Below are 72,089 nucleotides of genomic sequence, written 5' to 3'. Positions count from 1 at the left end.
CAGAGTGACTCTAGAACTCCTGGAATACGGTTTCGAAGCCGAACATCTCTACTGAATTTTGAAATACTGAGAGTCTGTAACCAAAGCGCTGTGAAAGGTAGGGTAGACTTTCAAGTGGTAATAACGGTTAAAGTGCTGGTATATTTGTTATAAACGCTGTTTCACCAAATTGGAATTCACAAGGAAGGAGCTTGAGACACTGGAAGAGAGAGACCCCAACTCGGGAAATTCACAATGATAACCCAGGTTCATATCTAAGAAAGTGCTTCAAACGCTAGGAATACGTGAATAAAGGGCCTTAATATCTGTAACGCACTGTTTCCTGACAAGGAAATCGTGCTCAAAGAACATAGAACCGAGTTGGACACTGGTTACATTTATAATTCAGGGCCATGAGGTGGCGTCTTTGAAAGAAGCCTGCTAAGGCCATGAAAGCGGGAATGATGATGTCACCAAGGGGGGAGGGGCCACGTGGGCAGGTTCAATTGATCCCAGGTGATCATGCTTTGGCCAGGGGACCTGCTGGGAGTGACGATGTCACCGAGGTTCGTTGTGGTGTTAGGGTTAGAGAATTGGGGTTCTGGCTAGGGTTAGGGTTACGATAAGGGTTCGGGCTGGGTAGGGTTCAGGCTCAGGTTAGGCATAGGTTTAGGGTTGGGGTCAGAGGGTTAGGGACAGGGTTACGGTCACGGTGTAGTAACGTTGGCTATTCACAACGAATGAGCTTCAATCACTGGACAAATGGGAGTGTAGCACTGAGGATTTACAACTCCAGACTAGGGAAATATTGAGAAATGTGCTTCACACACTAGGAACACATATTCCAATAGACTGAATATCTGAACAGCACAATTTTGTCCCTGGGAAATGTTGTTCAAACAGCTGAGAACCGAGTGTGGCACTGTTTACATTTATTTTTCCCGTCCAAAGGAGTTGGCGTTTTCAGGAAAAGGTTTTGGTGAAACACTGCAAAACTCATTTTCGTAGAGCTATAGAATAGCATGAAAGTATGGAGAACAATATGAAATCAAAATGGTAGTGGGGCTAGGGTCCCAAGTAGTGTATTTTGTGTTTGTTTGTTTGTTTGTTTTTTAATATATCTTATTGAGTTTTTACAGAGAGGAAAGCAGAGGGACAGAGAGCTGGAAACATATCGACCAGCTGCCTCCTCCTGCAAACACCCCCTGCCGGGGATGTGCCCGCAACCAATGGACGTGCCCTTGACCGGAATCGAACCCGGGACCCTTCAGTCCGCAGACCGACGCTCTATCCACTGAGCCAAACCGGTTTTGGCTTATCCGAGTGGTGTTTTAACGTGCCTTTATAAAGCCGGTATCACACCCGTGTTAAAAAGAATACTCTCAGAGCTCAAAACAACGGACCAGGGGGATTTGTCAGAGTGACTCTAGAACTCCTGGAATACGGTTTCGAAGCCGAACATCTCTACTGAATTTTGAAATACTGAGAGTCTGTAACCAAAGCGCTGTGAAAGGTAGGGTAGACTTTCAAGTGGTAATAACGGTTAAAGTGCTGGTATATTTGTTATAAACGCTGTTTCACCAAATTGGAATTCACAAGGAAGGAGCTTGAGACACTGGAAGAGAGAGACCCCAACTCGGGAAATTCACAATGATAACCCAGGTTCATATCTAAGAAAGTGCTTCAAACGCTAGGAATACGTGAATAAAGGGCCTTAATATCTGTAACGCACTGTTTCCTGACAAGGAAATCGTGCTCAAAGAACATAGAACCGAGTTGGACACTGGTTACATTTATAATTCAGGGCCATGAGGTGGCGTCTTTGAAAGAAGCCTGCTAAGGCCATGAAAGCGGGAATGATGATGTCACCAAGGGGGGAGGGGCCACGTGGGCAGGTTCAATTGATCCCAGGTGATCATGCTTTGGCCAGGGGACCTGCTGGGAGTGACGATGTCACCGAGGTTCGTTGTGGTGTTAGGGTTAGAGAATTGGGGTTCTGGCTAGGGTTAGGGTTACGATAAGGGTTCGGGCTGGGTAGGGTTCAGGCTCAGGTTAGGCATAGGTTTAGGGTTGGGGTCAGAGGGTTAGGGACAGGGTTACGGTCACGGTGTAGTAACGTTGGCTATTCACAACGAATGAGCTTCAATCACTGGACAAATGGGAGTGTAGCACTGAGGATTTACAACTCCAGACTAGGGAAATATTGAGAAATGTGCTTCACACACTAGGAACACATATTCCAATAGACTGAATGTCTGAACAGCACAATTTTGTCCCTGGGAAATGTTGTTCAAACAGCTGAGAACCGAGTGTGGCACTGTTTACATTTATTTTTCCCGTCCAAAGGAGTTGGCGTTTTCAGGAAAAGGTTTTGGTGAAACACTGCAAAACTCATTTTCGTAGAGCTATAGAATACTATGAAAGTATGGAGAACACTATGAAATCAAAATGGTAGTTGGGCTAGGGTCCCAAGTAGTATATTTTGTGTTTGTTTGTTTGCTTTTTAATATATCTTATTGACTTTTTACAGAGAGGAAAGCGGAGGGACAGAGAGCTGGAAACATATCGACCAGCTGCCTCCTCCTGCAAACACCCCCTGCCGGGGATGTGCCCGCAACCAATGGACGTGCCCTTGACCGGAATCGAACCCGGGACCCTTCAGTCCGCAGACCGACGCTCTATCCACTGAGCCAAACCGGTTTTGGCTTATCCGAGTGGTGTTTTAACGTGCCTTTATAAAGCCGGTATCACACCCGTGTTAAAAAGAATACTCTCAGAGCTCAAAACAACGGACCAGGGGGATTTGTCAGAGTGACTCTAGAACTCCTGGAATACGGTTTCGAAGCCGAACATCTCTACTGAATTTTGAAATACTGAGAGTCTGTAACCAAAGCACTGTGAAAGGTAGGGTAGACTTTCAAGTGGTAATAACGGTTAAAGTGCTGGTATATTTGTTATAAACGCTGTTTCACCAAATTGGAATTCACAAGGAAGGAGCTTGAGACACTGGAAGAGAGAGACCCCAACTCGGGAAATTCACAATGATAACCCAGGTTCATATCTAGGAAAGTGCTTCAAACGCTAGGAATACGTGAATAAAGGGCCTTAATATCTGTAACGCACTGTTTCCTGACAAGGAAATCGTGCTCAAAGAACATAGAACCGAGTTGGACACTGGTTACATTTATAATTCTGGGCCATGAGGTGGCGTCTTTGAAAGAAGCCTGCTAAGGCCATGAAAGCGGGAATGATGATGTCACCAAGGGGGGAGGGGCCACGTGGGCAGGTTCAATTGATCCCAGGTGATCATGCTTTGGCCAGGGGACCTGCTGGGAGTGACGATGTCACCGAGGTTCGTTGTGGTGTTAGGGTTAGAGAATTGGGGTTCTGGCTAGGGTTAGGGTTACGATAAGGGTTCGGGCTGGGTAGGGTTCAGGCTCAGGTTAGGCATAGGTTTAGGGTTGGGGTCAGAGGGTTAGGGACAGGGTTACGGTCACGGTGTAGTAACGTTGGCTATTCACAACGAATGAGCTTCAATCACTGGACAAATGGGAGTGTAGCACTGAGGATTTACAACTCCAGACTAGGGAAATATTGAGAAATGTGCTTCACACACTAGGAACACATATTCCAATAGACTGAATATCTGAACAGCACAATTTTGTCCCTGGGAAATGTTGTTCAAACAGCTGAGAACCGAGTGTGGCACTGTTTACATTTATTTTTCCCGTCCAAAGGAGTTGGCGTTTTCAGGAAAAGGTTTTGGTGAAACACTGCAAAACTCATTTTCGTAGAGCTATAGAATAGCATGAAAGTATGGAGAACAATATGAAATCAAAATGGTAGTGGGGCTAGGGTCCCAAGTAGTGTATTTTGTGTTTGTTTGTTTGTTTGTTTTTTAATATATCTTATTGACTTTTTACAGAGAGGAAAGCAGAGGGACAGAGAGCTGGAAACATATCGACCAGCTGCCTCCTCCTGCAAACACCCCCTGCCGGGGATGTGCCCGCAACCAATGGACGTGCCCTTGACCGGAATCGAACCCGGGACCCTTCAGTCCGCAGACCGACGCTCTATCCAGTGAGCCAAACCGGTTTCGGCTTATCTGAGTGGTGTTTTAACGTGCCTTTAAAAAGCCGGTATGACACCCGTGTTAAAACGAAAACTCTCAGAGCTCAAAACAACGGACCAGGGGGATTTGTCAGAGTGACTCTAGAACTCCTGGAATACGGTTTCGAAGCCGAACATCTCTAGTGAATTTTGAAATACTGAGAGTCTGTAACCAAAGCGCTGTGAAAGGTAGGGTAGACTTTCAAGTGGTAATAACGGTTAAAGTGCTGGTATATTTGTTATAAACGCTGTTTCACCAAATTGGAATTCACAAGGAAGGAGCTTGAGACACTGGAAGAGAGAGACCCCAACTCGGGAAATTCACAATGATAACCCAAGTTCATATCTAAGAAAGTGCTTCAAACGCTAGGAATACGTGAATAAAGGGCCTTAATATCTGTAACGCACTGTTTCCTGACAAGGAAATCGTGCTCAAAGAACATAGAACCGAGTTGGACACTAGTTACATTTATAATTCAGGGCCATGAATTGGCGTCTTGGAAAGAAGCCTGCTAAGGCCATGAAAGCGGAAGTGATGATGTCACCAAGGGGGGAGGGGCCACGTGGGCAGGTTCAATTGATCCCAGGTGATCATGCTTTGGCCAGGGGACCTGCTGGGAGTGACGATGTCACCGAGGTTCGTTGTGGTGGTAGGGTTAGAGAATTGGGGTTCTGGCTAGGGTTAGGGTTACGATAAGGGTTCGGGCTGGGTAGGGTTCAGGCTCAGGTTAGGCATAGGTTTAGGGTTGGGGTCAGAGGGTTAGGGACAGGGTTACGGTCACGGTGTAGTAACGTTGGCTATTCACAACGAATGAGCTTCAATCACTGGACAAATGGGAGTGTAGCACTGAGGATTTACAACTCCAGACTAGGGAAATATTGAGAAATGTGCTTCACACACTAGGAACACATATTCCAATAGACTGAATATCTGAACAGCACAATTTTGTCCCTGGGAAATGTTGTTCAAACAGCTGAGAACCGAGTGTGGAACTGTTTACATTTATTTTTCCCGTCCAAAGGAGTTGGCGTTTTCAGGAAAAGGTTTTGGTGAAACACTGCAAAACTCATTTTCGTAGAGCTATAGAATACTATGAAAGTATGGAGAACACTATGAAATCAAAATGGTAGTTGGGCTAGGGTCCCAAGTAGTATATTTTGTGTTTGTTTGTTTGCTTTTTAATATATCTTATTGACTTTTTACAGAGAGGAAAGCGGAGGGACAGAGAGCTGGAAACATATCGACCAGCTGCCTCCTCCTGCAAACACCCCCTGCCGGGGATGTGCCCGCAACCAATGGACGTGCCCTTGACCGGAATCGAACCCGGGACCCTTCAGTCCGCAGACCGACGCTCTATCCACTGAGCCAAACCGGTTTTGGCTTATCCGAGTGGTGTTTTAACGTGCCTTTATAAAGCCGGTATCACACCCGTGTTAAAAAGAATACTCTCAGAGCTCAAAACAACGGACCAGGGGGATTTGTCAGAGTGACTCTAGAACTCCTGGAATACGGTTTCGAAGCCGAACATCTCTACTGAATTTTGAAATACTGAGAGTCTGTAACCAAAGCGCTGTGAAAGGTAGGGTAGACTTTCAAGTGGTAATAACGGTTAAAGTGCTGGTATATTTGTTATAAACGCTGTTTCACCAAATTGGAATTCACAAGGAAGGAGCTTGAGACACTGGAAGAGAGAGACCCCAACTCGGGAAATTCACAATGATAACCCAGGTTCATATCTAAGAAAGTGCTTCAAACGCTAGGAATACGTGAATAAAGGGCCTTAATATCTGTAACGCACTGTTTCCTGACAAGGAAATCGTGCTCAAAGAACATAGAACCGAGTTGGACACTGGTTACATTTATAATTCAGGGCCATGAGGTGGCGTCTTTGAAAGAAGCCTGCTAAGGCCATGAAAGCGGGAATGATGATGTCACCAAGGGGGGAGGGGCCACGTGGGCAGGTTCAATTGATCCCAGGTGATCATGCTTTGGCCAGGGGACCTGCTGGGAGTGACGATGTCACCGAGGTTCGTTGTGGTGTTAGGGTTAGAGAATTGGGGTTCTGGCTAGGGTTAGGGTTACGATAAGGGTTCGGGCTGGGTAGGGTTCAGGCTCAGGTTAGGCATAGGTTTAGGGTTGGGGTCAGAGGGTTAGGGACAGGGTTACGGTCACGGTGTAGTAACGTTGGCTATTCACAACGAATGAGCTTCAATCACTGGACAAATGGGAGTGTAGCACTGAGGATTTACAACTCCAGACTAGGGAAATATTGAGAAATGTGCTTCACACACTAGGAACACATATTCCAATAGACTGAATGTCTGAACAGCACAATTTTGTCCCTGGGAAATGTTGTTCAAACAGCTGAGAACCGAGTGTGGCACTGTTTACATTTATTTTTCCCGTCCAAAGGAGTTGGCGTTTTCAGGAAAAGGTTTTGGTGAAACACTGCAAAACTCATTTTCGTAGAGCTATAGAATACTATGAAAGTATGGAGAACACTATGAAATCAAAATGGTAGTTGGGCTAGGGTCCCAAGTAGTATATTTTGTGTTTGTTTGTTTGCTTTTTAATATATCTTATTGAGTTTTTACAGAGAGGAAAGCGGAGGGACAGAGAGCTGGAAACATATCGACCAGCTGCCTCCTCCTGCAAACACCCCCTGCCGGGGATGTGCCCGCAACCAATGGACGTGCCCTTGACCGGAATCGAACCCGGGACCCTTCAGTCCGCAGACCGACGCTCTATCCACTGAGCCAAACCGGTTTTGGCTTATCCGAGTGGTGTTTTAACGTGCCTTTATAAAGCCGGTATCACACCCGTGTTAAAAAGAATACTCTCAGAGCTCAAAACAACGGACCAGGGGGATTTGTCAGAGTGACTCTAGAACTCCTGGAATACGGTTTCGAAGCCGAACATCTCTACTGAATTTTGAAATACTGAGAGTCTGTAACCAAAGCGCTGTGAAAGGTAGGGTAGACTTTCAAGTGGTAATAACGGTTAAAGTGCTGGTATATTTGTTATAAACGCTGTTTCACCAAATTGGAATTCACAAGGAAGGAGCTTGAGACACTGGAAGAGAGAGACCCCAACTCCGGAAATTCACAATGATAACCCAGGTTCATATCTAGGAAAGTGCTTCAAACGCTAGGAATACGTGAATAAAGGGCCTTAATATCTGTAACGCACTGTTTCCTGACAAGGAAATCGTGCTCAAAGAACATAGAACCGAGTTGGACACTGGTTACATTTATAATTCAGGGCCATGAGGTGGCGTCTTTGAAAGAAGCCTGCTAAGGCCATGAAAGCAGGAATGATGATGTCACCAAGGGGGGAGGGGCCACGTGGGCAGGTTCAATTGATCCCAGGTGATCATGCTTTGGCCAGGGGACCTGCTGGGAGTGACGATGTCACCGAGGTTCGTTGTGGTGTTAGGGTTAGAGAATTGGGTTTCTGGCTAGGGTTAGGGTTACGATAAGGGTTCGGGCTGGGTAGGGTTCAGGCTCAGGTTAGGCATAGGTTTAGGGTTGGGGTCAGAGGGTTAGGGACAGGGTTACGGTCACGGTGTAGTAACGTTGGCTATTCACAACGAATGAGCTTCAATCACTGGACAAATGGGAGTGTAGCACTGAGGATTTACAACTCCAGACTAGGGAAATATTGAGAAATGTGCTTCACACACTAGGAACACATATTCCAATAGACTGAATATCTGAACAGCACAATTTTGTCCCTGGGAAATGTTGTTCAAACAGCTGAGAACCGAGTGTGGCACTGTTTACATTTATTTTTCCCGTCCAAAGGAGTTGGCGTTTTCAGGAAAAGGTTTTGGTGAAACACTGCAAAACTCATTTTCGTAGAGCTATAGAATAGCATGAAAGTATGGAGAACAATATGAAATCAAAATGGTAGTGGGGCTAGGGTCCCAAGTAGTGTATTTTGTGTTTGTTTGTTTGTTTGTTTTTTAATATATCTTATTGACTTTTTACAGAGAGGAAAGCAGAGGGACAGAGAGCTGGAAACATATCGACCAGCTGCCTCCTCCTGCAAACACCCCCTGCCGGGGATGTGCCCGCAACCAATGGACGTGCCCTTGACCGGAATCGAACCCGGGACCCTTCAGTCTGCAGACCGATGCTCTATCCACTGAGCCAAACCGGTTTCGGCTTATCTGAGTGGTGTTTTAACGTGCCTTTAAAAAGCCGGTATGACACCCGTGTTAAAACGAAAACTCTCAGAGCTCAAAACAACGGACCAGGGGGATTTGTCAGAGTGACTCTAGAACTCCTGGAATACGGTTTCGAAGCCGAACATCTCTAGTGAATTTTGAAATACTGAGAGTCTGTAACCAAAGCGCTGTGAAAGGTAGGGTAGACTTTCAAGTGGTAATAACGGTTAAAGTGCTGGTATATTTGTTATAAACGCTGTTTCACCAAATTGGAATTCACAAGGAAGGAGCTTGAGACACTGGAAGAGAGAGACCCCAACTCGGGAAATTCACAATGATAACCCAAGTTCATATCTAAGAAAGTGCTTCAAACGCTAGGAATACGTGAATAAAGGGCCTTAATATCTGTAACGCACTGTTTCCTGACAAGGAAATCGTGCTCAAAGAACATAGAACCGAGTTGGACACTAGTTACATTTATAATTCAGGGCCATGAATTGGCGTCTTTGAAAGAAGCCTGCTAAGGCCATGAAAGCGGAAGTGATGATGTCACCAAGGGGGGAGGGGCCACGTGGGCAGGTTCAATTGATCCCAGGTGATCATGCTTTGGCCAGGGGACCTGCTGGGAGTGACGATGTCACCGAGGTTCGTTGTGGTGGTAGGGTTAGAGAATTGGGGTTCTGGCTAGGGTTAGGGTTACGATAAGGGTTCGGGCTGGGTAGGGTTCAGGCTCAGGTTAGGCATAGGTTTAGGGTTGGGGTCAGAGGGTTAGGGACAGGGTTACGGTCACGGTGTAGTAACGTTGGCTATTCACAACGAATGAGCTTCAATCACTGGACAAATGGGAGTGTAGCACTGAGGATTTACAACTCCAGACTAGGGAAATATTGAGAAATGTGCTTCACACACTAGGAACACATATTCCAATAGACTGAATATCTGAACAGCACAATTTTGTCCCTGGGAAATGTTGTTCAAACAGCTGAGAACCGAGTGTGGCACTGTTTACATTTATTTTTCCCGTCCAAAGGAGTTGGCGTTTTCAGGAAAAGGTTTTGGTGAAACACTGCAAAACTCATTTTCGTAGAGCTATAGAATACTATGAAAGTATGGAGAACACTATGAAATCAAAATGGTAGTTGGGCTAGGGTCCCAAGTAGTATATTTTGTGTTTGTTTGTTTGCTTTTTAATATATCTTATTGAGTTTTTACAGAGAGGAAAGCGGAGGGACAGAGAGCTGGAAACATATCGACCAGCTGCCTCCTCCTGCAAACACCCCCTGCCGGGGATGTGCCCGCAACCAATGGACGTGCCCTTGACCGGAATCGAACCCGGGACCCTTCAGTCCGCAGACCGACGCTCTATCCACTGAGCCAAACCGGTTTTGGCTTATCCGAGTGGTGTTTTAACGTGCCTTTATAAAGCCGGTATCACACCCGTGTTAAAAAGAATACTCTCAGAGCTCAAAACAACGGACCAGGGGGATTTGTCAGAGTGACTCTAGAACTCCTGGAATACGGTTTCGAAGCCGAACATCTCTAGTGAATTTTGAAATACTGAGAGTCTGTAACCAAAGCGCTGTGAAAGGTAGGGTAGACTTTCAAGTGGTAATAACGGTTAAAGTGCTGGTATATTTGTTATAAACGCTGTTTCACCAAATTGGAATTCACAAGGAAGGAGCTTGAGACACTGGAAGAGAGAGACCCCAACTCGGGAAATTCACAATGATAACCCAGGTTCATATCTAAGAAAGTGCTTCAAACGCTAGGAATACGTGAATAAAGGGCCTTAATATCTGTAACGCACTGTTTCCTGACAAGGAAATCGTGCTCAAAGAACATAGAACCGAGTTGGACACTGGTTACATTTATAATTCAGGGCCATGAGGTGGCGTCTTTGAAAGAAGCCTGCTAAGGCCATGAAAGCGGGAATGATGATGTCACCAAGGGGGGAGGGGCCACGTGGGCAGGTTCAATTGATCCCAGGTGATCATGCTTTGGCCAGGGGACCTGCTGGGAGTGACGATGTCACCGAGGTTCGTTGTGGTGTTAGGGTTAGAGAATTGGGGTTCTGGCTAGGGTTAGGGTTACGATAAGGGTTCGGGCTGGGTAGGGTTCAGGCTCAGGTTAGGCATAGGTTTAGGGTTGGGGTCAGAGGGTTAGGGACAGGGTTACGGTCACGGTGTAGTAACGTTGGCTATTCACAACGAATGAGCTTCAATCACTGGACAAATGGGAGTGTAGCACTGAGGATTTACAACTCCAGACTAGGGAAATATTGAGAAATGTGCTTCACACACTAGGAACACATATTCCAATAGACTGAATATCTGAACAGCACAATTTTGTCCCTGGGAAATGTTGTTCAAACAGCTGAGAACCGAGTGTGGCACTGTTTACATTTATTTTTCCCGTCCAAAGGAGTTGGCGTTTTCAGGAAAAGGTTTTGGTGAAACACTGCAAAACTCATTTTCGTAGAGCTATAGAATAGCATGAAAGTATGGAGAACAATATGAAATCAAAATGGTAGTGGGGCTAGGGTCCCAAGTAGTGTATTTTGTGTTTGTTTGTTTGTTTGTTTTTTAATATATCTTATTGACTTTTTACAGAGAGGAAAGCAGAGGGACAGAGAGCTGGAAACATATCGACCAGCTGCCTCCTCCTGCAAACACCCCCTGCCGGGGATGTGCCCGCAACCAATGGACGTGCCCTTGACCGGAATCGAACCCGGGACCCTTCAGTCCGCAGACCGACGCTCTATCCACTGAGCCAAACCGGTTTCGGCTTATCCGAGTGGTGTTTTAACGTGCCTTTAAAAAGCCGGTATGACACCCGTGTTAAAACGAAAACTCTCAGAGCTCAAAACAACGGACCAGGGGGATTTGTCAGAGTGACTCTAGAACTCCTGGAATACGGTTTCGAAGCCGAACATCTCTAGTGAATTTTGAAATACTGAGAGTCTGTAACCAAAGCGCTGTGAAAGGTAGGGTAGACTTTCAAGTGGTAATAACGGTTAAAGTGCTGGTATATTTGTTATAAACGCTGTTTCACCAAATTGGAATTCACAAGGAAGGAGCTTGAGACACTGGAAGAGAGAGACCCCAACTCGGGAAATTCACAATGATAACCCAGGTTCATATCTAAGAAAGTGCTTCAAACGCTAGGAATACGTGAATAAAGGGCCTTAATATCTGTAACGCACTGTTTCCTGACAAGGAAATCGTGCTCAAAGAACATAGAACCGAGTTGGACACTAGTTACATTTATAATTCAGGGCCATGAATTGGCGTCTTTGAAAGAAGCCTGCTAAGGCCATGAAAGCGGAAGTGATGATGTCACCAAGGGGGGAGGGGCCACGTGGGCAGGTTCAATTGATCCCAGGTTATCATGCTTTGGCCAGGGGACCTGCTGGGAGTGACGATGTCACCGAGGTTCGTTGTGGTGGTAGGGTTAGAGAATTGGGGTTCTGGCTAGGGTTAGGGTTACGATAAGGGTTCGGGCTGGGTAGGGTTCAGGCTCAGGTTAGGCATAGGTTTAGGGTTGGGGTCAGAGGGTTAGGGACAGGGTTACGGTCATGGTGTAGTAACGTTGGCTATTCACAACGAATGAGCTTCAATCACTGGACAAATGGGAGTGTAGCACTGAGGATTTACAACTCCAGACTAGGGAAATATTGAGAAATGTGCTTCACAAACTAGGAACACATATTCCAATAGACTGAATGTCTGAACAGCACAATTTTGTCCCTGGGAAATGTTGTTCAAACAGCTGAGAACCGAGTGTGGCACTGTTTACATTTATTTTTCCCGTCCAAAGGAGTTGGCGTTTTCAGGAAAAGGTTTTGGTGAAACACTGCAAAACTCATTTTCGTAGAGCTATAGAATACTATGAAAGTATGGAGAACACTATGAAATCAAAATGGTAGTTGGGCTAGGGTCCCAAGTAGTATATTTTGTGTTTGTTTGTTTGCTTTTTAATATATCTTATTGAGTTTTTACAGAGAGGAAAGCGGAGGGACAGAGAGCTGGAAACATATCGACCAGCTGCCTCCTCCTGCAAACACCCCCTGCCGGGGATGTGCCCGCAACCAATGGACGTGCCCTTGACCGGAATCGAACCCGGGACCCTTCAGTCCGCAGACCGACGCTCTATCCACTGAGCCAAACCGGTTTTGGCTTATCCGAGTGGTGTTTTAACGTGCCTTTATAAAGCCGGTATCACACCCGTGTTAAAAAGAATACTCTCAGAGCTCAAAACAACGGACCAGGGATTTGTCAGAGTGACTCTAGAACTCCTGGAATACGGTTTCGAAGCCGAACATCTCTAGTGAATTTTGAAATACTGAGAGTCTGTAACCAAAGCGCTGTGAAAGGTAGGGTAGACTTTCAAGTGGTAATAACGGTTAAAGTGCTGGTATATTTGTTATAAACGCTGTTTCACCAAATTGGAATTCACAAGGAAGGAGCTTGAGACACTGGAAGAGAGAGACCCCAACTCGGGAAATTCACAATGATAACCCAGGTTCATATCTAAGAAAGTGCTTCAAACGCTAGGAATACGTGAATAAAGGGCCTTAATATCTGTAACGCACTGTTTCCTGACAAGGAAATCGTGCTCAAAGAACATAGAACCGAGTTGGACACTAGTTACATTTATAATTCAGGGCCATGAATTGGCGTCTTTGAAAGAAGCCTGCTAAGGCCATGAAAGCGGAAGTGATGATGTCACCAAGGGGGGAGGGGCCACGTGGGCAGGTTCAATTGATCCCAGGTGATCATGCTTTGGCCAGGGGACCTGCTGGGAGTGACGATGTCACCGAGGTTCGTTGTGGTGGTAGGGTTAGAGAATTGGGGTTCTGGCTAGGGTTAGGGTTACGATAAGGGTTCGGGCTGGGTAGGGTTCAGGCTCAGGTTAGGCATAGGTTTAGGGTTGGGGTCAGAGGGTTAGGGACAGGGTTACGGTCACGGTGTAGTAACGTTGGCTATTCACAACGAATGAGCTTCAATCACTGGACAAATGGGAGTGTAGCACTGAGGATTTACAACTCCAGACTAGGGAAATATTGAGAAATGTGCTTCACACACTAGGAACACATATTCCAATAGACTGAATATCTGAACAGCACAATTTTGTCCCTGGGAAATGTTGTTCAAACAGCTGAGAACCGAGTGTGGCACTGTTTACATTTATTTTTCCCGTCCAAAGGAGTTGGCGTTTTCAGGAAAAGGTTTTGGTGAAACACTGCAAAACTCATTTTCGTAGAGCTATAGAATACTATGAAAGTATGGAGAACACTATGAAATCAAAATGGTAGTTGGGCTAGGGTCCCAAGTAGTGTATTTTGTGTTTGTTTGTTTGTTTGTTTGTTTTTTAATATATCTTATTGACTTTTTACAGAGAGGAAAGCGGAGGGACAGAGAGCTGGAAACATATCGACCAGCTGCCTCCTCCTGCAAACACCCCCTGCCGGGGATGTGCCCGCAACCAATGGACGTGCCCTTGACCGGAATCGAACCCGGAACCCTTCAGTCCGCAGACCGACGCTCTATCCACTGAGCCAAACCGGTTTTGGCTTATCCGAGTGGTGTTTTAACGTGCCTTTATAAAGCCGGTATCACACCCGTGTTAAAAAGAATACTCTCAGAGCTCAAAACAACGGACCAGGGGGATTTGTCAGAGTGACTCTAGAACTCCTGGAATACGGTTTCGAAGCCGAACATCTCTACTGAATTTTGAAATACTGAGAGTCTGTAACCAAAGCGCTGTGAAAGGTAGGGTAGACTTTCAAGTGGTAATAACGGTTAAAGTGCTGGTATATTTGTTATAAACGCTGTTTCACCAAATTGGAATTCACAAGGAAGGAGCTTGAGACACTGGAAGAGAGAGACCCCAACTCGGGAAATTCACAATGATAACCCAGGTTCATATCTAAGAAAGTGCTTCAAACGCTAGGAATACGTGAATAAAGGGCCTTAATATCTGTAACGCACTGTTTCCTGACAAGGAAATCGTGCTCAAAGAACATAGAACCGAGTTGGACACTGGTTACATTTATAATTCAGGGCCATGAGGTGGCGTCTTTGAAAGAAGCCTGCTAAGGCCATGAAAGCGGGAATGATGATGTCACCAAGGGGGGAGGGGCCACGTGGGCAGGTTCAATTGATCCCAGGTGATCATGCTTTGGCCAGGGGACCTGCTGGGAGTGACGATGTCACCGAGGTTCGTTGTGGTGTTAGGGTTAGAGAATTGGGGTTCTGGCTAGGGTTAGGGTTACGATAAGGGTTCGGGCTGGGTAGGGTTCAGGCTCAGGTTAGGCATAGGTTTAGGGTTGGGGTCAGAGGGTTAGGGACAGGGTTACGGTCACGGTGTAGTAACGTTGGCTATTCACAACGAATGAGCTTCAATCACTGGACAAATGGGAGTGTAGCACTGAGGATTTACAACTCCAGACTAGGGAAATATTGAGAAATGTGCTTCACACACTAGGAACACATATTCCAATAGACTGAATATCTGAACAGCACAATTTTGTCCCTGGGAAATGTTGTTCAAACAGCTGAGAACCGAGTGTGGCACTGTTTACATTTATTTTTCCCGTCCAAAGGAGTTGGCGTTTTCAGGAAAAGGTTTTGGTGAAACACTGCAAAACTCATTTTCGTAGAGCTATAGAATAGCATGAAAGTATGGAGAACAATATGAAATCAAAATGGTAGTGGGGCTAGGGTCCCAAGTAGTGTATTTTGTGTTTGTTTGTTTGTTTGTTTTTTAATATATCTTATTGACTTTTTACAGAGAGGAAAGCAGAGGGACAGAGAGCTGGAAACATATCGACCAGCTGCCTCCTCCTGCAAACACCCCCTGCCGGGGATGTGCCCGCAACCAATGGACGTGCCCTTGACCGGAATCGAACCCGGGACCCTTCAGTCCGCAGACCGACGCTCTATCCACTGAGCCAAACCGGTTTTGGCTTATCTGAGTGGTGTTTTAACGTGCCTTTAAAAAGCCGGTATGACACCCGTGTTAAAACGAAAACTCTCAGAGCTCAAAACAACGGACCAGGGGGATTTGTCAGAGTGACTCTAGAACTCCTGGAATACGGTTTCGAAGCCGAACATCTCTAGTGAATTTTGAAATACTGAGAGTCTGTAACCAAAGCGCTGTGAAAGGTAGGGTAGACTTTCAAGTGGTAATAACGGTTAAAGTGCTGGTATATTTGTTATAAACGCTGTTTCACCAAATTGGAATTCACAAGGAAGGAGCTTGAGACACTGGAAGAGAGAGACCCCAACTCGGGAAATTCACAATGATAACCCAAGTTCATATCTAAGAAAGTGCTTCAAACGCTAGGAATACGTGAATAAAGGGCCTTAATATCTGTAACGCACTGTTTCCTGACAAGGAAATCGTGCTCAAAGAACATAGAACCGAGTTGGACACTAGTTACATTTATAATTCAGGGCCATGAATTGGCGTCTTTGAAAGAAGCCTGCTAAGGCCATGAAAGCGGAAGTGATGATGTCACCAAGGGGGGAGGGGCCACGTGGGCAGGTTCAATTGATCCCAGGTGATCATGCTTTGGCCAGGGGACCTGCTGGGAGTGACGATGTCACCGAGGTTCGTTGTGGTGGTAGGGTTAGAGAATTGGGGTTCTGGCTAGGGTTAGGGTTACGATAAGGGTTCGGGCTGGGTAGGGTTCAGGCTCAGGTTAGGCATAGGTTTAGGGTTGGGGTCAGAGGGTTAGGGACAGGGTTACGGTCACGGTGTAGTAACGTTGGCTATTCACAACGAATGAGCTTCAATCACTGGACAAATGGGAGTGTAGAACTGAGGATTTACAACTCCAGACTAGGGAAATATTGAGAAATGTGCTTCACACACTAGGAACACATATTCCAATAGACTGAATATCTGAACAGCACAATTTTGTCCCTGGGAAATGTTGTTCAAACAGCTGAGAACCGAGTGTGGCACTGTTTACATTTATTTTTCCCGTCCAAAGGAGTTGGCGTTTTCAGGAAAAGGTTTTGGTGAAACACTGCAAAACTCATTTTCGTAGAGCTATAGAATACTATGAAAGTATGGAGAACACTATGAAATCAAAATGGTAGTTGGGCTAGGGTCCCAAGTAGTATATTTTGTGTTTGTTTGTTTGCTTTTTAATATATCTTATTGAGTTTTTACAGAGAGGAAAGCGGAGGGACAGAGAGCTGGAAACATATCGACCAGCTGCCTCCTCCTGCAAACACCCCCTGCCGGGGATGTGCCCGCAACCAATGGACGTGCCCTTGACCGGAATCGAACCCGGGACCCTTCAGTCCGCAGACCGACGCTCTATCCACTGAGCCAAACCGGTTTTGGCTTATCCGAGTGGTGTTTTAACGTGCCTTTATAAAGCCGGTATCACACCCGTGTTAAAAAGAATACTCTCAGAGCTCAAAACAACGGACCAGGGGGATTTGTCAGAGTGACTCTAGAACTCCTGGAATACGGTTTCGAAGCCGAACATCTCTAGTGAATTTTGAAATACTGAGAGTCTGTAACCAAAGCGCTGTGAAAGGTAGGGTAGACTTTCAAGTGGTAATAACGGTTAAAGTGCTGGTATATTTGTTATAAACGCTGTTTCACCAAATTGGAATTCACAAGGAAGGAGCTTGAGACACTGGAAGAGAGAGACCCCAACTCGGGAAATTCACAATGATAACCCAGGTTCATATCTAAGAAAGTGCTTCAAACGCTAGGAATACGTGAATAAAGGGCCTTAATATCTGTAACGCACTGTTTCCTGACAAGGAAATCGTGCTCAAAGAACATAGAACCGAGTTGGACACTAGTTACATTTATAATTCAGGGCCATGAATTGGCGTCTTTGAAAGAAGCCTGCTAAGGCCATGAAAGCGGAAGTGATGATGTCACCAAGGGGGGAGGGGCCACGTGGGCAGGTTCAATTGATCCCAGGTGATCATGCTTTGGCCAGGGGACCTGCTGGGAGTGACGATGTCACCGAGGTTCGTTGTGGTGGTAGGGTTAGAGAATTGGGGTTCTGGCTAGGGTTAGGGTTACGATAAGGGTTCGGGCTGGGTAGGGTTCAGGCTCAGGTTAGGCATAGGTTTAGGGTTGGGGTCAGAGGGTTAGGGACAGGGTTATGGTCACGGTGTAGTAACGTTGGCTATTCACAACGAATGAGCTTCAATCACTGGACAAATGGGAGTGTAGCACTGAGGATTTACAACTCCAGACTAGGGAAATATTGAGAAATGTGCTTCACACACTAGGAACACATATTCCAATAGACTGAATATCTGAACAGCACAATTTTGTCCCTGGGAAATGTTGTTCAAACAGCTGAGAACCGAGTGTGGCACTGTTTACATTTATTTTTCCCGTCCAAAGGAGTTGGCGTTTTCAGGAAAAGGTTTTGGTGAAACACTGCAAAACTCATTTTCGTAGAGCTATAGAATACTATGAAAGTATGGAGAACACTATGAAATCAAAATGGTAGTTGGGCTAGGGTCCCAAGTAGTGTATTTTGTGTTTGTTTGTTTGTTTGTTTGTTTTTTAATATATCTTATTGACTTTTTACAGAGAGGAAAGCGGAGGGACAGAGAGCTGGAAACATATCGACCAGCTGCCTCCTCCTGCAAACACCCCCTGCCGGGGATGTGCCCGCAACCAATGGACGTGCCCTTGACCGGAATCGAACCCGGAACCCTTCAGTCCGCAGACCGACGCTCTATCCACTGAGCCAAACCGGTTTTGGCTTATCCGAGTGGTGTTTTAACGTGCCTTTATAAAGCCGGTATCACACCCGTGTTAAAAAGAATACTCTCAGAGCTCAAAACAACGGACCAGGGGGATTTGTCAGAGTGACTCTAGAACTCCTGGAATACGGTTTCGAAGCCGAACATCTCTACTGAATTTTGAAATACTGAGAGTCTGTAACCAAAGCGCTGTGAAAGGTAGGGTAGACTTTCAAGTGGTAATAACGGTTAAAGTGCTGGTATATTTGTTATAAACGCTGTTTCACCAAATTGGAATTCACAAGGAAGGAGCTTGAGACACTGGAAGAGAGAGACCCCAACTCGGGAAATTCACAATGATAACCCAGGTTCATATCTAAGAAAGTGCTTCAAACGCTAGGAATACGTGAATAAAGGGCCTTAATATCTGTAACGCACTGTTTCCTGACAAGGAAATCGTGCTCAAAGAACATAGAACCGAGTTGGACACTGGTTACATTTATAATTCAGGGCCATGAGGTGGCGTCTTTGAAAGAAGCCTGCTAAGGCCATGAAAGCGGGAATGATGATGTCACCAAGGGGGGAGGGGCCATGTGGGCAGGTTCAATTGATCCCAGGTGATCATGCTTTGGCCAGGGGACCTGCTGGGAGTGACGATGTCACCGAGGTTCGTTGTGGTGTTAGGGTTAGAGAATTGGGGTTCTGGCTAGGGTTAGGGTTACGATAAGGGTTCGGGCTGGGTAGGGTTCAGGCTCAGGTTAGGCATAGGTTTAGGGTTGGGGTCAGAGGGTTAGGGACAGGGTTACGGTCACGGTGTAGTAACGTTGGCTATTCACAACGAATGAGCTTCAATCACTGGACAAATGGGAGTGTAGCACTGAGGATTTACAACTCCAGACTAGGGAAATATTGAGAAATGTGCTTCACACACTAGGAACACATATTCCAATAGACTGAATATCTGAACAGCACAATTTTGTCCCTGGGAAATGTTGTTCAAACAGCTGAGAACCGAGTGTGGCACTGTTTACATTTATTTTTCCCGTCCAAAGGAGTTGGCGTTTTCAGGAAAAGGTTTTGGTGAAACACTGCAAAACTCATTTTCGTAGAGCTATAGAATAGCATGAAAGTATGGAGAACAATATGAAATCAAAATGGTAGTGGGGCTAGGGTCCCAAGTAGTGTATTTTGTGTTTGTTTGTTTGTTTGTTTTTTAATATATCTTATTGACTTTTTACAGAGAGGAAAGCAGAGGGACAGAGAGCTGGAAACATATCGACCAGCTGCCTCCTCCTGCAAACACCCCCTGCCGGGGATGTGCCCGCAACCAATGGACGTGCCCTTGACCGGAATCGAACCCGGGACCCTTCAGTCCGCAGACCGACGCTCTATCCACTGAGCCAAACCGGTTTCGGCTTATCTGAGTGGTGTTTTAACGTGCCTTTAAAAAGCCGGTATGACACCCGTGTTAAAACGAAAACTCTCAGAGCTCAAAACAACGGACCAGGGGGATTTGTCAGAGTGACTCTAGAACTCCTGGAATACGGTTTCGAAGCCGAACATCTCTAGTGAATTTTGAAATACTGAGAGTCTGTAACCAAAGCGCTGTGAAAGGTAGGGTAGACTTTCAAGTGGTAATAACGGTTAAAGTGCTGGTATATTTGTTATAAACGCTGTTTCACCAAATTGGAATTCACAAGGAAGGAGCTTGAGACACTGGAAGAGAGAGACCCCAACTCGGGAAATTCACAATGATAACCCAAGTTCATATCTAAGAAAGTGCTTCAAACGCTAGGAATACGTGAATAAAGGGCCTTAATATCTGTAACGCACTGTTTCCTGACAAGGAAATCGTGCTCAAAGAACATAGAACCGAGTTGGACACTAGTTACATTTATAATTCAGGGCCATGAATTGGCGTCTTTGAAAGAAGCCTGCTAAGGCCATGAAAGCGGAAGTGATGATGTCACCAAGGGGGGAGGGGCCACGTGGGCAGGTTCAATTGATCCCAGGTGATCATGCTTTGGCCAGGGGACCTGCTGGGAGTGACGATGTCACCGAGGTTCGTTGTGGTGGTAGGGTTAGAGAATTGGGGTTCTGGCTAGGGTTAGGGTTACGATAAGGGTTCGGGCTGGGTAGGGTTCAGGCTCAGGTTAGGCATAGGTTTAGGGTTGGGGTCAGAGGGTTAGGGACAGGGTTACGGTCACGGTGTAGTAACGTTGGCTATTCACAACGAATGAGCTTCAATCACTGGACAAATGGGAGTGTAGCACTGAGGATTTACAACTCCAGACTAGGGAAATATTGAGAAATGTGCTTCACACACTAGGAACACATATTCCAATAGACTGAATATCTGAACAGCACAATTTTGTCCCTGGGAAATGTTGTTCAAACAGCTGAGAACCGAGTGTGGCACTGTTTACATTTATTTTTCCCGTCCAAAGGAGTTGGCGTTTTCAGGAAAAGGTTTTGGTGAAACACTGCAAAACTCATTTTCGTAGAGCTATAGAATACTATGAAAGTATGGAGAACACTATGAAATCAAAATGGTAGTTGGGCTAGGGTCCCAAGTAGTATATTTTGTGTTTGTTTGTTTGCTTTTTAATATATCTTATTGAGTTTTTACAGAGAGGAAAGCGGAGGGACAGAGAGCTGGAAACATATCGACCAGCTGCCTCCTCCTGCAAACACCCCCTGCCGGGGATGTGCCCGCAACCAATGGACGTGCCCTTGACCGGAATCGAACCCGGGACCCTTCAGTCCGCAGACCGACGCTCTATCCACTGAGCCAAACCGGTTTTGGCTTATCCGAGTGGTGTTTTAACGTGCCTTTATAAAGCCGGTATCACACCCGTGTTAAAAAGAATACTCTCAGAGCTCAAAACAACGGACCAGGGGGATTTGTCAGAGTGACTCTAGAACTCCTGGAATACGGTTTCGAAGCCGAACATCTCTAGTGAATTTTGAAATACTGAGAGTCTGTAACCAAAGCGCTGTGAAAGGTAGGGTAGACTTTCAAGTGGTAATAACGGTTAAAGTGCTGGTATATTTGTTATAAACGCTGTTTCACCAAATTGGAATTCACAAGGAAGGAGCTTGAGACACTGGAAGAGAGAGACCCCAACTCGGGAAATTCACAATGATAACCCAGGTTCATATCTAAGAAAGTGCTTCAAACGCTAGGAATACGTGAATAAAGGGCCTTAATATCTGTAACGCACTGTTTCCTGACAAGGAAATCGTGCTCAAAGAACATAGAACCGAGTTGGACACTAGTTACATTTATAATTCAGGGCCATGAATTGGCGTCTTTGAAAGAAGCCTGCTAAGGCCATGAAAGCGGAAGTGATGATGTCACCAAGGGGGGAGGGGCCACGTGGGCAGGTTCAATTGATCCCAGGTGATCATGCTTTGGCCAGGGGACCTGCTGGGAGTGACGATGTCACCGAGGTTCGTTGTGGTGGTAGGGTTAGAGAATTGGGGTTCTGGCTAGGGTTAGGGTTACGATAAGGGTTCGGGCTGGGTAGGGTTCAGGCTCAGGTTAGGCATAGGTTTAGGGTTGGGGTCAGAGGGTTAGGGACAGGGTTATGGTCACGGTGTAGTAACGTTGGCTATTCACAACGAATGAGCTTCAATCACTGGACAAATGGGAGTGTAGCACTGAGGATTTACAACTCCAGACTAGGGAAATATTGAGAAATGTGCTTCACACACTAGGAACACATATTCCAATAGACTGAATATCTGAACAGCACAATTTTGTCCCTGGGAAATGTTGTTCAAACAGCTGAGAACCGAGTGTGGCACTGTTTACATTTATTTTTCCCGTCCAAAGGAGTTGGCGTTTTCAGGAAAAGGTTTTGGTGAAACACTGCAAAACTCATTTTCGTAGAGCTATAGAATACTATGAAAGTATGGAGAACACTATGAAATCAAAATGGTAGTTGGGCTAGGGTCCCAAGTAGTGTATTTTGTGTTTGTTTGTTTGTTTGTTTGTTTTTTAATATATCTTATTGACTTTTTACAGAGAGGAAAGCGGAGGGACAGAGAGCTGGAAACATATCGACCAGCTGCCTCCTCCTGCAAACACCCCCTGCCGGGGATGTGCCCGCAACCAATGGACGTGCCCTTGACCGGAATCGAACCCGGAACCCTTCAGTCCGCAGACCGACGCTCTATCCACTGAGCCAAACCGGTTTTGGCTTATCCGAGTGGTGTTTTAACGTGCCTTTATAAAGCCGGTATCACACCCGTGTTAAAAAGAATACTCTCAGAGCTCAAAACAACGGACCAGGGGGATTTGTCAGAGTGACTCTAGAACTCCTGGAATACGGTTTCGAAGCCGAACATCTCTACTGAATTTTGAAATACTGAGAGTCTGTAACCAAAGCGCTGTGAAAGGTAGGGTAGACTTTCAAGTGGTAATAACGGTTAAAGTGCTGGTATATTTGTTATAAACGCTGTTTCACCAAATTGGAATTCACAAGGAAGGAGCTTGAGACACTGGAAGAGAGAGACCCCAACTCGGGAAATTCACAATGATAACCCAGGTTCATATCTAAGAAAGTGCTTCAAACGCTAGGAATACGTGAATAAAGGGCCTTAATATCTGTAACGCACTGTTTCCTGACAAGGAAATCGTGCTCAAAGAACATAGAACCGAGTTGGACACTGGTTACATTTATAATTCAGGGCCATGAGGTGGCGTCTTTGAAAGAAGCCTGCTAAGGCCATGAAAGCGGGAATGATGATGTCACCAAGGGGGGAGGGGCCATGTGGGCAGGTTCAATTGATCCCAGGTGATCATGCTTTGGCCAGGGGACCTGCTGGGAGTGACGATGTCACCGAGGTTCGTTGTGGTGTTAGGGTTAGAGAATTGGGGTTCTGGCTAGGGTTAGGGTTACGATAAGGGTTCGGGCTGGGTAGGGTTCAGGCTCAGGTTAGGCATAGGTTTAGGGTTGGGGTCAGAGGGTTAGGGACAGGGTTACGGTCACGGTGTAGTAACGTTGGCTATTCACAACGAATGAGCTTCAATCACTGGACAAATGGGAGTGTAGCACTGAGGATTTACAACTCCAGACTAGGGAAATATTGAGAAATGTGCTTCACACACTAGGAACACATATTCCAATAGACTGAATATCTGAACAGCACAATTTTGTCCCTGGGAAATGTTGTTCAAACAGCTGAGAACCGAGTGTGGCACTGTTTACATTTATTTTTCCCGTCCAAAGGAGTTGGCGTTTTCAGGAAAAGGTTTTGGTGAAACACTGCAAAACTCATTTTCGTAGAGCTATAGAATAGCATGAAAGTATGGAGAACAATATGAAATCAAAATGGTAGTGGGGCTAGGGTCCCAAGTAGTGTATTTTGTGTTTGTTTGTTTGTTTGTTTTTTAATATATCTTATTGACTTTTTACAGAGAGGAAAGCAGAGGGACAGAGAGCTGGAAACATATCGACCAGCTGCCTCCTCCTGCAAACACCCCCTGCCGGGGATGTGCCCGCAACCAATGGACGTGCCCTTGACCGGAATCGAACCCGGGACCCTTCAGTCCGCAGACCGACGCTCTATCCACTGAGCCAAACCGGTTTCGGCTTATCTGAGTGGTGTTTTAACGTGCCTTTAAAAAGCCGGTATGACACCCGTGTTAAAACGAAAACTCTCAGAGCTCAAAACAACGGACCAGGGGGATTTGTCAGAGTGACTCTAGAACTCCTGGAATACGGTTTCGAAGCCGAACATCTCTAGTGAATTTTGAAATACTGAGAGTCTGTAACCAAAGCGCTGTGAAAGGTAGGGTAGACTTTCAAGTGGTAATAACGGTTAAAGTGCTGGTATATTTGTTATAAACGCTGTTTCACCAAATTGGAATTCACAAGGAAGGAGCTTGAGACACTGGAAGAGAGAGACCCCAACTCGGGAAATTCACAATGATAACCCAAGTTCATATCTAAGAAAGTGCTTCAAACGCTAGGAATACGTGAATAAAGGGCCTTAATATCTGTAACGCACTGTTTCCTGACAAGGAAATCGTGCTCAAAGAACATAGAACCGAGTTGGACACTAGTTACATTTATAATTCAGGGCCATGAATTGGCGTCTTTGAAAGAAGCCTGCTAAGGCCATGAAAGCGGAAGTGATGATGTCACCAAGGGGGGAGGGGCCACGTGGGCAGGTTCAATTGATCCCAGGTGATCATGCTTTGGCCAGGGGACCTGCTGGGAGTGACGATGTCACCGAGGTTCGTTGTGGTGGTAGGGTTAGAGAATTGGGGTTCTGGCTAGGGTTAGGGTTACGATAAGGGTTCGGGCTGGGTAGGGTTCAGGCTCAGGTTAGGCATAGGTTTAGGGTTGGGGTCAGAGGGTTAGGGACAGGGTTACGGTCACGGTGTAGTAACGTTGGCTATTCACAACGAATGAGCTTCAATCACTGGACAAATGGGAGTGTAGCACTGAGGATTTACAACTCCAGACTAGGGAAATATTGAGAAATGTGCTTCACACACTAGGAACACATATTCCAATAGACTGAATATCTGAACAGCACAATTTTGTCCCTGGGAAATGTTGTTCAAACAGCTGAGAACCGAGTGTGGCACTGTTTACATTTATTTTTCCCGTCCAAAGGAGTTGGCGTTTTCAGGAAAAGGTTTTGGTGAAACACTGCAAAACTCATTTTCGTAGAGCTATAGAATACTATGAAAGTATGGAGAACACTATGAAATCAAAATGGTAGTTGGGCTAGGGTCCCAAGTAGTATATTTTGTGTTTGTTTGTTTGCTTTTTAATATATCTTATTGAGTTTTTACAGAGAGGAAAGCGGAGGGACAGAGAGCTGGAAACATATCGACCAGCTGCCTCCTCCTGCAAACACCCCCTGCCGGGGATGTGCCCGCAACCAATGGACGTGCCCTTGACCGGAATCGAACCCGGGACCCTTCAGTCCGCAGACCGACGCTCTATCCACTGAGCCAAACCGGTTTTGGCTTATCCGAGTGGTGTTTTAACGTGCCTTTATAAAGCCGGTATCACACCCGTGTTAAAAAGAATACTCTCAGAGCTCAAAACAACGGACCAGGGGGATTTGTCAGAGTGACTCTAGAACTCCTGGAATACGGTTTCGAAGCCGAACATCTCTAGTGAATTTTGAAATACTGAGAGTCTGTAACCAAAGCGCTGTGAAAGGTAGGGTAGACTTTCAAGTGGTAATAACGGTTAAAGTGCTGGTATATTTGTTATAAACGCTGTTTCACCAAATTGGAATTCACAAGGAAGGAGCTTGAGACACTGGAAGAGAGAGACCCCAACTCGGGAAATTCACAATGATAACCCAGGTTCATATCTAAGAAAGTGCTTCAAACGCTAGGAATACGTGAATAAAGGGCCTTAATATCTGTAACGCACTGTTTCCTGACAAGGAAATCGTGCTCAAAGAACATAGAACCGAGTTGGACACTGGTTACATTTATAATTCAGGGCCATGAGGTGGCGTCTTTGAAAGAAGCCTGCTAAGGCCATGAAAGCGGGAATGATGATGTCACCAAGGGGGGAGGGGCCACGTGGGCAGGTTCAATTGATCCCAGGTGATCATGCTTTGGCCAGGGGACCTGCTGGGAGTGACGATGTCACCGAGGTTCGTTGTGGTGTTAGGGTTAGAGAATTGGGGTTCTGGCTAGGGTTAGGGTTACGATAAGGGTTCGGGCTGGGTAGGGTTCAGGCTCAGGTTAGGCATAGGTTTAGGGTTGGGGTCAGAGGGTTAGGGACAGGGTTACGGTCACGGTGTAGTAACGTTGGCTATTCACAACGAATGAGCTTCAATCACTGGACAAATGGGAGTGTAGCACTGAGGATTTACAACTCCAGACTAGGGAAATATTGAGAAATGTGCTTCACACACTAGGAACACATATTCCAATAGACTGAATATCTGAACAGCACAATTTTGTCCCTGGGAAATGTTGTTCAAACAGCTGAGAACCGAGTGTGGCACTGTTTACATTTATTTTTCCCGTCCAAAGGAGTTGGCGTTTTCAGGAAAAGGTTTTGGTGAAACACTGCAAAACTCATTTTCGTAGAGCTATAGAATAGCATGAAAGTATGGAGAACAATATGAAATCAAAATGGTAGTGGGGCTAGGGTCCCAAGTAGTGTATTTGGTGTTTGTTTGTTTGTTTGTTTTTTAATATATCTTATTGACTTTTTACAGAGAGGAAAGCAGAGGGACAGAGAGCTGGAAACATATCGACCAGCTGCCTCCTCCTGCAAACACCCCCTGCCGGGGATGTGCCCGCAACCAATGGACGTGCCCTTGACCGGAATCGAACCCGGGACCCTTCAGTCCGCAGACCGACGCTCTATCCACTGAGCCAAACCGGTTTCGGCTTATCCGAGTGGTGTTTTAACGTGCCTTTAAAAAGCCGGTATGACACCCGTGTTAAAACGAAAACTCTCAGAGCTCAAAACAACGGACCAGGGGGATTTGTCAGAGTGACTCTAGAACTCCTGGAATACGGTTTCGAAGCCGAACATCTCTAGTGAATTTTGAAATACTGAGAGTCTGTAACCAAAGCGCTGTGAAAGGTAGGGTAGACTTTCAAGTGGTAATAACGGTTAAAGTGCTGGTATATTTGTTATAAACGCTGTTTCACCAAATTGGAATTCACAAGGAAGGAGCTTGAGACACTGGAAGAGAGAGACCCCAACTCGGGAAATTCACAATGATAACCCAGGTTCATATCTAAGAAAGTGCTTCAAACGCTAGGAATACGTGAATAAAGGGCCTTAATATCTGTAACGCACTGTTTCCTGACAAGGAAATCGTGCTCAAAGAACATAGAACCGAGTTGGACACTAGTTACATTTATAATTCAGGGCCATGAATTGGCGTCTTTGAAAGAAGCCTGCTAAGGCCATGAAAGCGGAAGTGATGATGTCACCAAGGGGGGAGGGGCCACGTGGGCAGGTTCAATTGATCCCAGGTTATCATGCTTTGGCCAGGGGACCTGCTGGGAGTGACGATGTCACCGAGGTTCGTTGTGGTGGTAGGGTTAGAGAATTGGGGTTCTGGCTAGGGTTAGGGTTACGATAAGGGTTCGGGCTGGGTAGGGTTCAGGCTCAGGTTAGGCATAGGTTTAGGGTTGGGGTCAGAGGGTTAGGGACAGGGTTACGGTCACGGTGTAGTAACGTTGGCTATTCACAACGAATGAGCTTCAATCACTGGACAAATGGGAGTGTAGCACTGAGGATTTACAACTCCAGACTAGGGAAATATTGAGAAATGTGCTTCACAAACTAGGAACACATATTCCAATAGACTGAATGTCTGAACAGCACAATTTTGTCCCTGGGAAATGTTGTTCAAACAGCTGAGAACCGAGTGTGGCACTGTTTACATTTATTTTTCCCGTCCAAAGGAGTTGGCGTTTTCAGGAAAAGGTTTTGGTGAAACACTGCAAAACTCATTTTCGTAGAGCTATAGAATACTATGAAAGTATGGAGAACACTATGAAATCAAAATGGTAGTTGGGCTAGGGTCCCAAGTAGTATATTTTGTGTTTGTTTGTTTGCTTTTTAATATATCTTATTGAGTTTTTACAGAGAGGAAAGCGGAGGGACAGAGAGCTGGAAACATATCGACCAGCTGCCTCCTCCTGCAAACACCCCCTGCCGGGGATGTGCCCGCAACCAATGGACGTGCCCTTGACCGGAATCGAACCCGGGACCCTTCAGTCCGCAGACCGACGCTCTATCCACTGAGCCAAACCGGTTTTGGCTTATCCGAGTGGTGTTTTAACGTGCCTTTATAAAGCCGGTATCACACCCGTGTTAAAAAGAATACTCTCAGAGCTCAAAACAACGGACCAGGGGGATTTGTCAGAGTGACTCTAGAACTCCTGGAATACGGTTTCGAAGCCGAACATCTCTAGTGAATTTTGAAATACTGAGAGTCTGTAACCAAAGCGCTGTGAAAGGTAGGGTAGACTTTCAAGTGGTAATAACGGTTAAAGTGCTGGTATATTTGTTATAAACGCTGTTTCACCAAATTGGAATTCACAAGGAAGGAGCTTGAGACACTGGAAGAGAGAGACCCCAACTCGGGAAATTCACAATGATAACCCAGGTTCATATCTAAGAAAGTGCTTCAAACGCTAGGAATACGTGAATAAAGGGCCTTAATATCTGTAACGCACTGTTTCCTGACAAGGAAATCGTGCTCAAAGAACATAGAACCGAGTTGGACACTAGTTACATTTATAATTCAGGGCCATGAATTGGCGTCTTTGAAAGAAGCCTGCTAAGGCCATGAAAGCGGAAGTGATGATGTCACCAAGGGGGGAGGGGCCACGTGGGCAGGTTCAATTGATCCCAGGTGATCATGCTTTGGCCAGGGGACCTGCTGGGAGTGACGATGTCACCGAGGTTCGTTGTGGTGGTAGGGTTAGAGAATTGGGGTTCTGGCTAGGGTTAGGGTTACGATAAGGGTTCGGGCTGGGTAGGGTTCAGGCTCAGGTTAGGCATAGGTTTAGGGTTGGGGTCAGAGGGTTAGGGACAGGGTTATGGTCACGGTGTAGTAACGTTGGCTATTCACAACGAATGAGCTTCAATCACTGGACAAATGGGAGTGTAGCACTGAGGATTTACAACTCCAGACTAGGGAAATATTGAGAAATGTGCTTCACACACTAGGAACACATATTCCAATAGACTGAATATCTGAACAGCACAATTTTGTCCCTGGGAAATGTTGTTCAAACAGCTGAGAACCGAGTGTGGCACTGTTTACATTTATTTTTCCCGTCCAAAGGAGTTGGCGTTTTCAGGAAAAGGTTTTGGTGAAACACTGCAAAACTCATTTTCGTAGAGCTATAGAATACTATGAAAGTATGGAGAACACTATGAAATCAAAATGGTAGTTGGGCTAGGGTCCCAAGTAGTATATTTTGTGTTTGTTTGTTTGTTTGTTTGCTTTTTAATATATCTTATTGAGTTTTTACAGAGAGGAAAGCGGAGGGACAGAGAGCTGGAAACATATCGACCAGCTGCCTCCTCCTGCAAACACCCCCTGCCGGGGATGTGCCCGCAACCAATGGACGTGCCCTTGACCGGAATCGAACCCGGAACCCTTCAGTCCGCAGACCGACGCTCTATCCACTGAGCCAAACCGGTTTTGGCTTATCCGAGTGGTGTTTTAACGTGCCTTTATAAAGCCGGTATCACACCCGTGTTAAAAAGAATACTCTCAGAGCTCAAAACAACGGACCAGGGGGATTTGTCAGAGTGACTCTAGAACTCCTGGAATACGGTTTCGAAGCCGAACATCTCTACTGAATTTTGAAATACTGAGAGTCTGTAACCAAAGCGCTGTGAAAGGTAGGGTAGACTTTCAAGTGGTAATAACGGTTAAAGTGCTGGTATATTTGTTATAAACGCTGTTTCACCAAATTGGAATTCACAAGGAAGGAGCTTGAGACACTGGAAGAGAGAGACCCCAACTCGGGAAATTCACAATGATAACCCAGGTTCATATCTAAGAAAGTGCTTCAAACGCTAGGAATACGTGAATAAAGGGCCTTAATATCTGTAACGCACTGTTTCCTGACAAGGAAATCGTGCTCAAAGAACATAGAACCGAGTTGGACACTGGTTACATTTATAATTCAGGGCCATGAGGTGGCGTCTTTGAAAGAAGCCTGCTAAGGCCATGAAAGCGGGAATGATGATGTCACCAAGGGGGGAGGGGCCACGTGGGCAGGTTCAATTGATCCCAGGTGATCATGCTTTGGCCAGGGGACCTGCTGGGAGTGACGATGTCACCGAGGTTCGTTGTGGTGTTAGGGTTAGAGAATTGGGGTTCTGGCTAGGGTTAGGGTTACGATAAGGGTTCGGGCTGGGTAGGGTTCAGGCTCAGGTTAGGCATAGGTTTAGGGTTGGGGTCAGAGGGTTAGGGACAGGGTTACGGTCACGGTGTAGTAACGTTGGCTATTCACAACGAATGAGCTTCAATCACTGGACAAATGGGAGTGTAGCACTGAGGATTTACAACTCCAGACTAGGGAAATATTGAGAAATGTGCTTCACACACTAGGAACACATATTCCAATAGACTGAATATCTGAACAGCACAATTTTGTCCCTGGGAAATGTTGTTCAAACAGCTGAGAACCGAGTGTGGCACTGTTTACATTTATTTTTCCCGTCCAAAGGAGTTGGCGTTTTCAGGAAAAGGTTTTGGTGAAACACTGCAAAACTCATTTTCGTAGAGCTATAGAATAGCATGAAAGTATGGAGAACAATATGAAATCAAAATGGTAGTGGGGCTAGGGTCCCAAGTAGTGTATTTTGTGTTTGTTTGTTTGTTTGTTTTTTAATATATCTTATTGACTTTTTACAGAGAGGAAAGCAGAGGGACAGAGAGCTGGAAACATATCGACCAGCTGCCTCCTCCTGCAAACACCCCCTGCCGGGGATGTGCCCGCAACCAATGGACGTGCCCTTGACCGGAATCGAACCCGGGACCCTTCAGTCCGCAGACCGACGCTCTATCCACTGAGCCAAACCGGTTTCGGCTTATCTGAGTGGTGTTTTAACGTGCCTTTAAAAAGCCGGTATGACACCCGTGTTAAAACGAAAACTCTCAGAGCTCAAAACAACGGACCAGGGGGATTTGTCAGAGTGACTCTAGAACTCCTGGAATACGGTTTCGAAGCCGAACATCTCTAGTGAATTTTGAAATACTGAGAGTCTGTAACCAAAGCGCTGTGAAAGGTAGGGTAGACTTTCAAGTGGTAATAACGGTTAAAGTGCTGGTATATTTGTTATAAACGCTGTTTCACCAAATTGGAATTCACAAGGAAGGAGCTTGAGACACTGGAAGAGAGAGACCCCAACTCGGGAAATTCACAATGATAACCCAAGTTCATATCTAAGAAAGTGCTTCAAACGCTAGGAATACGTGAATAAAGGGCCTTAATATCTGTAACGCACTGTTTCCTGACAAGGAAATCGTGCTCAAAGAACATAGAACCGAGTTGGACACTAGTTACATTTATAATTCAGGGCCATGAATTGGCGTCTTTGAAAGAAGCCTGCTAAGGCCATGAAAGCGGAAGTGATGATGTCACCAAGGGGGGAGGGGCCACGTGGGCAGGTTCAATTGATCCCAGGTGATCATGCTTTGGCCAGGGGACCTGCTGGGAGTGACGATGTCACCGAGGTTCGTTGTGGTGGTAGGGTTAGAGAATTGGGGTTCTGGCTAGGGTTAGGGTTACGATAAGGGTTCGGGCTGGGTAGGGTTCAGGCTCAGGTTAGGCATAGGTTTAGGGTTGGGGTCAGAGGGTTAGGGACAGGGTTACGGTCACGGTGTAGTAACGTTGGCTATTCACAACGAATGAGCTTCAATCACTGGACAAATGGGAGTGTAGCACTGAGGATTTACAACTCCAGACTAGGGAAATATTGAGAAATGTGCTTCACACACTAGGAACACATATTCCAATAGACTGAATATCTGAACAGCACAATTTTGTCCCTGGGAAATGTTGTTCAAACAGCTGAGAACCGAGTGTGGCACTGTTTACATTTATTTTTCCCGTCCAAAGGAGTTGGCGTTTTCAGGAAAAGGTTTTGGTGAAACACTGCAAAACTCATTTTCGTAGAGCTATAGAATACTATGAAAGTATGGAGAACACTATGAAATCAAAATGGTAGTTGGGCTAGGGTCCCAAGTAGTATATTTTGTGTTTGTTTGTTTGCTTTTTAATATATCTTATTGAGTTTTTACAGAGAGGAAAGCGGAGGGACAGAGAGCTGGAAACATATCGACCAGCTGCCTCCTCCTGCAAACACCCCCTGCCGGGGATGTGCCCGCAACCAATGGACGTGCCCTTGACCGGAATCGAACCCGGGACCCTTCAGTCCGCAGACCGACGCTCTATCCACTGAGCCAAACCGGTTTTGGCTTATCCGAGTGGTGTTTTAACGTGCCTTTATAAAGCCGGTATCACACCCGTGTTAAAAAGAATACTCTCAGAGCTCAAAACAACGGACCAGGGGGATTTGTCAGAGTGACTCTAGAACTCCTGGAATACGGTTTCGAAGCCGAACATCTCTAGTGAATTTTGAAATACTGAGAGTCTGTAACCAAAGCGCTGTGAAAGGTAGGGTAGACTTTCAAGTGGTAATAACGGTTAAAGTGCTGGTATATTTGTTATAAACGCTGTTTCACCAAATTGGAATTCACAAGGAAGGAGCTTGAGACACTGGAAGAGAGAGACCCCAACTCGGGAAATTCACAATGATAACCCAGGTTCATATCTAAGAAAGTGCTTCAAACGCTAGGAATACGTGAATAAAGGGCCTTAATATCTGTAACGCACTGTTTCCTGACAAGGAAATCGTGCTCAAAGAACATAGAACCGAGTTGGACACTGGTTACATTTATAATTCAGGGCCATGAGGTGGCGTCTTTGAAAGAAGCCTGCTAAGGCCATGAAAGCGGGAATGATGATGTCACCAAGGGGGGAGGGGCCACGTGGGCAGGTTCAATTGATCCCAGGTGATCATGCTTTGGCCAGGGGACCTGCTGGGAGTGACGATGTCACCGAGGTTCGTTGTGGTGTTAGGGTTAGAGAATTGGGGTTCTGGCTAGGGTTAGGGTTACGATAAGGGTTCGGGCTGGGTAGGGTTCAGGCTCAGGTTAGGCATAGGTTTAGGGTTGGGGTCAGAGGGTTAGGGACAGGGTTACGGTCACGGTGTAGTAACGTTGGCTATTCACAACGAATGAGCTTCAATCACTGGACAAATGGGAGTGTAGCACTGAGGATTTACAACTCCAGACTAGGGAAATATTGAGAAATGTGCTTCACACACTAGGAACACATATTCCAATAGACTGAATATCTGAACAGCACAATTTTGTCCCTGGGAAATGTTGTTCAAACAGCTGAGAACCGAGTGTGGCACTGTTTACATTTATTTTTCCCGTCCAAAGGAGTTGGCGTTTTCAGGAAAAGGTTTTGGTGAAACACTGCAAAACTCATTTTCGTAGAGCTATAGAATAGCATGAAAGTATGGAGAACAATATGAAATCAAAATGGTAGTGGGGCTAGGGTCCCAAGTAGTGTATTTGGTGTTTGTTTGTTTGTTTGTTTTTTAATATATCTTATTGACTTTTTACAGAGAGGAAAGCAGAGGGACAGAGAGCTGGAAACATATCGACCAGCTGCCTCCTCCTGCAAACACCCCCTGCCGGGGATGTGCCCGCAACCAATGGACGTGCCCTTGACCGGAATCGAACCCGGGACCCTTCAGTCCGCAGACCGACGCTCTATCCACTGAGCCAAACCGGTTTCGGCTTATCCGAGTGGTGTTTTAACGTGCCTTTAAAAAGCCGGTATGACACCCGTGTTAAAACGAAAACTCTCAGAGCTCAAAACAACGGACCAGGGGGATTTGTCAGAGTGACTCTAGAACTCCTGGAATACGGTTTCGAAGCCGAACATCTCTAGTGAATTTTGAAATACTGAGAGTCTGTAACCAAAGCGCTGTGAAAGGTAGGGTAGACTTTCAAGTGGTAATAACGGTTAAAGTGCTGGTATATTTGTTATAAACGCTGTTTCACCAAATTGGAATTCACAAGGAAGGAGCTTGAGACACTGGAAGAGAGAGACCCCAACTCGGGAAATTCACAATGATAACCCAGGTTCATATCTAAGAAAGTGCTTCAAACGCTAGGAATACGTGAATAAAGGGCCTTAATATCTGTAACGCACTGTTTCCTGACAAGGAAATCGTGCTCAAAGAACATAGAACCGAGTTGGACACTAGTTACATTTATAATTCAGGGCCATGAATTGGCGTCTTTGAAAGAAGCCTGCTAAGGCCATGAAAGCGGAAGTGATGATGTCACCAAGGGGGGAGGGGCCACGTGGGCAGGTTCAATTGATCCCAGGTTATCATGCTTTGGCCAGGGGACCTGCTGGGAGTGACGATGTCACCGAGGTTCGTTGTGGTGGTAGGGTTAGAGAATTGGGGTTCTGGCTAGGGTTAGGGTTACGATAAGGGTTCGGGCTGGGTAGGGTTCAGGCTCAGGTTAGGCATAGGTTTAGGGTTGGGGTCAGAGGGTTAGGGACAGGGTTACGGTCATGGTGTAGTAACGTTGGCTATTCACAACGAATGAGCTTCAATCACTGGACAAATGGGAGTGTAGCACTGAGGATTTACAACTCCAGACTAGGGAAATATTGAGAAATGTGCTTCACAAACTAGGAACACATATTCCAATAGACTGAATGTCTGAACAGCACAATTTTGTCCCTGGGAAATGTTGTTCAAACAGCTGAGAACCGAGTGTGGCACTGTTTACATTTATTTTTCCCGTCCAAAGGAGTTGGCGTTTTCAGGAAAAGGTTTTGGTGAAACACTGCAAAACTCATTTTCGTAGAGCTATAGAATACTATGAAAGTATGGAGAACACTATGAAATCAAAATGGTAGTTGGGCTAGGGTCCCAAGTAGTATATTTTGTGTTTGTTTGTTTGCTTTTTAATATATCTTATTGAGTTTTTACAGAGAGGAAAGCGGAGGGACAGAGAGCTGGAAACATATCGACCAGCTGCCTCCTCCTGCAAACACCCCCTGCCGGGGATGTGCCCGCAACCAATGGACGTGCCCTTGACCGGAATCGAACCCGGGACCCTTCAGTCCGCAGACCGACGCTCTATCCACTGAGCCAAACCGGTTTTGGCTTATCCGAGTGGTGTTTTAACGTGCCTTTATAAAGCCGGTATCACACCCGTGTTAAAAAGAATACTCTCAGAGCTCAAAACAACGGACCAGGGGGATTTGTCAGAGTGACTCTAGAACTCCTGGAATACGGTTTCGAAGCCGAACATCTCTACTGAATTTTGAAATACTGAGAGTCTGTAACCAAAGCGCTGTGAAAGGTAGGGTAGACTTTCAAGTGGTAATAACGGTTAAAGTGCTGGTATATTTGTTATAAACGCTGTTTCACCAAATTGGAATTCACAAGGAAGGAGCTTGAGACACTGGAAGAGAGAGACCCCAACTCGGGAAATTCACAATGATAACCCAGGTTCATATCTAAGAAAGTGCTTCAAACGCTAGGAATACGTGAATAAAGGGCCTTAATATCTGTAACGCACTGTTTCCTGACAAGGAAATCGTGCTCAAAGAACATAGAACCGAGTTGGACACTGGTTACATTTATAATTCAGGGCCATGAGGTGGCGTCTTTGAAAGAAGCCTGCTAAGGCCATGAAAGCGGGAATGATGATGTCACCAAGGGGGGAGGGGCCACGTGGGCAGGTTCAATTGATCCCAGGTGATCATGCTTTGGCCAGGGGACCTGCTGGGAGTGACGATGTCACCGAGGTTCGTTGTGGTGGTAGGGTTAGAGAATTGGGGTTCTGGCTAGGGTTAGGGTTACGATAAGGGTTCGGGCTGGGTAGGGTTCAGGCTCAGGTTAGGCATAGGTTTAGGGTTGGGGTCAGAGGGTTAGGGACAGGGTTACGGTCACGGTGTAGTAACGTTGGCTATTCACAACGAATGAGCTTCAATCACTGGACAAATGGGAGTGTAGCACTGAGGATTTACAACTCCAGACTAGGGAAATATTGAGAAATGTGCTTCACACACTAGGAACACATATTCCAATAGACTGAATGTCTGAACAGCACAATTTTGTCCCTGGGAAATGTTGTTCAAACAGCTGAGAACCGAGTGTGGCACTGTTTACATTTATTTTTCCCGTCCAAAGGAGTTGGCGTTTTCAGGAAAAGGTTTTGGTGAAACACTGCAAAACTCATTTTCGTAGAGCTATAGAATACTATGAAAGTATGGAGAACACTATGAAATCAAAATGGTAGTTGGGCTAGGGTCCCAAGTAGTATATTTTGTGTTTGTTTGTTTGCTTTTTAATATATCTTATTGAGTTTTTACAGAGAGGAAAGCGGAGGGACAGAGAGCTGGAAACATATCGACCAGCTGCCTCCTCCTGCAAACACCCCCTGCCGGGGATGTGCCCGCAACCAATGGACGTGCCCTTGACCGGAATCGAACCCGGGACCCTTCAGTCCGCAGACCGACGCTCTATCCAGTGAGCCAAACCGGTTTTGGCTTATCCGAGTGGTGTTTTAACGTGCCTTTATAAAGCCGGTATCACACCCGTGTTAAAAAGAATACTCTCAGAGCTCAAAACAACGGACCAGGGGGATTTGTCAGAGTGACTCTAGAACTCCTGGAATACGGTTTCGAAGCCGAACATCTCTAGTGAATTTTGAAATACTGAGAGTCTGTAACCAAAGCGCTGTGAAAGGTAGGGTAGACTTTCAAGTGGTAATAACGGTTAAAGTGCTGGTATATTTGTTATAAACGCTGTTTCACCAAATTGGAATTCACAAGGAAGGAGCTTGAGACACTGGAAGAGAGAGACCCCAACTCGGGAAATTCACAATGATAACCCAGGTTCATATCTAAGAAAGTGCTTCAAACGCTAGGAATACGTGAATAAAGGGCCTTAATATCTGTAACGCACTGTTTCCTGACAAGGAAATCGTGCTCAAAGAACATAGAACCGAGTTGGACACTAGTTACATTTATAATTCAGGGCCATGAATTGGCGTCTTTGAAAGAAGCCTGCTAAGGCCATGAAAGCGGAAGTGATGATGTCACCAAGGGGGGAGGGGCCACGTGGGCAGGTTCAATTGATCCCAGGTGATCATGCTTTGGCCAGGGGACCTGCTGGGAGTGACGATGTCACCGAGGTTCGTTGTGGTGGTAGGGTTAGAGAATTGGGGTTCTGGCTAGGGTTAGGGTTACGATAAGGGTTCGGGCTGGGTAGGGTTCAGGCTCAGGTTAGGCATAGGTTTAGGGTTGGGGTCAGAGGGTTAGGGACAGGGTTACGGTCACGGTGTAGTAACGTTGGCTATTCACAACGAATGAGCTTCAATCACTGGACAAATGGGAGTGTAGCACTGAGGATTTACAACTCCAGACTAGGGAAATATTGAGAAATGTGCTTCACACACTAGGAACACATATTCCAATAGACTGAATATCTGAACAGCACAATTTTGTCCCTGGGAAATGTTGTTCAAACAGCTGAGAACCGAGTGTGGCACTGTTTACATTTATTTTTCCCGTCCAAAGGAGTTGGCGTTTTCAGGAAAAGGTTTTGGTGAAACACTGCAAAACTCATTTTCGTAGAGCTATAGAATACTATGAAAGTATGGAGAACACTATGAAATCAAAATGGTAGTTGGGCTAGGGTCCCAAGTAGTATATTTTGTGTTTGTTTGTTTGCTTTTTAATATATCTTATTGAGTTTTTACAGAGAGGAAAGCGGAGGGACAGAGAGCTGGAAACATATCGACCAGCTGCCTCCTCCTGCAAACACCCCCTGCCGGGGATGTGCCCGCAACCAATGGACGTGCCCTTGACCGGAATCGAACCCGGGACCCTTCAGTCCGCAGACCGACGCTCTATCCACTGAGCCAAACCGGTTTTGGCTTATCCGAGTGGTGTTTTAACGTGCCTTTATAAAGCCGGTATCACACCCGTGTTAAAAAGAATACTCTCAGAGCTCAAAACAACGGACCAGGGGGATTTGTCAGAGTGACTCTAGAACTCCTGGAATACGGTTTCGAAGCCGAACATCTCTACTGAATTTTGAAATACTGAGAGTCTGTAACCAAAGCGCTGTGAAAGGTAGGGTAGACTTTCAAGTGGTAATAACGGTTAAAGTGCTGGTATATTTGTTATAAACGCTGTTTCACCAAATTGGAATTCATAAGGAAGGAGCTTGAGACACTGGAAGAGAGAGACCCCAACTCGGGAAATTCACAATGATAACCCAGGTTCATATCTAAGAAAGTGCTTCAAACGCTAGGAATACGTGAATAAAGGGCCTTAATATCTGTAACGCACTGTTTCCTGACAAGGAAATCGTGCTCAAAGAACATAGAACCGAGTTGGACACTGGTTACATTTATAATTCAGGGCCATGAGGTGGCGTCTTTGAAAGAAGCCTGCTAAGGCCATGAAAGCGGGAATGATGATGTCACCAAGGGGGGAGGGGCCACGTGGGCAGGTTCAATTGATCCCAGGTGATCATGCTTTGGCCAGGGGACCTGCTGGGAGTGACGATGTCACCGAGGTTCGTTGTGGTGTTAGGGTTAGAGAATTGGGGTTCTGGCTAGGGTTAGGGTTACGATAAGGGTTCGGGCTGGGTAGGGTTCAGGCTCAGGTTAGGCATAGGTTTAGGGTTGGGGTCAGAGGGTTAGGGACAGGGTTACGGTCACGGTGTAGTAACGTTGGCTATTCACAACGAATGAGCTTCAATCACTGGACAAATGGGAGTGTAGCACTGAGGATTTACAACTCCAGACTAGGGAAATATTGAGAAATGTGCTTCACACACTAGGAACACATATTCCAATAGACTGAATATCTGAACAGCACAATTTTGTCCCTGGGAAATGTTGTTCAAACAGCTGAGAACCGAGTGTGGCACTGTTTACATTTATTTTTCCCGTCCAAAGGAGTTGGCGTTTTCAGGAAAAGGTTTTGGTGAAACACTGCAAAACTCATTTTCGTAGAGCTATAGAATAGCATGAAAGTATGGAGAACAATATGAAATCAAAATGGTAGTGGGGCTAGGGTCCCAAGTAGTGTATTTTGTGTTTGTTTGTTTGTTTGTTTTTTAATATATCTTATTGACTTTTTACAGAGAGGAAAGCAGAGGGACAGAGAGCTGGAAACATATCGACCAGCTGCCTCCTCCTGCAAACACCCCCTGCCGGGGATGTGCCCGCAACCAATGGACGTGCCCTTGACCGGAATCGAACCCGGGACCCTTCAGTCCGCAGACCGACGCTCTATCCACTGAGCCAAACCGGTTTTGGCTTATCCGAGTGGTGTTTTAACGTGCCTTTAAAAAGCCGGTATGACACCCGTGTTAAAACGAAAACTCTCAGAGCTCAAAACAACGGACCAGGGGGATTTGTCAGAGTGACTCTAGAACTCCTGGAATACGGTTTCGAAGCCGAACATCTCTAGTGAATTTTGAAATACTGAGAGTCTGTAACCAAAGCGCTGTGAAAGGTAGGGTAGACTTTCAAGTGGTAATAACGGTTAAAGTGCTGGTATATTTGTTATAAACGCTGTTTCACCAAATTGGAATTCACAAGGAAGGAGCTTGAGACACTGGAAGAGAGAGACCCCAACTCGGGAAATTCACAATGATAACCCAGGTTCATATCTAAGAAAGTGCTTCAAACGCTAGGAATACGTGAATAAAGGGCCTTAATATCTGTAACGCACTGTTTCCTGACAAGGAAATCGTGCTCAAAGAACATAGAACCGAGTTGGACACTAGTTACATTTATAATTCAGGGCCATGAATTGGCGTCTTTGAAAGAAGCCTGCTAAGGCCATGAAAGCGGAAGTGATGATGTCACCAAGGGGAGAGGGGCCACGTGGGCAGGTTCAATTGATCCCAGGTTATCATGCTTTGGCCAGGGGACCTGCTGGGAGTGACGATGTCACCGAGGTTCGTTGTGGTGGTAGGGTTAGAGAATTGGGGTTCTGGCTAGGGTTAGGGTTACGATAAGGGTTCGGGCTGGGTAGGGTTCAGGCTCAGGTTAGGCATAGGTTTAGGGTTGGGGTCAGAGGGTTAGGGACAGGGTTACGGTCATGGTGTAGTAACGTTGGCTATTCACAACGAATGAGCTTCAATCACTGGACAAATGGGAGTGTAGCACTGAGGATTTACAACTCCAGACTAGGGAAATATTGAGAAATGTGCTTCACAAACTAGGAACACATATTCCAATAGACTGAATGTCTGAACAGCACAATTTTGTCCCTGGGAAATGTTGTTCAAACAGCTGAGAACCGAGTGTGGCACTGTTTACATTTATTTTTCCCGTCCAAAGGAGTTGGCGTTTTCAGGAAAAGGTTTTGGTGAAACACTGCAAAACTCATTTTCGTAGAGCTATAGAATACTATGAAAGTATGGAGAACACTATGAAATCAAAATGGTAGTTGGGCTAGGGTCCCAAGTAGTATATTTTGTGTTTGTTTGTTTGCTTTTTAATATATCTTATTGAGTTTTTACAGAGAGGAAAGCGGAGGGACAGAGAGCTGGAAACATATCGACCAGCTGCCTCCTCCTGCAAACACCCCCTGCCGGGGATGTGCCCGCAACCAATGGACGTGCCCTTGACCGGAATCGAACCCGGAACCCTTCAGTCCGCAGACCGACGCTCTATCCACTGAGCCAAACCGGTTTTGGCTTATCCGAGTGGTGTTTTAACGTGCCTTTATAAAGCCGGTATCACACCCGTGTTAAAAAGAATACTCTCAGAGCTCAAAACAACGGACCAGGGGGATTTGTCAGAGTGACTCTAGAACTCCTGGAATACGGTTTCGAAGCCGAACATCTCTACTGAATTTTGAAATACTGAGAGTCTGTAACCAAAGCGCTGTGAAAGGTAGGGTAGACTTTCAAGTGGTAATAACGGTTAAAGTGCTGGTATATTTGTTATAAACGCTGTTTCACCAAATTGGAATTCACAAGGAAGGAGCTTGAGACACTGGAAGAGAGAGACCCCAACTCGGGAAATTCACAATGATAACCCAGGTTCATATCTAAGAAAGTGCTTCAAACGCTAGGAATACGTGAATAAAGGGCCTTAATATCTGTAACGCACTGTTTCCTGACAAGGAAATCGTGCTCAAAGAACATAGAACCGAGTTGGACACTGGTTACATTTATAATTCAGGGCCATGAATTGGCGTCTTTGAAAGAAGCCTGCTAAGGCCATGAAAGCGGAAGTGATGATGTCACCAAGGGGGGAGGGGCCACGTGGGCAGGTTCAATTGATCCCAGGTGATCATGCTTTGGCCAGGGGACCTGCTGGGAGTGACGATGTCACCGAGGTTCGTTGTGGTGGTAGGGTTAGAGAATTGGGGTTCTGGCTAGGGTTAGGGTTACGATAAGGGTTCGGGCTGGGTAGGGTTCAGGCTCAGGTTAGGCATAGGTTTAGGGTTGGGGTCAGAGGGTTAGGGACAGGGTTACGGTCACGGTGTAGTAACGTTGGCTATTCACAACGAATGAGCTTCAATCACTGGACAAATGGGAGTGTAGCACTGAGGATTTACAACTCCAGACTAGGGAAATATTGAGAAATGTGCTTCACACACTAGGAACACATATTCCAATAGACTGAATATCTGAACAGCACAATTTTGTCCCTGGGAAATGTTGTTCAAACAGCTGAGAACCGAGTGTGGCACTGTTTACATTTATTTTTCCCGTCCAAAGGAGTTGGCGTTTTCAGGAAAAGGTTTTGGTGAAACACTGCAAAACTCATTTTCGTAGAGCTATAGAATACTATGAAAGTATGGAGAACACTATGAAATCAAAATGGTAGTTGGGCTAGGGTCCCAAGTAGTGTATTTTGTGTTTGTTTGTTTGTTTGTTTGTTTTTTAATATATCTTATTGACTTTTTACAGAGAGGAAAGCGGAGGGACAGAGAGCTGGAAACATATCGACCAGCTGCCTCCTCCTGCAAACACCCCCTGCCGGGGATGTGCCCGCAACCAATGGACGTGCCCTTGACCGGAATCGAACCCGGAACCCTTCAGTCCGCAGACCGACGCTCTATCCACTGAGCCAAACCGGTTTTGGCTTATCCGAGTGGTGTTTTAACGTGCCTTTATAAAGCCGGTATCACACCCGTGTTAAAAAGAATACTCTCAGAGCTCAAAACAACGGACCAGGGGGATTTGTCAGAGTGACTCTAGAACTCCTGGAATACGGTTTCGAAGCCGAACATCTCTACTGAATTTTGAAATACTGAGAGTCTGTAACCAAAGCGCTGTGAAAGGTAGGGTAGACTTTCAAGTGGTAATAACGGTTAAAGTGCTGGTATATTTGTTATAAACGCTGTTTCACCAAATTGGAATTCACAAGGAAGGAGCTTGAGACACTGGAAGAGAGAGACCCCAACTCGGGAAATTCACAATGATAACCCAGGTTCATATCTAAGAAAGTGCTTCAAACGCTAGGAATACGTGAATAAAGGGCCTTAATATCTGTAACGCACTGTTTCCTGACAAGGAAATCGTGCTCAAAGAACATAGAACCGAGTTGGACACTGGTTACATTTATAATTCAGGGCCATGAGGTGGCGTCTTTGAAAGAAGCCTGCTAAGGCCATGAAAGCGGGAATGATGATGTCACCAAGGGGGGAGGGGCCACGTGGGCAGGTTCAATTGATCCCAGGTGATCATGCTTTGGCCAGGGGACCTGCTGGGAGTGACGATGTCACCGAGGTTCGTTGTGGTGTTAGGGTTAGAGAATTGGGGTTCTGGCTAGGGTTAGGGTTACGATAAGGGTTCGGGCTGGGTAGGGTTCAGGCTCAGGTTAGGCATAGGTTTAGGGTTGGGGTCAGAGGGTTAGGGACAGGGTTACGGTCACGGTGTAGTAACGTTGGCTATTCACAACGAATGAGCTTCAATCACTGTACAAATGGGAGTGTAGCACTGAGGATTTACAACTCCAGACTAGGGAAATATTGAGAAATGTGCTTCACACACTAGGAACACATATTCCAATAGACTGAATATCTGAACAGCACAATTTTGTCCCTGGGAAATGTTGTTCAAACAGCTGAGAACCGAGTGTGGCACTGTTTACATTTATTTTTCCCGTCCAAAGGAGTTGGCGTTTTCAGGAAAAGGTTTTGGTGAAACACTGCAAAACTCATTTTCGTAGAGCTATAGAATAGCATGAAAGTATGGAGAACAATATGAAATCAAAATGGTAGTGGGGCTAGGGTCCCAAGTAGTGTATTTTGTGTTTGTTTGTTTGTTTGTTTTTTAATATATCTTATTGACTTTTTACAGAGAGGAAAGCAGAGGGACAGAGAGCTGGAAACATATCGACCAGCTGCCTCCTCCTGCAAACACCCCCTGCCGGGGATGTGCCCGCTACCAATGGACGTGCCCTTGACCGGAATCGAACCCGGGACCCTTCAGTCCGCAGACCGATGCTCTATCCACTGAGCCAAACCGGTTTCGGCTTATCTGAGTGGTGTTTTAACGTGCCTTTAAAAAGCCGGTATGACACCCGTGTTAAAACGAAAACTCTCAGAGCTCAAAACAACGGACCAGGGGGATTTGTCAGAGTGACTCTAGAACTCCTGGAATACGGTTTCGAAGCCGAACATCTCTAGTGAATTTTGAAATACTGAGAGTCTGTAACCAAAGCGCTGTGAAAGGTAGGGTAGACTTTCAAGTGGTAATAACGGTTAAAGTGCTGGTATATTTGTTATAAACGCTGTTTCACCAAATTGGAATTCACAAGGAAGGAGCTTGAGACACTGGAAGAGAGAGACCCCAACTCGGGAAATTCACAATGATAACCCAAGTTCATATCTAAGAAAGTGCTTCAAACGCTAGGAATACGTGAATAAAGGGCCTTAATATCTGTAACGCACTGTTTCCTGACAAGGAAATCGTGCTCAAAGAACATAGAACCGAGTTGGACACTAGTTACATTTATAATTCAGGGCCATGAATTGGCGTCTTTGAAAGAAGCCTGCTAAGGCCATGAAAGCGGAAGTGATGATGTCACCAAGGGGGGAGGGGCCACGTGGGCAGGTTCAATTGATCCCAGGTGATCATGCTTTGGCCAGGGGACCTGCTGGGAGTGACGATGTCACCGAGGTTCGTTGTGGTGGTAGGGTTAGAGAATTGGGGTTCTGGCTAGGGTTAGGGTTACGATAAGGGTTCGGGCTGGGTAGGGTTCAGGCTCAGGTTAGGCATAGGTTTAGGGTTGGGGTCAGAGGGTTAGGGACAGGGTTACGGTCACGGTGTAGTAACATTGGCTATTCACAACGAATGAGCTTCAATCACTGGACAAATGGGAGTGTAGCACTGAGGATTTACAACTCCAGACTAGGGAAATATTGAGAAATGTGCTTCACACACTAGGAACACATATTCCAATAGACTGAATATCTGAACAGCACAATTTTGTCCCTGGGAAATGTTGTTCAAACAGCTGAGAACCGAGTGTGGCACTGTTTACATTTATTTTTCCCGTCCAAAGGAGTTGGCGTTTTCAGGAAAAGGTTTTGGTGAAACACTGCAAAACTCATTTTCGTAGAGCTATAGAATACTATGAAAGTATGGAGAACACTATGAAATCAAAATGGTAGTTGGGCTAGGGTCCCAAGTAGTATATTTTGTGTTTGTTTGTTTGCTTTTTAATATATCTTATTGAGTTTTTACAGAGAGGAAAGCGGAGGGACAGAGAGCTGGAAACATATCGACCAGCTGCCTCCTCCTGCAAACACCCCCTGCCGGGGATGTGCCCGCAACCAATGGACGTGCCCTTGACCGGAATCGAACCCGGGACCCTTCAGTCCGCAGACCGACGCTCTATCCACTGAGCCAAACCGGTTTTGGCTTATCCGAGTGGTGTTTTAACGTGCCTTTATAAAGCCGGTATCACACCCGTGTTAAAAAGAATACTCTCAGAGCTCAAAACAACGGACCAGGGGGATTTGTCAGAGTGACTCTAGAACTCCTGGAATACGGTTTCGAAGCCGAACATCTCTAGTGAATTTTGAAATACTGAGAGTCTGTAACCAAAGCGCTGTGAAAGGTAGGGTAGACTTTCAAGTGGTAATAACGGTTAAAGTGCTGGTATATTTGTTATAAACGCTGTTTCACCAAATTGGAATTCACAAGGAAGGAGCTTGAGACACTGGAAGAGAGAGACCCCAACTCGGGAAATTCACAATGATAACCCAAGTTCATATCTAAGAAAGTGCTTCAAACGCTAGGAATACGTGAATAAAGGGCCTTAATATCTGTAACGCACTGTTTCCTGACAAGGAAATCGTGCTCAAAGAACATAGAACCGAGTTGGACACTGGTTACATTTATAATTCAGGGCCATGAATTGGCGTCTTTGAAAGAAGCCTGCTAAGGCCATGAAAGCGGAAGTGATGATGTCACCAAGGGGGGAGGGGCCACGTGGGCAGGTTCAATTGATCCCAGGTGATCATGCTTTGGCCAGGGGACCTGCTGGGAGTGACGATGTCACCGAGGTTCGTTGTGGTGGTAGGGTTAGAGAATTGGGGTTCTGGCTAGGGTTAGGGTTACGATAAGGGTTCGGGCTGGGTAGGGTTCAGGCTCAGGTTAGGCATAGGTTTAGGGTTGGGGTCAGAGGGTTAGGGACAGGGTTACGGTCACGGTGTAGTAACGTTGGCTATTCACAACGAATGAGCTTCAATCACTGGACAAATGGGAGTGTAGCACTGAGGATTTACAACTCCAGACTAGGGAAATATTGAGAAATGTGCTTCACACACTAGGAACACATATTCCAATAGACTGAATATCTGAACAGCACAATTTTGTCCCTGGGAAATGTTGTTCAAACAGCTGAGAACCGAGTGTGGCACTGTTTACATTTATTTTTCCCGTCCAAAGGAGTTGGCGTTTTCAGGAAAAGGTTTTGGTGAAACACTGCAAAACTCATTTTCCTAGAGCTATAGAATACTATGAAAGTATGGAGAACACTATGAAATCAAAATGGTAGTTGGGCTAGGGTCCCAAGTAGTGTATTTTGTGTTTGTTTGTTTGTTTGTTTTTTAATATATCTTATTGACTTTTTACAGAGAGGAAAGCGGAGGGACAGAGAGCTGGAAACATATCGACCAGCTGCCTCCTCCTGCAAACACCCCCTGCCGGGGATGTGCCCGCAACCAATGGACGTGCCCTTGACCGGAATCGAACCCGGGACCCTTCAGTCCGCAGACCGACGCTCTATCCACTGAGCCAAACCGGTTTTGGCTTATCCGAGTGGTGTTTTAACGTGCCTTTATAAAGCCGGTATCACACCCGTGTTAAAAAGAATACTCTCAGAGCTCAAAACAACGGACCAGGGGGATTTGTCAGAGTGACTCTAGAACTCCTGGAATACGGTTTCGAAGCCGAACATCTCTACTGAATTTTGAAATACTGAGAGTCTGTAACCAAAGCGCTGTGAAAGGTAGGGTAGACTTTCAAGTGGTAATAACGGTTAAAGTGCTGGTATATTTGTTATAAACGCTGTTTCACCAAATTGGAATTCACAAGGAAGGAGTTTGAGACACTGGAAGAGAGAGACCCCAACTCGGGAAATTCACAATGATAACCCAGGTTCATATCTAAGAAAGTGCTTCAAACGCTAGGAATACGTGAATAAAGGGCCTTAATATCTGTAACGCACTGTTTCCTGACAAGGAAATCGTGCTCAAAGAACATAGAACCGAGTTGGACACTGGTTACATTTATAATTCAGGGCCATGAGTTGGCGTCTTTGAAAGAAGCCTGCTAAGGCCATGAAAGCGGGAATGATGATGTCACCAAGGGGGGAGGGGCCACGTGGGCAGGTTCAATTGATCCCAGGTGATCATGCTTTGGCCAGGGGACCTGCTGGGAGTGACGATGTCACCGAGGTTCGTTGTGGTGTTAGGGTTAGAGAATTGGGGTTCTGGCTAGGGTTAGGGTTACGATAAGGGTTCGGGCTGGGTAGGGTTCAGGCTCAGGTTAGGCATAGGTTTAGGGTTGGGGTCAGAGGGTTAGGGACAGGGTTACGGTCACGGTGTAGTAACGTTGGCTATTCACAACGAATGAGCTTCAATCACTGGACAAATGGGAGTGTAGCACTGAGGATTTACAACTCCAGACTAGGGAAATATTGAGAAATGTGCTTCACACACTAGGAACACATATTCCAATAGACTGAATATCTGAACAGCACAATTTTGTCCCTGGGAAATGTTGTTCAAACAGCTGAGAACCGAGTGTGGCACTGTTTACATTTATTTTTCCCGTCCAAAGGAGTTGGCGTTTTCAGGAAAAGGTTTTGGTGAAACACTGCAAAACTCATTTTCGTAGAGCTATAGAATAGCATGAAAGTATGGAGAACAATATGAAATCAAAATGGTAGTGGGGCTAGGGTCCCAAGTAGTGTATTTTGTGTTTGTTTGTTTGTTTGTTTTTTAATATATCTTATTGACTTTTTACAGAGAGGAAAGCAGAGGGACAGAGAGCTGGAAACATATCGACCAGCTGCCTCCTCCTGCAAACACCCCCTGCCGGGGATGTGCCCGCAACCAATGGACGTGCCCTTGACCGGAATCGAACCCGGGACCCTTCAGTCCGCAGACCGACGCTCTATCCACTGAGCCAAACCGGTTTCGGCTTATCCGAGTGGTGTTTTAACGTGCCTTTAAAAAGCCGGTATGACACCCGTGTTAAAACGAAAACTCTCAGAGCTCAAAACAACGGACCAGGGGGATTTGTCAGAGTGACTCTAGAACTCCTGGAATACGGTTTCGAAGCCGAACATCTCTAGTGAATTTTGAAATACTGAGAGTCTGTAACCAAAGCGCTGTGAAAGGTAGGGTAGACTTTCAAGTGGTAATAACGGTTAAAGTGCTGGTATATTTGTTATAAACGCTGTTTCACCAAATTGGAATTCACAAGGAAGGAGCTTGAGACACTGGAAGAGAGAGACCCCAACTCGGGAAATTCACAATGATAACCCAGGTTCATATCTAAGAAAGTGCTTCAAACGCTAGGAATACGTGAATAAAGGGCCTTAATATCTGTAACGCACTGTTTCCTGACAAGGAAATCGTGCTCAAAGAACATAGAACCGAGTTGGACACTAGTTACATTTATAATTCAGGGCCATGAATTGGCGTCTTTGAAAGAAGCCTGCTAAGGCCATGAAAGCGGAAGTGATGATGTCACCAAGGGGGGAGGGGCCACGTGGGCAGGTTCAATTGATCCCAGGTTATCATGCTTTGGCCAGGGGACCTGCTGGGAGTGACGATGTCAACGAGGTTCGTTGTGGTGTTAGGGTTAGAGAATTGGGGTTCTGGCTAGGGTTAGGGTTACGATAAGGGTTCGGGCTGGGTAGGGTTCAGGCTCAGGTTAGGCATAGGTTTAGGGTTGGGGTCAGAGGGTTAGGGACAGGGTTACGGTCACGGTGTAGTAACGTTGGCTATTCACAACGAATGAGCTTCAATCACTGGACAAATGGGAGTGTAGCACTGAGGATTTACAACTCCAGACTAGGGAAATATTGAGAAATGTGCTTCACAAACTAGGAACACATATTCCAATAGACTGAATGTCTGAACAGCACAATTTTGTCCCTGGGAAATGTTGTTCAAACAGCTGAGAACCGAGTGTGGCACTGTTTACATTTATTTTTCCCGTCCAAAGGAGTTGGCGTTTTCAGGAAAAGGTTTTGGTGAAACACTGCAAAACTCATTTTCGTAGAGCTATAGAATACTATGAAAGTATGGAGAACACTATGAAATCAAAATGGTAGTTGGGCTAGGGTCCCAAGTAGTATATTTTGTGTTTGTTTGTTTGCTTTTTAATATATCTTATTGAGTTTTTACAGAGAGGAAAGCGGAGGGACAGAGAGCTGGAAACATATCGACCAGCTGCCTCCTCCTGCAAACACCCCCTGCCGGGGATGTGCCCGCAACCAATGGACGTGCCCTTGACCGGAATCGAACCCGGGACCCTTCAGTCCGCAGACCGACGCTCTATCCACTGAGCCAAACCGGTTTTGGCTTATCCGAGTGGTGTTTTAACGTGCCTTTATAAAGCCGGTATCACACCCGTGTTAAAAAGAATACTCTCAGAGCTCAAAACAACGGACCAGGGGGATTTGTCAGAGTGACTCTAGAACTCCTGGAATACGGTTTCGAAGCCGAACATCTCTACTGAATTTTGAAATACTGAGAGTCTGTAACCAAAGCGCTGTGAAAGGTAGGGTAGACTTTCAAGTGGTAATAACGGTTAAAGTGCTGGTATATTTGTTATAAACGCTGTTTCACCAAATTGGAATTCACAAGGAAGGAGCTTGAGACACTGGAAGAGAGAGACCCCAACTCGGGAAATTCACAATGATAACCCAGGTTCATATCTAAGAAAGTGCTTCAAACGCTAGGAATACGTGAATAAAGGGCCTTAATATCTGTAACGCACTGTTTCCTGACAAGGAAATCGTGCTCAAAGAACATAGAACCGAGTTGGACACTGGTTACATTTATAATTCAGGGCCATGAGGTGGCGTCTTTGAAAGAAGCCTGCTAAGGCCATGAAAGCGGGAATGATGATGTCACCAAGGGGGGAGGGGCCACGTTGGCAGGTTCAATTGATCCCAGGTGATCATGCTTTGGCCAGGGGACCTGCTGGGAGTGACGATGTCACCGAGGTTCGTTGTGGTGGTAGGGTTAGAGAATTGGGGTTCTGGCTAGGGTTAGGGTTACGATAAGGGTTCGGGCTGGGTAGGGTTCAGGCTCAGGTTAGGCATAGGTTTAGGGTTGGGGTCAGAGGGTTAGGGACAGGGTTACGGTCACGGTGTAGTAACGTTGGCTATTCACAACGAATGAGCTTCAATCACTGGACAAATGGGAGTGTAGCACTGAGGATTTACAACTCCAGACTAGGGAAATATTGAGAAATGTGCTTCACACACTAGGAACACATATTCCAATACACTGAATATCTGAACAGCACAATTTTGTCCCTGGGAAATGTTGTTCAAACAGCTGAGAACCGAGTGTGGCACTGTTTACATTTATTTTTCCCGTCCAAAGGAGTTGGCGTTTTCAGGAAAAGGTTTTGGTGAAACACTGCAAAACTCATTTTCGTAGAGCTATAGAATAGCATGAAAGTATGGAGAACAATATGAAATCAAAATGGTAGTGGGGCTAGGGTCCCAAGTAGTGTATTTTGTGTTTGTTTGTTTGTTTGTTTTTTAATATATCTTATTGACTTTTTACAGAGAGGAAAGCAGAGGGACAGAGAGCTGGAAACATATCGACCAGCTGCCTCCTCCTGCAAACACCCCCTGCCGGGGATGTGCCCGCAACCAATGGACGTGCCCTTGACCGGAATCGAACCCGGGACCCTTCAGTCCGCAGACCGACGCTCTATCCAGTGAGCCAAACCGGTTTTGGCTTATCCGAGTGGTGTTTTAACGTGCCTTTATAAAGCCGGTATCACACCCGTGTTAAAAAGAATACTCTCAGAGCTCAAAACAACGGACCAGGGGGATTTGTCAGAGTGACTCTAGAACTCCTGGAATACGGTTTCGAAGCCGAACATCTCTACTGAATTTTGAAATACTGAGAGTCTGTAACCAAAGCGCTGTGAAAGGTAGGGTAGACTTTCAAGTGGTAATAACGGTTAAAGTGCTGGTATATTTGTTATAAACGCTGTTTCACCAAATTGGAATTCACAAGGAAGGAGCTTGAGACACTGGAAGAGAGAGACCCCAACTCGGGAAATTCACAATGATAACCCAGGTTCATATCTAAGAAAGTGCTTCAAACGCTAGGAATACGTGAATAAAGGGCCTTAATATCTGTAACGCACTGTTTCCTGACAAGGAAATCGTGCTCAAAGAACATAGAACCGAGTTGGACACTGGTTACATTTATAATTCAGGGCCATGAGGTGGCGTCTTTGAAAGAAGCCTGCTAAGGCCATGAAAGCGGGAATGATGATGTCACCAAGGGGGGAGGGGCCACGTTGGCAGGTTCAATTGATCCCAGGTGATCATGCTTTGGCCAGGGGACCTGCTGGGAGTGACGATGTCACCGAGGTTCGTTGTGGTGGTAGGGTTAGAGAATTGGGGTTCTGGCTAGGGTTAGGGTTACGATAAGGGTTCGGGCTGGGTAGGGTTCAGGCTCAGGTTAGGCATAGGTTTAGGGTTGGGGTCAGAGGGTTAGGGACAGGGTTACGGTCACGGTGTAGTAACGTTGGCTATTCACAACGAATGAGCTTCAATCACTGGACAAATGGGAGTGTAGCACTGAGGATTTACAACTCCAGACTAGGGAAATATTGAGAAATGTGCTTCACACACTAGGAACACATATTCCAATACACTGAATATCTGAACAGCACAATTTTGTCCCTGGGAAATGTTGTTCAAACAGCTGAGAACCGAGTGTGGCACTGTTTACATTTATTTTTCCCGTCCAAAGGAGTTGGCGTTTTCAGGAAAAGGTTTTGGTGAAACACTGCAAAACTCATTTTCGTAGAGCTATAGAATAGCATGAAAGTATGGAGAACAATATGAAATCAAAATGGTAGTGGGGCTAGGGTCCCAAGTAGTGTATTTTGTGTTTGTTTGTTTGTTTGTTTTTTAATATATCTTATTGACTTTTTACAGAGAGGAAAGCAGAGGGACAGAGAGCTGGAAACATATCGACCAGCTGCCTCCTCCTGCAAACACCCCCTGCCGGGGATGTGCCCGCAACCAATGGACGTGCCCTTGACCGGAATCGAACCCGGGACCCTTCAGTCCGCAGACCGACGCTCTATCCAGTGAGCCAAACCGGTTTCGGCTTATCTGAGTGGTGTTTTAACGTGCCTTTAAAAAGCCGGTATGACACCCGTGTTAAAACGAAAACTCTCAGAGCTCAAAACAACGGACCAGGGGGATTTGTCAGAGTGACTCTAGAACTCCTGGAATACGGTTTCGAAGCCGAACATCTCTAGTGAATTTTGAAATACTGAGAGTCTGTAACCAAAGCGCTGTGAAAGGTAGGGTAGACTTTCAAGTGGTAATAACGGTTAAAGTGCTGGTATATTTGTTATAAACGCTGTTTCACCAAATTGGAATTCACAAGGAAGGAGCTTGAGACACTGGAAGAGAGAGACCCCAACTCGGGAAATTCACAATGATAACCCAAGTTCATATCTAAGAAAGTGCTTCAAACGCTAGGAATACGTGAATAAAGGGCCTTAATATCTGTAACGCACTGTTTCCTGACAAGGAAATCGTGCTCAAAGAACATAGAACCGAGTTGGACACTAGTTACATTTATAATTCAGGGCCATGAATTGGCGTCTTTGAAAGAAGCCTGCTAAGGCCATGAAAGCGGAAGTGATGATGTCACCAAGGGGGGAGGGGCCACGTGGGCAGGTTCAATTGATCCCAGGTGATCATGCTTTGGCCAGGGGACCTGCTGGGAGTGACGATGTCACCGAGGTTCGTTGTGGTGGTAGGGTTAGAGAATTGGGGTTCTGGCTAGGGTTAGGGTTACGATAAGGGTTCGGGCTGGGTAGGGTTCAGGCTCAGGTTAGGCATAGGTTTAGGGTTGGGGTCAGAGGGTTAGGGACAGGGTTACGGTCACGGTGTAGTAACGTTGGCTATTCACAACGAATGAGCTTCAATCACTGGACAAATGGGAGTGTAGCACTGAGGATTTACAACTCCAGACTAGGGAAATATTGAGAAATGTGCTTCACAAACTAGGAACACATATTCCAATAGACTGAATGTCTGAACAGCACAATTTTGTCCCTGGGAAATGTTGTTCAAACAGCTGAGAACCGAGTGTGGCACTGTTTACATTTATTTTTCCCGTCCAAAGGAGTTGGCGTTTTCAGGAAAAGGTTTTGGTGAAACACTGCAAAACTCATTTTCGTAGAGCTATAGAATACTATGAAAGTATGGAGAACACTATGAAATCAAAATGGTAGTTGGGCTAGGGTCCCAAGTAGTATATTTTGTGTTTGTTTGTTTGCTTTTTAATATATCTTATTGAGTTTTTACAGAGAGGAAAGCGGAGGGACAGAGAGCTGGAAACATATCGACCAGCTGCCTCCTCCTGCAAACACCCCCTGCCGGGGATGTGCCCGCAACCAATGGACGTGCCCTTGACCGGAATCGAACCCGGGACCCTTCAGTCCGCAGACCGACGCTCTATCCACTGAGCCAAACCGGTTTTGGCTTATCCGAGTGGTGTTTTAACGTGCCTTTATAAAGCCGGTATCACACCCGTGTTAAAAAGAATACTCTCAGAGCTCAAAACAACGGACCAGGGGGATTTGTCAGAGTGACTCTAGAACTCCTGGAATACGGTTTCGAAGCCGAACATCTCTACTGAATTTTGAAATACTGAGAGTCTGTAACCAAAGCGCTGTGAAAGGTAGGGTAGACTTTCAAGTGGTAATAACGGTTAAAGTGCTGGTATATTTGTTATAAACGCTGTTTCACCAAATTGGAATTCACAAGGAAGGAGCTTGAGACACTGGAAGAGAGAGACCCCAACTTGGGAAATTCACAATGATAACCCAGGTTCATATCTAAGAAAGTGCTTCAAACGCTAGGAATACGTGAATAAAGGGCCTTAATATCTGTAACGCACTGTTTCCTGACAAGGAAATCGTGCTCAAAGAACATAGAACCGAGTTGGACACTGGTTACATTTATAATTCAGGGCCATGAGGTGGCGTCTTTGAAAGAAGCCTGCTAAGGCCATGAAAGCGGGAATGATGATGTCACCAAGGGGGGAGGGGCCACGTGGGCAGGTTCAATTGATCCCAGGTGATCATGCTTTGGCCAGGGGACCTGCTGGGAGTGACGATGTCACCGAGGTTCGTTGTGGTGTTAGGGTTAGAGAATTGGGGTTCTGGCTAGGGTTAGGGTTACGATAAGGGTTCGGGCTGGGTAGGGTTCAGGCTCAGGTTAGGCATAGGTTTAGGGTTGGGGTCAGAGGGTTAGGGACAGGGTTACGGTCACGGTGTAGTAACGTTGGCTATTCACAACGAATGAGCTTCAATCACTGGACAAATGGGAGTGTAGCACTGAGGATTTACAACTCCAGACTAGGGAAATATTGAGAAATGTGCTTCACACACTAGGAACACATATTCCAATAGACTGAATATCTGAACAGCACAATTTTGTCCCTGGGAAATGTTGTTCAAACAGCTGAGAACCGAGTGTGGCACTGTTTACATTTATTTTTCCCGTCCAAAGGAGTTGGCGTTTTCAGGAAAAGGTTTTGGTGAAACACTGCAAAACTCATTTTCGTAGAGCTATAGAATAGCATGAAAGTATGGAGAACAATATGAAATCAAAATGGTAGTGGGGCTAGGGTCCCAAGTAGTGTATTTTGTGTTTGTTTGTTTGTTTGTTTTTTAATATATCTTATTGACTTTTTACAGAGAGGAAAGCAGAGGGACAGAGAGCTGGAAACATATCGACCAGCTGCCTCCTCCTGCAAACACCCCCTGCCGGGGATGTGCCCGCAACCAATGGACGTGCCCTTGACCGGAATCGAACCCGGGACCCTTCAGTCCGCAGACCGACGCTCTATCCAGTGAGCCAAACCGGTTTCGGCTTATCTGAGTGGTGTTTTAACGTGCCTTTAAAAAGCCGGTATGACACCCGTGTTAAAACGAAAACTCTCAGAGCTCAAAACAACGGACCAGGGGGATTTGTCAGAGTGACTCTAGAACTCCTGGAATACGGTTTCGAAGCCGAACATCTCTAGTGAATTTTGAAATACTGAGAGTCTGTAACCAAAGCGCTGTGAAAGGTAGGGTAGACTTTCAAGTGGTAATAACGGTTAAAGTGCTGGTATATTTGTTATAAACGCTGTTTCACCAAATTGGAATTCACAAGGAAGGAGCTTGAGACACTGGAAGAGAGAGACCCCAACTCGGGAAATTCACAATGATAACCCAAGTTCATATCTAAGAAAGTGCTTCAAACGCTAGGAATACGTGAATAAAGGGCCTTAATATCTGTAACGCACTGTTTCCTGACAAGGAAATCGTGCTCAAAGAACATAGAACCGAGTTGGAACATAGAACTAGTTACATTTATAATTCAGGGCCATGAATTGGCGTCTTTGAAAGAAGCCTGCTAAGGCCATGAAAGCGGAAGTGATGATGTCACCAAGGGGGGAGGGGCCACGTGGGCAGGTTCAATTGATCCCAGGTGATCATGCTTTGGCCAGGGGACCTGCTGGGAGTGACGATGTCACCGAGGTTCGTTGTGGTGGTAGGGTTAGAGAATTGGGGTTCTGGCTAGGGTTAGGGTTACGATAAGGGTTCGGGCTGGGTAGGGTTCAGGCTCAGGTTAGGCATAGGTTTAGGGTTGGGGTCAGAGGGTTAGGGACAGGGTTACGGTCACGGTGTAGTAACGTTGGCTATTCACAACGAATGAGCTTCAATCACTGGACAAATGGGAGTGTAGCACTGAGGATTTACAACTCCAGACTAGGGAAATATTGAGAAATGTGCTTCACAAACTAGGAACACATATTCCAATAGACTGAATGTCTGAACAGCACAATTTTGTCCCTGGGAAATGTTGTTCAAACAGCTGAGAACCGAGTGTGGCACTGTTTACATTTATTTTTCCCGTCCAAAGGAGTTGGCGTTTTCAGGAAAAGGTTTTGGTGAAACACTGCAAAACTCATTTTCGTAGAGCTATAGAATACTATGAAAGTATGGAGAACACTATGAAATCAAAATGGTAGTTGGGCTAGGGTCCCAAGTAGTATATTTTGTGTTTGTTTGTTTGCTTTTTAATATATCTTATTGAGTTTTTACAGAGAGGAAAGCGGAGGGACAGAGAGCTGGAAACATATCGACCAGCTGCCTCCTCCTGCAAACACCCCCTGCCGGGGATGTGCCCGCAACCAATGGACGTGCCCTTGACCGGAATCGAACCCGGGACCCTTCAGTCCGCAGACCGACGCTCTATCCACTGAGCCAAACCGGTTTTGGCTTATCCGAGTGGTGTTTTAACGTGCCTTTATAAAGCCGGTATCACACCCGTGTTAAAAAGAATACTCTCAGAGCTCAAAACAACGGACCAGGGGGATTTGTCAGAGTGACTCTAGAACTCCTGGAATACGGTTTCGAAGCCGAACATCTCTACTGAATTTTGAAATACTGAGAGTCTGTAACCAAAGCGCTGTGAAAGGTAGGGTAGACTTTCAAGTGGTAATAACGGTTAAAGTGCTGGTATATTTGTTATAAACGCTGTTTCACCAAATTGGAATTCACAAGGAAGGAGCTTGAGACACTGGAAGAGAGAGACCCCAACTCGGGAAATTCACAATGATAACCCAGGTTCATATCTAAGAAAGTGCTTCAAACGCTAGGAATACGTGAATAAAGGGCCTTAATATCTGTAACGCACTGTTTCCTGACAAGGAAATCGTGCTCAAAGAACATAGAACCGAGTTGGACACTGGTTACATTTATAATTCAGGGCCATGAGGTGGCGTCTTTGAAAGAAGCCTGCTAAGGCCATGAAAGCGGGAATGATGATGTCACCAAGGGGGGAGGGGCCACGTGGGCAGGTTCAATTGATCCCAGGTGATCATGCTTTGGCCAGGGGACCTGCTGGGAGTGACGATGTCACCGAGGTTCGTTGTGGTGTTAGGGTTAGAGAATTGGGGTTCTGGCTAGGGTTAGGGTTACGATAAGGGTTCGGGCTGGGTAGGGTTCAGGCTCAGGTTAGGCATAGGTTTAGGGTTGGGGTCAGAGGGTTAGGGACAGGGTTACGGTCACGGTGTAGTAACGTTGGCTATTCACAACGAATGAGCTTCAATCACTGGACAAATGGGAGTGTAGCACTGAGGATTTACAACTCCAGACTAGGGAAATATTGAGAAATGTGCTTCACACACTAGGAACACATATTCCAATAGACTGAATATCTGAACAGCACAATTTTGTCCCTGGGAAATGTTGTTCAAACAGCTGAGAACCGAGTGTGGCACTGTTTACATTTATTTTTCCCGTCCAAAGGAGTTGGCGTTTTCATGAAAAGGTTTTGGTGAAACACTGCAAAACTCATTTTCGTAGAGCTATAGAATAGCATGAAAGTATGGAGAACAATATGAAATCAAAATGGTAGTGGGGCTAGGGTCCCAAGTAGTGTATTTTGTGTTTGTTTGTTTGTTTGTTTTTTAATATATCTTATTGACTTTTTACAGAGAGGAAAGCAGAGGGACAGAGAGCTGGAAACATATCGACCAGCTGCCTCCTCCTGCAAACACCCCCTGCCGGGGATGTGCCCGCAACCAATGGACGTGCCCTTGACCGGAATCGAACCCGGGACCCTTCAGTCCGCAGACCGACGCTCTATCCAGTGAGCCAAACCGGTTTCGGCTTATCTGAGTGGTGTTTTAACGTGCCTTTAAAAAGCCGGTATGACACCCGTGTTAAAACGAAAACTCTCAGAGCTCAAAACAACGGACCAGGGGGATTTGTCAGAGTGACTCTAGAACTCCTGGAATACGGTTTCGAAGCCGAACATCTCTAGTGAATTTTGAAATACTGAGAGTCTGTAACCAAAGCGCTGTGAAAGGTAGGGTAGACTTTCAAGTGGTAATAACGGTTAAAGTGCTGGTATATTTGTTATAAACGCTGTTTCACCAAATTGGAATTCACAAGGAAGGAGCTTGAGACACTGGAAGAGAGAGACCCCAACTCGGGAAATTCACAATGATAACCCAAGTTCATATCTAAGAAAGTGCTTCAAACGCTAGGAATACGTGAATAAAGGGCCTTAATATCTGTAACGCACTGTTTCCTGACAAGGAAATCGTGCTCAAAGAACATAGAACCGAGTTGGACACTAGTTACATTTATAATTCAGGGCCATGAATTGGCGTCTTTGAAAGAAGCCTGCTAAGGCCATGAAAGCGGAAGTGATGATGTCACCAAGGGGGGAGGGGCCACGTGGGCAGGTTCAATTGATCCCAGGTGATCATGCTTTGGCCAGGGGACCTGCTGGGAGTGACGATGTCACCGAGGTTCGTTGTGGTGGTAGGGTTAGAGAATTGGGGTTCTGGCTAGGGTTAGGGTTACGATAAGGGTTCGGGCTGGGTAGGGTTCAGGCTCAGGTTAGGCATAGGTTTAGGGTTGGGGTCAGAGGGTTAGGGACAGGGTTACGGTCACGGTGTAGTAACGTTGGCTATTCACAACGAATGAGCTTCAATCACTGGACAAATGGGAGTGTAGCACTGAGGATTTACAACTCCAGACTAGGGAAATATTGAGAAATGTGCTTCACACACTAGGAACACATATTCCAATAGACTGAATATCTGAACAGCACAATTTTGTCCCTGGGAAATGTTGTTCAAACAGCTGAGAACCGAGTGTGGCACTGTTTACATTTATTTTTCCCGTCCAAAGGAGTTGGCGTTTTCAGGAAAAGGTTTTGGTGAAACACTGCAAAACTCATTTTCGTAGAGCTATAGAATAGCATGAAAGTATGGAGAACAATATGAAATCAAAATGGTAGTGGGGCTAGGGTCCCAAGTAGTGTATTTTGTGTTTGTTTGTTTGTTTGTTTTTTAATATATCTTATTGACTTTTTACAGAGAGGAAAGCGGAGGGACAGAGAGCTGGAAACATATCGACCAGCTGCCTCCTCCTGCAAACACCCCCTGCCGGGGATGTGCCCGCAACCAATGGACGTGCCCTTGACCGGAATCGAACCCGGGACCCTTCAGTCCGCAGACCGACGCTCTATCCACTGAGCCAAACCGGTTTTGGCTTATCCGAGTGGTGTTTTAACGTGCCTTTATAAAGCCGGTATCACACCCGTGTTAAAAAGAATACTCTCAGAGCTCAAAACAACGGACCAGGGGGATTTGTCAGAGTGACTCTAGAACTCCTGGAATACGGTTTCGAAGCCGAACATCTCTACTGAATTTTGAAATACTGAGAGTCTGTAACCAAAGCACTGTGAAAGGTAGGGTAGACTTTCAAGTGGTAATAACGGTTAAAGTGCTGGTATATTTGTTATAAACGCTGTTTCACCAAATTGGAATTCACAAGGAAGGAGCTTGAGACACTGGAAGAGAGAGACCCCAACTCGGGAAATTCACAATGATAACCCAGGTTCATATCTAGGAAAGTGCTTCAAACGCTAGGAATACGTGAATAAAGGGCCTTAATATCTGTAACGCACTGTTTCCTGACAAGGAAATCGTGCTCAAAGAACATAGAACCGAGTTGGACACTGGTTACATTTATAATTCTGGGCCATGAGGTGGCGTCTTTGAAAGAAGCCTGCTAAGGCCATGAAAGCGGGAATGATGATGTCACCAAGGGGGGAGGGGCCACGTGGGCAGGTTCAATTGATCCCAGGTGATCATGCTTTGGCCAGGGGACCTGCTGGGAGTGACGATGTCACCGAGGTTCGTTGTGGTGTTAGGGTTAGAGAATTGGGGTTCTGGCTAGGGTTAGGGTTACGATAAGGGTTCGGGCTGGGTAGGGTTCAGGCTCAGGTTAGGCATAGGTTTAGGGTTGGGGTCAGAGGGTTAGGGACAGGGTTACGGTCACGGTGTAGTAACGTTGGCTATTCACAACGAATGAGCTTCAATCACTGGACAAATGGGAGTGTAGCACTGAGGATTTACAACTCCAGACTAGGGAAATATTGAGAAATGTGCTTCACACACTAGGAACACATATTCCAATAGACTGAATATCTGAACAGCACAATTTTGTCCCTGGGAAATGTTGTTCAAACAGCTGAGAACCGAGTGTGGCACTGTTTACATTTATTTTTCCCGTCCAAAGGAGTTGGCGTTTTCAGGAAAAGGTTTTGGTGAAACACTGCAAAACTCATTTTCGTAGAGCTATAGAATAGCATGAAAGTATGGAGAACAATATGAAATCAAAATGGTAGTGGGGCTAGGGTCCCAAGTAGTGTATTTTGTGTTTGTTTGTTTGTTTGTTTTTTAATATATCTTATTGACTTTTTACAGAGAGGAAAGCAGAGGGACAGAGAGCTGGAAACATATCGACCAGCTGCCTCCTCCTGCAAACACCCCCTGCCGGGGATGTGCCCGCAACCAATGGACGTGCCCTTGACCGGAATCGAACCCGGGACCCTTCAGTCCGCAGACCGACGCTCTATCCAGTGAGCCAAACCGGTTTCGGCTTATCCGAGTGGTGTTTTAACGTGCCTTTAAAAAGCCGGTATGACACCCGTGTTAAAACGAAAACTCTCAGAGCTCAAAACAACGGACCAGGGGGATTTGTCAGAGTGACTCTAGAACTCCTGGAATACGGTTTCGAAGCCGAACATCTCTAGTGAATTTTGAAATACTGAGAGTCTGTAACCAAAGCGCTGTGAAAGGTAGGGTAGACTTTCAAGTGGTAATAACGGTTAAAGTGCTGGTATATTTGTTATAAACGCTGTTTCACCAAATTGGAATTCACAAGGAAGGAGCTTGAGACACTGGAAGAGAGAGACCCCAACTCGGGAAATTCACAATGATAACCCAAGTTCATATCTAAGAAAGTGCTTCAAACGCTAGGAATACGTGAATAAAGGGCCTTAATATCTGTAACGCACTGTTTCCTGACAAGGAAATCGTGCTCAAAGAACATAGAACCGAGTTGGACACTAGTTACATTTATAATTCAGGGCCATGAATTGGCGTCTTTGAAAGAAGCCTGCTAAGGCCATGAAAGCGGAAGTGATGATGTCACCAAGGGGGGAGGGGCCACGTGGGCAGGTTCAATTGATCCCAGGTGATCATGCTTTGGCCAGGGGACCTGCTGGGAGTGACGATGTCACCGAGGTTCGTTGTGGTGGTAGGGTTAGAGAATTGGGGTTCTGGCTAGGGTTAGGGTTACGATAAGGGTTCGGGCTGGGTAGGGTTCAGGCTCAGGTTAGGCATAGGTTTAGGGTTGGGGTCAGAGGGTTAGGGACAGGGTTACGGTCACGGTGTAGTAACGTTGGCTATTCACAACGAATGAGCTTCAATCACTGGACAAATGGGAGTGTAGCACTGAGGATTTACAACTCCAGACTAGGGAAATATTGAGAAATGTGCTTCACAAACTAGGAACACATATTCCAATAGACTGAATGTCTGAACAGCACAATTTTGTCCCTGGGAAATGTTGTTCAAACAGCTGAGAACCGAGTGTGGCACTGTTTACATTTATTTTTCCCGTCCAAAGGAGTTGGCGTTTTCAGGAAAAGGTTTTGGTGAAACACTGCAAAACTCATTTTCGTAGAGCTATAGAATACTATGAAAGTATGGAGAACACTATGAAATCAAAATGGTAGTTGGGCTAGGGTCCCAAGTAGTATATTTTGTGTTTGTTTGTTTGCTTTTTAATATATCTTATTGAGTTTTTACAGAGAGGAAAGCGGAGGGACAGAGAGCTGGAAACATATCGACCAGCTGCCTCCTCCTGCAAACACCCCCTGCCGGGGATGTGCCCGCAACCAATGGACGTGCCCTTGACCGGAATCGAACCCGGGACCCTTCAGTCCGCAGACCGACGCTCTATCCACTGAGCCAAACCGGTTTTGGCTTATCCGAGTGGTGTTTTAACGTGCCTTTATAAAGCCGGTATCACACCCGTGTTAAAAAGAATACTCTCAGAGCTCAAAACAACGGACCAGGGGGATTTGTCAGAGTGACTCTAGAACTCCTGGAATACGGTTTCGAAGCCGAACATCTCTACTGAATTTTGAAATACTGAGAGTCTGTAACCAAAGCGCTGTGAAAGGTAGGGTAGACTTTCAAGTGGTAATAACGGTTAAAGTGCTGGTATATTTGTTATAAACGCTGTTTCACCAAATTGGAATTCACAAGGAAGGAGCTTGAGACACTGGAAGAGAGAGACCCCAACTCGGGAAATTCACAATGATAACCCAGGTTCATATCTAAGAAAGTGCTTCAAACGCTAGGAATACGTGAATAAAGGGCCTTAATATCTGTAACGCACTGTTTCCTGACAAGGAAATCGTGCTCAAAGAACATAGAACCGAGTTGGACACTGGTTACATTTATAATTCAGGGCCATGAGGTGGCGTCTTTGAAAGAAGCCTGCTAAGGCCATGAAAGCGGGAATGATGATGTCACCAAGGGGGGAGGGGCCACGTGGGCAGGTTCAATTGATCCCAGGTGATCATGCTTTGGCCAGGGGACCTGCTGGGAGTGACGATGTCACCGAGGTTCGTTGTGGTGTTAGGGTTAGAGAATTGGGGTTCTGGCTAGGGTTAGGGTTACGATAAGGGTTCGGGCTGGGTAGGGTTCAGGCTCAGGTTAGGCATAGGTTTAGGGTTGGGGTCAGAGGGTTAGGGACAGGGTTACGGTCACGGTGTAGTAACGTTGGCTATTCACAACGAATGAGCTTCAATCACTGGACAAATGGGAGTGTAGCACTGAGGATTTACAACTCCAGACTAGGGAAATATTGAGAAATGTGCTTCACACACTAGGAACACATATTCCAATAGACTGAATATCTGAACAGCACAATTTTGTCCCTGGGAAATGTTGTTCAAACAGCTGAGAACCGAGTGTGGCACTGTTTACATTTATTTTTCCCGTCCAAAGGAGTTGGCGTTTTCATGAAAAGGTTTTGGTGAAACACTGCAAAACTCATTTTCGTAGAGCTATAGAATAGCATGAAAGTATGGAGAACAATATGAAATCAAAATGGTAGTGGGGCTAGGGTCCCAAGTAGTGTATTTTGTGTTTGTTTGTTTGTTTGTTTTTTAATATATCTTATTGACTTTTTACAGAGAGGAAAGCAGAGGGACAGAGAGCTGGAAACATATCGACCAGCTGCCTCCTCCTGCAAACACCCCCTGCCGGGGATGTGCCCGCAACCAATGGACGTGCCCTTGACCGGAATCGAACCCGGGACCCTTCAGTCCGCAGACCGACGCTCTATCCAGTGAGCCAAACCGGTTTCGGCTTATCTGAGTGGTGTTTTAACGTGCCTTTAAAAAGCCGGTATGACACCCGTGTTAAAACGAAAACTCTCAGAGCTCAAAACAACGGACCAGGGGGATTTGTCAGAGTGACTCTAGAACTCCTGGAATACGGTTTCGAAGCCGAACATCTCTAGTGAATTTTGAAATACTGAGAGTCTGTAACCAAAGCGCTGTGAAAGGTAGGGTAGACTTTCAAGTGGTAATAACGGTTAAAGTGCTGGTATATTTGTTATAAACGCTGTTTCACCAAATTGGAATTCACAAGGAAGGAGCTTGAGACACTGGAAGAGAGAGACCCCAACTCGGGAAATTCACAATGATAACCCAAGTTCATATCTAAGAAAGTGCTTCAAACGCTAGGAATACGTGAATAAAGGGCCTTAATATCTGTAACGCACTGTTTCCTGACAAGGAAATCGTGCTCAAAGAACATAGAACCGAGTTGGACACTAGTTACATTTATAATTCAGGGCCATGAATTGGCGTCTTTGAAAGAAGCCTGCTAAGGCCATGAAAGCGGAAGTGATGATGTCACCAAGGGGGGAGGGGCCACGTGGGCAGGTTCAATTGATCCCAGGTGATCATGCTTTGGCCAGGGGACCTGCTGGGAGTGACGATGTCACCGAGGTTCGTTGTGGTGGTAGGGTTAGAGAATTGGGGTTCTGGCTAGGGTTAGGGTTACGATAAGGGTTCGGGCTGGGTAGGGTTCAGGCTCAGGTTAGGCATAGGTTTAGGGTTGGGGTCAGAGGGTTAGGGACAGGGTTACGGTCACGGTGTAGTAACGTTGGCTATTCACAACGAATGAGCTTCAATCACTGGACAAATGGGAGTGTAGCACTGAGGATTTACAACTCCAGACTAGGGAAATATTGAGAAATGTGCTTCACACACTAGGAACACATATTCCAATAGACTGAATATCTGAACAGCACAATTTTGTCCCTGGGAAATGTTGTTCAAACAGCTGAGAACCGAGTGTGGCACTGTTTACATTTATTTTTCCCGTCCAAAGGAGTTGGCGTTTTCAGGAAAAGGTTTTGGTGAAACACTGCAAAACTCATTTTCGTAGAGCTATAGAATAGCATGAAAGTATGGAGAACAATATGAAATCAAAATGGTAGTGGGGCTAGGGTCCCAAGTAGTGTATTTTGTGTTTGTTTGTTTGTTTGTTTTTTAATATATCTTATTGACTTTTTACAGAGAGGAAAGCGGAGGGACAGAGAGCTGGAAACATATCGACCAGCTGCCTCCTCCTGCAAACACCCCCTGCCGGGGATGTGCCCGCAACCAATGGACGTGCCCTTGACCGGAATCGAACCCGGGACCCTTCAGTCCGCAGACCGACGCTCTATCCACTGAGCCAAACCGGTTTTGGCTTATCCGAGTGGTGTTTTAACGTGCCTTTATAAAGCCGGTATCACACCCGTGTTAAAAAGAATACTCTCAGAGCTCAAAACAACGGACCAGGGGGATTTGTCAGAGTGACTCTAGAACTCCTGGAATACGGTTTCGAAGCCGAACATCTCTACTGAATTTTGAAATACTGAGAGTCTGTAACCAAAGCACTGTGAAAGGTAGGGTAGACTTTCAAGTGGTAATAACGGTTAAAGTGCTGGTATATTTGTTATAAACGCTGTTTCACCAAATTGGAATTCACAAGGAAGGAGCTTGAGACACTGGAAGAGAGAGACCCCAACTCGGGAAATTCACAATGATAACCCAGGTTCATATCTAGGAAAGTGCTTCAAACGCTAGGAATACGTGAATAAAGGGCCTTAATATCTGTAACGCACTGTTTCCTGACAAGGAAATCGTGCTCAAAGAACATAGAACCGAGTTGGACACTGGTTACATTTATAATTCTGGGCCATGAGGTGGCGTCTTTGAAAGAAGCCTGCTAAGGCCATGAAAGCGGGAATGATGATGTCACCAAGGGGGGAGGGGCCACGTGGGCAGGTTCAATTGATCCCAGGTGATCATGCTTTGGCCAGGGGACCTGCTGGGAGTGACGATGTCACCGAGGTTCGTTGTGGTGTTAGGGTTAGAGAATTGGGGTTCTGGCTAGGGTTAGGGTTACGATAAGGGTTCGGGCTGGGTAGGGTTCAGGCTCAGGTTAGGCATAGGTTTAGGGTTGGGGTCAGAGGGTTAGGGACAGGGTTACGGTCACGGTGTAGTAACGTTGGCTATTCACAACGAATGAGCTTCAATCACTGGACAAATGGGAGTGTAGCACTGAGGATTTACAACTCCAGACTAGGGAAATATTGAGAAATGTGCTTCACACACTAGGAACACATATTCCAATAGACTGAATATCTGAACAGCACAATTTTGTCCCTGGGAAATGTTGTTCAAACAGCTGAGAACCGAGTGTGGCACTGTTTACATTTATTTTTCCCGTCCAAAGGAGTTGGCGTTTTCAGGAAAAGGTTTTGGTGAAACACTGCAAAACTCATTTTCGTAGAGCTATAGAATAGCATGAAAGTATGGAGAACAATATGAAATCAAAATGGTAGTGGGGCTAGGGTCCCAAGTAGTGTATTTTGTGTTTGTTTGTTTGTTTGTTTTTTAATATATCTTATTGACTTTTTACAGAGAGGAAAGCAGAGGGACAGAGAGCTGGAAACATATCGACCAGCTGCCTCCTCCTGCAAACACCCCCTGCCGGGGATGTGCCCGCAACCAATGGACGTGCCCTTGACCGGAATCGAACCCGGGACCCTTCAGTCCGCAGACCGACGCTCTATCCAGTGAGCCAAACCGGTTTCGGCTTATCCGAGTGGTGTTTTAACGTGCCTTTAAAAAGCCGGTATGACACCCGTGTTAAAACGAAAACTCTCAGAGCTCAAAACAACGGACCAGGGGGATTTGTCAGAGTGACTCTAGAACTCCTGGAATACGGTTTCGAAGCCGAACATCTCTAGTGAATTTTGAAATACTGAGAGTCTGTAACCAAAGCGCTGTGAAAGGTAGGGTAGACTTTCAAGTGGTAATAACGGTTAAAGTGCTGGTATATTTGTTATAAACGCTGTTTCACCAAATTGGAATTCACAAGGAAGGAGCTTGAGACACTGGAAGAGAGAGACCCCAACTCGGGAAATTCACAATGATAACCCAAGTTCATATCTAAGAAAGTGCTTCAAACGCTAGGAATACGTGAATAAAGGGCCTTAATATCTGTAACGCACTGTTTCCTGACAAGGAAATCGTGCTCAAAGAACATAGAACCGAGTTGGACACTAGTTACATTTATAATTCAGGGCCATGAATTGGCGTCTTTGAAAGAAGCCTGCTAAGGCCATGAAAGCGGAAGTGATGATGTCACCAAGGGGGGAGGGGCCACGTGGGCAGGTTCAATTGATCCCAGGTGATCATGCTTTGGCCAGGGGACCTGCTGGGAGTGACGATGTCACCGAGGTTCGTTGTGGTGGTAGGGTTAGAGAATTGGGGTTCTGGCTAGGGTTAGGGTTACGATAAGGGTTCGGGCTGGGTAGGGTTCAGGCTCAGGTTAGGCATAGGTTTAGGGTTGGGGTCAGAGGGTTAGGGACAGGGTTACGGTCACGGTGTAGTAACGTTGGCTATTCACAACGAATGAGCTTCAATCACTGGACAAATGGGAGTGTAGCACTGAGGATTTACAACTCCAGACTAGGGAAATATTGAGAAATGTGCTTCACACACTAGGAACACATATTCCAATAGACTGAATATCTGAACAGCACAATTTTGTCCCTGGGAAATGTTGTTCAAACAGCTGAGAACCGAGTGTGGCACTGTTTACATTTATTTTTCCCGTCCAAAGGAGTTGGCGTTTTCAGGAAAAGGTTTTGGTGAAACACTGCAAAACTCATTTTCGTAGAGCTATAGAATACTATGAAAGTATGGAGAACACTATGAAATCAAAATGGTAGTTGGGCTAGGGTCCCAAGTAGTATATTTTGTGTTTGTTTGTTTGCTTTTTAATATATCTTATTGACTTTTTACAGAGAGGAAAGCGGAGGGACAGAGAGCTGGAAACATATCGACCAGCTGCCTCCTCCTGCAAACACCCCCTGCCGGGGATGTGCCCGCAACCAATGGACGTGCCCTTGACCGGAATCGAACCCGGGACCCTTCAGTCCGCAGACCGACGCTCTATCCACTGAGCCAAACCGGTTTTGGCTTATCCGAGTGGTGTTTTAACGTGCCTTTATAAAGCCGGTATCACACCCGTGTTAAAAAGAATACTCTCAGAGCTCAAAACAACGGACCAGGGGGATTTGTCAGAGTGACTCTAGAACTCCTGGAATACGGTTTCGAAGCCGAACATCTCTACTGAATTTTGAAATACTGAGAGTCTGTAACCAAAGCGCTGTGAAAGGTAGGGTAGACTTTCAAGTGGTAATAACGGTTAAAGTGCTGGTATATTTGTTATAAACGCTGTTTCACCAAATTGGAATTCACAAGGAAGGAGCTTGAGACACTGGAAGAGAGAGACCCCAACTCGGGAAATTCACAATGATAACCCAGGTTCATATCTAAGAAAGTGCTTCAAACGCTAGGAATACGTGAATAAAGGGCCTTAATATCTGTAACGCACTGTTTCCTGACAAGGAAATCGTGCTCAAAGAACATAGAACCGAGTTGGACACTGGTTACATTTATAATTCAGGGCCATGAGGTGGCGTCTTTGAAAGAAGCCTGCTAAGGCCATGAAAGCGGGAATGATGATGTCACCAAGGGGGGAGGGGCCACGTGGGCAGGTTCAATTGATCCCAGGTGATCATGCTTTGGCCAGGGGACCTGCTGGGAGTGACGATGTCACCGAGGTTCGTTGTGGTGTTAGGGTTAGAGAATTGGGGTTCTGGCTAGGGTTAGGGTTACGATAAGGGTTCGGGCTGGGTAGGGTTCAGGCTCAGGTTAGGCATAGGTTTAGGGTTGGGGTCAGAGGGTTAGGGACAGGGTTACGGTCACGGTGTAGTAACGTTGGCTATTCACAACGAATGAGCTTCAATCACTGGACAAATGGGAGTGTAGCACTGAGGATTTACAACTCCAGACTAGGGAAATATTGAGAAATGTGCTTCACACACTAGGAACACATATTCCAATAGACTGAATGTCTGAACAGCACAATTTTGTCCCTGGGAAATGTTGTTCAAACAGCTGAGAACCGAGTGTGGCACTGTTTACATTTATTTTTCCCGTCCAAAGGAGTTGGCGTTTTCAGGAAAAGGTTTTGGTGAAACACTGCAAAACTCATTTTCGTAGAGCTATAGAATACTATGAAAGTATGGAGAACACTATGAAATCAAAATGGTAGTTGGGCTAGGGTCCCAAGTAGTATATTTTGTGTTTGTTTGTTTGCTTTTTAATATATCTTATTGAGTTTTTACAGAGAGGAAAGCGGAGGGACAGAGAGCTGGAAACATATCGACCAGCTGCCTCCTCCTGCAAACACCCCCTGCCGGGGATGTGCCCGCAACCAATGGACGTGCCCTTGACCGGAATCGAACCCGGGACCCTTCAGTCCGCAGACCGACGCTCTATCCACTGAGCCAAACCGGTTTTGGCTTATCCGAGTGGTGTTTTAACGTGCCTTTATAAAGCCGGTATCACACCCGTGTTAAAAAGAATACTCTCAGAGCTCAAAACAACGGACCAGGGGGATTTGTCAGAGTGACTCTAGAACTCCTGGAATACGGTTTCGAAGCCGAACATCTCTACTGAATTTTGAAATACTGAGAGTCTGTAACCAAAGCGCTGTGAAAGGTAGGGTAGACTTTCAAGTGGTAATAACGGTTAAAGTGCTGGTATATTTGTTATAAACGCTGTTTCACCAAATTGGAATTCACAAGGAAGGAGCTTGAGACACTGGAAGAGAGAGACCCCAACTCCGGAAATTCACAATGATAACCCAGGTTCATATCTAGGAAAGTGCTTCAAACGCTAGGAATACGTGAATAAAGGGCCTTAATATCTGTAACGCACTGTTTCCTGACAAGGAAATCGTGCTCAAAGAACATAGAACCGAGTTGGACACTGGTTACATTTATAATTCAGGGCCATGAGGTGGCGTCTTTGAAAGAAGCCTGCTAAGGCCATGAAAGCGGGAATGATGATGTCACCAAGGGGGGAGGGGCCACGTGGGCAGGTTCAATTGATCCCAGGTGATCATGCTTTGGCCAGGGGACCTGCTGGGAGTGACGATGTCACCGAGGTTCGTTGTGGTGTTAGGGTTAGAGAATTGGGGTTCTGGCTAGGGTTAGGGTTACGATAAGGGTTCGGGCTGGGTAGGGTTCAGGCTCAGGTTAGGCATAGGTTTAGGGTTGGGGTCAGAGGGTTAGGGACAGGGTTACGGTCACGGTGTAGTAACGTTGGCTATTCACAACGAATGAGCTTCAATCACTGGACAAATGGGAGTGTAGCACTGAGGATTTACAACTCCAGACTAGGGAAATATTGAGAAATGTGCTTCACACACTAGGAACACATATTCCAATAGACTGAATATCTGAACAGCACAATTTTGTCCCTGGGAAATGTTGTTCAAACAGCTGAGAACCGAGTGTGGCACTGTTTACATTTATTTTTCCCGTCCAAAGGAGTTGGCGTTTTCAGGAAAAGGTTTTGGTGAAACACTGCAAAACTCATTTTCGTAGAGCTATAGAATAGCATGAAAGTATGGAGAACAATATGAAATCAAAATGGTAGTGGGGCTAGGGTCCCAAGTAGTGTATTTTGTGTTTGTTTGTTTGTTTGTTTTTTAATATATCTTATTGACTTTTTACAGAGAGGAAAGCAGAGGGACAGAGAGCTGGAAACATATCGACCAGCTGCCTCCTCCTGCAAACACCCCCTGCCGGGGATGTGCCCGCAACCAATGGACGTGCCCTTGACCGGAATCGAACCCGGGACCCTTCAGTCCGCAGACCGACGCTCTATCCAGTGAGCCAAACCGGTTTCGGCTTATCTGAGTGGTGTTTTAACGTGCCTTTAAAAAGCCGGTATGACACCCGTGTTAAAACGAAAACTCTCAGAGCTCAAAACAACGGACCAGGGGGATTTGTCAGAGTGACTCTAGAACTCCTGGAATACGGTTTCGAAGCCGAACATCTCTAGTGAATTTTGAAATACTGAGAGTCTGTAACCAAAGCGCTGTGAAAGGTAGGGTAGACTTTCAAGTGGTAATAACGGTTAAAGTGCTGGTATATTTGTTATAAACGCTGTTTCACCAAATTGGAATTCACAAGGAAGGAGCTTGAGACACTGGAAGAGAGAGACCCCAACTCGGGAAATTCACAATGATAACCCAAGTTCATATCTAAGAAAGTGCTTCAAACGCTAGGAATACGTGAATAAAGGGCCTTAATATCTGTAACGCACTGTTTCCTGACAAGGAAATCGTGCTCAAAGAACATAGAACCGAGTTGGACACTAGTTACATTTATAATTCAGGGCCATGAATTGGCGTCTTTGAAAGAAGCCTGCTAAGGCCATGAAAGCGGAAGTGATGATGTCACCAAGGGGGGAGGGGCCACGTGGGCAGGTTCAATTGATCCCAGGTGATCATGCTTTGGCCAGGGGACCTGCTGGGAGTGACGATGTCACCGAGGTTCGTTGTGGTGGTAGGGTTAGAGAATTGGGGTTCTGGCTAGGGTTAGGGTTACGATAAGGGTTCGGGCTGGGTAGGGTTCAGGCTCAGGTTAGGCATAGGTTTAGGGTTGGGGTCAGAGGGTTAGGGACAGGGTTACGGTCACGGTGTAGTAACGTTGGCTATTCACAACGAATGAGCTTCAATCACTGGACAAATGGGAGTGTAGCACTGAGGATTTACAACTCCAGACTAGGGAAATATTGAGAAATGTGCTTCACACACTAGGAACACATATTCCAATAGACTGAATATCTGAACAGCACAATTTTGTCCCTGGGAAATGTTGTTCAAACAGCTGAGAACCGAGTGTGGCACTGTTTACATTTATTTTTCCCGTCCAAAGGAGTTGGCGTTTTCAGGAAAAGGTTTTGGTGAAACACTGCAAAACTCATTTTCGTAGAGCTATAGAATACTATGAAAGTATGGAGAACACTATGAAATCAAAATGGTAGTTGGGCTAGGGTCCCAAGTAGTATATTTTGTGTTTGTTTGTTTGCTTTTTAATATATCTTATTGAGTTTTTACAGAGAGGAAAGCGGAGGGACAGAGAGCTGGAAACATATCGACCAGCTGCCTCCTCCTGCAAACACCCCCTGCCGGGGATGTGCCCGCAACCAATGGACGTGCCCTTGACCGGAATCGAACCCGGGACCCTTCAGTCCGCAGACCGACGCTCTATCCACTGAGCCAAACCGGTTTTGGCTTATCCGAGTGGTGTTTTAACGTGCCTTTATAAAGCCGGTATCACACCCGTGTTAAAAAGAATACTCTCAGAGCTCAAAACAACGGACCAGGGGGATTTGTCAGAGTGACTCTAGAACTCCTGGAATACGGTTTCGAAGCCGAACATCTCTAGTGAATTTTGAAATACTGAGAGTCTGTAACCAAAGCGCTGTGAAAGGTAGGGTAGACTTTCAAGTGGTAATAACGGTTAAAGTGCTGGTATATTTGTTATAAACGCTGTTTCACCAAATTGGAATTCACAAGGAAGGAGCTTGAGACACTGGAAGAGAGAGACCCCAACTCGGGAAATTCACAATGATAACCCAGGTTCATATCTAAGAAAGTGCTTCAAACGCTAGGAATACGTGAATAAAGGGCCTTAATATCTGTAACGCACTGTTTCCTGACAAGGAAATCGTGCTCAAAGAACATAGAACCGAGTTGGACACTGGTTACATTTATAATTCAGGGCCATGAGGTGGCGTCTTTGAAAGAAGCCTGCTAAGGCCATGAAAGCGGGAATGATGATGTCACCAAGGGGGGAGGGGCCACGTGGGCAGGTTCAATTGATCCCAGGTGATCATGCTTTGGCCAGGGGACCTGCTGGGAGTGACGATGTCACCGAGGTTCGTTGTGGTGTTAGGGTTAGAGAATTGGGGTTCTGGCTAGGGTTAGGGTTACGATAAGGGTTCGGGCTGGGTAGGGTTCAGGCTCAGGTTAGGCATAGGTTTAGGGTTGGGGTCAGAGGGTTAGGGACAGGGTTACGGTCACGGTGTAGTAACGTTGGCTATTCACAACGAATGAGCTTCAATCACTGGACAAATGGGAGTGTAGCACTGAGGATTTACAACTCCAGACTAGGGAAATATTGAGAAATGTGCTTCACACACTAGGAACACATATTCCAATAGACTGAATATCTGAACAGCACAATTTTGTCCCTGGGAAATGTTGTTCAAACAGCTGAGAACCGAGTGTGGCACTGTTTACATTTATTTTTCCCGTCCAAAGGAGTTGGCGTTTTCAGGAAAAGGTTTTGGTGAAACACTGCAAAACTCATTTTCGTAGAGCTATAGAATAGCATGAAAG

Source organism: Cnephaeus nilssonii (assembly GCF_951640355.1).
Source record: "Cnephaeus nilssonii genome assembly, chromosome: 2".
In the NCBI taxonomy this organism is placed as follows: domain Eukaryota; kingdom Metazoa; phylum Chordata; class Mammalia; order Chiroptera; family Vespertilionidae; genus Cnephaeus; species Cnephaeus nilssonii.
Note: the sequence above shows the minus strand (reverse complement) of the source record.